General features: G+C 45.3%; 3 protein-coding genes across 8 annotated transcripts; 2 read left to right on the top strand and 1 right to left on the bottom strand.

Moving 5' to 3' along the window:
- Nucleotides 1–16,062: 16,062 nt before the first annotated feature.
- Nucleotides 16,063–21,216, top strand: LOC144721825 (G-protein coupled receptor 26-like). Its single transcript, XM_078599746.1, has 3 exons — nucleotides 16,063–16,727; nucleotides 18,435–18,548; nucleotides 20,978–21,216. The coding sequence occupies exons 1-3, from the start codon at nucleotides 16,063–16,065 to the stop codon at nucleotides 21,213–21,215; spliced, it is 1,017 nt and encodes a 338-aa protein (XP_078455872.1). The 3' UTR covers nucleotide 21,216.
- A 7,303-nt stretch (nucleotides 21,217–28,519) lies between these two features.
- On the top strand, nucleotides 28,520–48,582 carry LOC144721606 (inactive carboxypeptidase-like protein X2). 2 transcript variants are annotated; one of them, XM_078599380.1, is made up of 14 exons: nucleotides 28,520–29,059; nucleotides 29,437–29,487; nucleotides 29,924–30,033; nucleotides 31,757–31,896; nucleotides 35,008–35,092; nucleotides 37,763–37,907; nucleotides 38,903–38,991; nucleotides 39,292–39,415; nucleotides 40,194–40,390; nucleotides 42,157–42,336; nucleotides 44,851–45,148; nucleotides 45,529–45,668; nucleotides 46,689–46,788; nucleotides 47,106–48,582. In XM_078599380.1, exons 1-14 carry the CDS (start codon nucleotides 28,576–28,578, stop codon nucleotides 47,354–47,356), a joined length of 2,394 nt encoding a protein of 797 aa, XP_078455506.1. In that variant the 5' UTR covers nucleotides 28,520–28,575; the 3' UTR covers nucleotides 47,357–48,582. The 2 variants fall into 2 exon arrangements, with proteins under 2 accessions (XP_078455506.1, XP_078455505.1); XM_078599379.1 differs by having other exon boundaries at nucleotides 44,848–45,148.
- Nucleotides 48,583–52,102: 3,520 nt separating this feature from the next.
- Nucleotides 52,103–70,167, bottom strand: LOC144721605 (carbohydrate sulfotransferase 15-like). Of its 5 annotated transcripts, none has more exons than XM_078599374.1 (9): nucleotides 69,854–70,167; nucleotides 64,429–64,643; nucleotides 62,133–62,729; nucleotides 61,613–61,976; nucleotides 59,905–60,048; nucleotides 59,172–59,328; nucleotides 56,371–56,527; nucleotides 55,358–55,505; nucleotides 52,103–53,260 (listed from the first exon to the last, which is right to left on the bottom strand). In XM_078599374.1, the coding sequence occupies exons 3-9, from the start codon at nucleotides 62,529–62,531 to the stop codon at nucleotides 53,073–53,075; spliced, it is 1,557 nt and encodes a 518-aa protein (XP_078455500.1). In that variant the 5' UTR covers nucleotides 62,532–62,729; nucleotides 64,429–64,643; nucleotides 69,854–70,167; the 3' UTR covers nucleotides 52,103–53,072. The 5 variants fall into 5 exon arrangements, with proteins under 5 accessions (XP_078455500.1, XP_078455503.1, XP_078455502.1 ...); XM_078599377.1 differs by having other exon boundaries at nucleotides 64,429–64,595; XM_078599376.1 differs by lacking the exon at nucleotides 69,854–70,167 and adding an exon at nucleotides 65,765–69,830.
- Nucleotides 70,168–72,089: the final 1,922 nt, after the last annotated feature.

Here is a 72,089-nt window from a genome sequence, read left to right as displayed (position 1 = left end):
GAGGCTAATGTGGCTTGAAAAGATTTATTGGAGCGAAGGAGATTGGCATTTGCCTCAAAGGTTTGCTTAGCGCAAGTTGGTTTCTTATTCATACATATGAATCCTGTTTTGTCAATCGATTAAATCATGAGTATAATTGTTCTAATGGTGACGACTTTTCAAATTATAGATGACGAGTTGTGCATGCGATTTTCATGGATATAACTTTGACGTCAGATAATAATGAACAATAACCTGCCAAGTCTCAGTCACTGAGCACAAGCTGATAGCATAGACTTGGACATTGTGTTGGAATCAAAGAACTCTGGATAATACCTTTTCAAGGGAATGATATCAACATCTACACACATACCTCAGGTGTTTGCAACTTGTGGACCCACGACCAGACGCGGCTCACAAAGGCCCACAGAGCGGCCATCAGAGAGTTGTGGCTCACCGAAGCTTCCAGATGTAAATGATCGAGATGACAGCGAGAGAGATACAGATAAACAAGACGAGAGATTGAGAGCTACAGACAATAGATACACATGAGAGAGATTAATCACGAGATATCGCTGGGGAGGATAATAGATGAGCAGTACAAGTTCATGGCGATGCGTTCAGATGTTGTGAAAGCGTGGCGCGTTGTAACGTCACGTGGCCTACCAGAGCGGGCCGTTGTCACTATAGTGGAGAGAGCGCGTGCCAAGAGGACAACGTGGCACACAATGACCGTCGACGTCCGAAGCTGAAGCCGACACCCATGGATGAAAAGCTGGATGAATGAATGGATGTCATGCCAGAAAATATAGCGAAAAGAACCCTCGTTATCAGCCGAGGGCCAAGTGAATTGAGAATAGCAACCATTATGTCATGCGGCTGAAGGAATTACCATGAAATGAAGAAACATCTGAGGTTCCACAACAGAGCAATGGATTACCCATAGCTGATGTAGACACCAGATAAAATCGGTAATGTGCACGTGCCATGTTTGTGTTCTCATGTTCTCACATCTAATGTGTGGATGTGTGAGCATTGTGACCGATCACTCATGCAGAATGTAGAGCAATGAGAGCTAAGCTAGTAAGTATAGCTGTACTGAAAACTTGAAAATCAAATGCAATTTACAACTTCAGTCATGTTACATTGTAACGCCACAGAATATATTGACGAAACCAGATAGATATGTCGATTAACTCCGCTGCTTACAAAATAGGTTTCGGTGAAAGCTGTTACATAATCCATTTCTTGATCTGAAAAGAGATTTAATGCACATTACCAACGAAGGTTTTAACCAACTGCACACGAATGCAAAATTGATTGGCACATACTGTACCATAGATATGTGTTTATGGATAACTTATTTCGCGCCGTACATAGCCAAATGTGCTCATCGCAGGTGTGGGGGCAGCACAAACTGAGCACAAAAAAAAACTGTTCGAAAGAAATTAGATTTCAATTTAGATTTTAATTTGCATAGCTTCATTGGCTTCCTCATAGTGCCATGGTGTAATGGTTAGCACAGTGAACTTAACAACCCAGAGGTTACCGGTTCAATTCGATCTTCCGGCGTGGCAGTTAAAATATTGGGCCAGTTTTCTGTAATCTCCCTGTCTCTGTCCACCCAGCAGCTTTAACGAGGACACCACAGTTAGTCGATCTGCAGGTTGCGTGTTGTGGGGTAAAATGTGGGCACTACCACCATTTTTCAAGCCGTCTGGCCAGCGTAGAAGAAGAGTAGGCCAAATACTGTTCTCGAGGAGCTCATTATAGTTCCCTCGAACGGAGGCCCTTTTCACCAGCAGTGGCATGAGCGAGACATTTCAGGGTCTGCACCTTTTTCTTTACCACACTAGGCGATGAATAAAGGCCCTTTCAAATCCCCAGACAGAGCGTCCAAGCAATACGTTATCAGTCATCATTGAACAAATTATCTGCTTAAGCTGAAGTAAAAAAAAACCTTAATCGTTAAAATATATATATATATAACAGAGCATTTTTTTTTTACATTTTCACCTCCGTAAACAATGCGGGGACTAGCAGGTTTCCAGGACAACCAACAACCCAGCCGCTCGCATCACAATGAGTCAGATGTGCAGCTCCATCCGAAACGTTCGTGCGATGGACCCTGCATAGGAGGATCTGCCCAATCATGCTCGCGGAGAACAAACGCTCAGCTGGGCACACTGCTGAGAAGGGCGTCGAGAGCCTCTGGGGAGTTGAAGAGACAGTTGGGGGTATATCTTCTTGGTTCTTTCGGTAAAGTCACGTAGAAGGGAAATAATAAAATAATAAAAACAAAACATAAACAGGACCCTGCGGGGTGGGCTGGTAGGAATAATACGTAGTACCGGTACAGGGATATCGACTGGGTATAGAGGAGTTAAAGAAAAAATTACTGTATTCTAGTGTTTAAAGTTTCGCCGTGAGGCGCCGGAAGCGACGGCCATCTTGTTTATTTCACAGATCGCAGGGGGAGTGGGCGGCCATCTTGTCGGACAGGGTCATGCCAAGTGTTTGCAGTAGGGGGCGATCTTGATACACGGACGGACGGACGATATAATCTATTGGTGGTCTGGTCCACTTCGTTCCTACCAGTATAAAATAATTCTCACCACGTTTCGGCCACAACGCAAGCAGCCGTCCTCAGGTGAAGAACAGGTATGTCTGAGACAGCAAAAAGTGGCTGTTTTAGACGAACCATAAAGTTAAAGGTACAGCCCTGTAACTGCTCGCTCAAAACACTGCTGGGGGAAGAGCGTGCACGAGAGGAAGTTCGAACGAGGCCCTATAGAGGGTATTTGGCCTACTCTTCTACGCTGGAAGGAGGTGGGAGTAAATTTCGATTTAAAGCTTTCGTGACTGCAGGGATTCATCTTCTTGGTTCTTTCGGTAAAGTCACGTAGAAGGGAAATAATAAAATAATGAAAATAAAACATAACAAACGTCGTGAGAATTATTTTATTATGTTTTATTTTTATTATTTCCCTTCTACGTGACTTTACCGAAAGAACCAAGAAGAGGTGGGAGTACACACACTTTAGGTTATAACATGCGACCTCTCGATCGACTACCAACATATACTCCTGAGTGGACAGAGGCGAGGTGCGGTGGGGGGGTTTAAGAAACGTGCTCGTTGTCTGAACTACCACACAGGGTAATCGAAGTGGCAACCCCGGGATTGCAATGCTAAGTTTGTGTGAACCGTTGCACCACAGTAATAATCATAATTCCGATTTACAACATGCGCATAATTCACGCGGTGAGTCACTAACAGATGCACGCACTCCTGTATGCACTAGGAAAATTGTCGCCTCAAAACAAATGTTGGTTAATTTAGCACAGATTTAATGCAAGTCATGTTTGCGATGCTTTAATACGCAATGTTTTTTTTTACCATTTGGGTTAGTTTTTTTTGTTCTAAATGATTATTAATTCAGCAGGGAAGGCTGTTTTTATTATAAACAGGTTTTTTGCAATTGTACTATTTCAAAATTAATGCATTGCCTGCATGTTTTAGGCAATGGATCTGAAAAAAATCATTAAAATGACCCTCAAAGGAGCTGCAACATACATAATGGTGCTATTATGTATTACTTTTTTCAAATGTGCATGCATTTTAATTGTAAACTCTATGCAGTTCTCCTGTATGCAATATGGAAATAGTACATTTTGCATGCCTTTTTATAGCATCCGTGGTTAATTACCACATATATTTTCGCCGAATAATTGTGCTATAGTCTGCAGTAATATAGGACATTGTGAAAAATAATATGCATACTATTGGGCGAAAATGTGTTAAATTCTCAAGCGTGGACGATTTAGATAAAAAAAATGTATGCATGGCACGCAGCAGAAGCGAGTGTCTAAATTAAAGAGTATCATCTGTGCTCTGAGACTGATGAAGAAAGCAACTTCGAGCAGTAAGTAAATATGCAAAAGTTGCCAGAGGCGGTCAGTCAGATCTCAATAGGTTGGCGTGATGGGAAGGCCATTACAATTAAATATAACCACTTGTAACATGAATTGCATTTAACTAATCTGACGGTTGATTGTGTGCAAAATAATTGTACATCAGATGTCAAGCGTAAAATAGCCCAGCGTGTTCCCCAGCGAGTCCAAATTATAATAAGACGTCTAAATATATAAATTTCTGCGTACTGAAAGATAATGTATGCATAAATCCTTTTTGGAAATATCACAATTGGTTCACCGCACCAGCACTTAATGGATTTTATGCAAAGTCTCTTACAATACAATAGACAATTAATATTTGATGGTGGCTTATGTGCCCTGTACAGATATATTATTACGCGACACATTCTCTCTATATATATTTAGATAATGCATGGGAAACAACAAATGAAATGGAAGTGCTTCTTCAATATTTCATCCTGATAAAATGAAATCCCAAAAAAGTTTCCCAAAATAAAATAATGTCTTTTCACAGGATGTGAGTGAGGCTGTTGTATGGAGGGTGTGTAGCTGTGAGCAGAGCCGCTGTGATTGACAGTAACAGGACTGGGGCTCCCCAAAGAGCAATATCTTGCAGCAATTGGACCCGATGCTATTTCCATCGCAAAAAAACCACATGAGATGCTAATCCCGGCTGGAAATCATCCAAATACAAATCCCTCCTTAATCAACCAGGTGTTCTACTTTCTATGTGATCAGTACACTGTTTCTCAAAGCCCCAAAAAACATTCTACATTATTAAATATACTGGACGGGAGTCACGCAACTGATTTATTTTCCCGTTTCGTTTTGTCGTATTTATTTTACACAACAATACTCACGATCCTTTCCGAGTCTGGAAGTACAAAGCAACCTTCAGGACAAAAAAAGCTCAGATCAGTAATTGTAAATATTCAATAAACGACACCGACCATCTATAAAGGCAATGTAGATAATGAATCGTCTAAATAATGATTCGGACAAGGGATCGTGGAAATCCTGTTACATCCAGTAATGGCCAAAAAGTAAGCAGAGGGCACAACACAAACATTTTTTGAAGATGTCATAGCTAGCAAAAAGAAGGTTGATGAGTATAAATTCACAAATGGCCGCACTTGGGGAAAAAGATGTAAGAATAACTCTTGATAGAGATAGCATCTCAAATGAGTGGAATATGTCTGTGCAGATATATACAGCAGCACATGCATGTAGCTCAGGAATCGGCGCATCTAACAGATGAAGAAGAGCTGGTGGCTCCAGTTGTTGAAGTGGAAGAAGTAAACTCTGTCCTTCAGTGTGAAATAGGAATCATCCTGGACCAGTGGGTAAAAGTTTGAACATCCAACATTATTAGTGGAGACTTGTTCACTAAACGTTTACACAGGCATCCACCCTACGTCCTTCCGACGTCCTTCCTATGTCCTTCCTTGCGTAGATGATATTTCGTCATCTGGCCACATGGCCTACCAGCTCTGGACCAATTCTTCAACCGCATCAATTCCATACTCCCAGCCATCAAATTCACTATGGAGGTGGAAAAGGATGGCAAGTTACCATTATTGGATGTTTTATTCGAAAATAGACCAGATGGCTCAATGGGACACTGTCTACAGGAAAGCCACCCATATGGATTCACCATGGAAGTGGAGAAGGATGGTAAGCTACCATCCCTGGATGTTTTGTTTGAGAGACCCAATGGCTCTTTGGGACATTCTGCCTACAGGAAGGCCACCCACACAGATTCCTACCTGAAACCTGATTCCCACCACCATCCGGCACAGAAGAATTCCCTCATCAAAACGCTATACCATAGGGCCCACTGCATCTCTGACCAACACCACCTGGCCAGTGAATTGAAACATGTACATCGTGCCCTCAAGATGAACGGATACTCGGACCGTGCTATCCACAAGGCTATTTCTCCTACCGTGGAGAAACAACCCCCACAGACTCCCACCAAGATTATTACGTTGCCATACATAGCAGGCGTGACCAAAAATATTTCCAAAATTCTAAACAAATACAAGATCCAGGTCTGATTCAGTACAGTACACAAGATCCGTGATCTGATCCCATCCGTAAAGGATGTCATTCCTGACTTAGAGTACCCTGGTGTCTACAAACTGAGTTACACTTGTGGGGATTGTTATATCGGGGAAACGAAACGACATGTTTCTGATCGCATTCGTGAGCACAAGTCGGATTTGAAACATGGCAGAACGAATTCTTCGGGCCGTAGCTGACCACTGTTGTAATACTACTGGTTCTCATGACATTGTGTTCTCCGATACCCAAGGTACTCTGTAAAACCTCCAGGTTACAACCAAAGCTTTGTTCATGAAGCCATCCAGATATACAAACATAGCCATAACCTCAACCGAGATGATGGATTCAGTTTGGAAGGACAGCCAGTTTAGATTTAATTGTCATAAACATATCTATATCCCCAGCCTGTTACCCCCAGCTTCACACACTACCACCGCCATTACCACACGCTGTTGTTTTGGTCTTCTTTAGCTTAGCTTGTGCATCCATGAAGCCACTTAGATACACAAACATAGACGTAACTTCAACCGAGATGATGGATTTAAATTGAGCAATTAGTGGAATGATGTAATTAACCAAGTTAAAACTTTAGCTGCCGTGCAGTTTACTGCTAGACAGCTAGTTTAGATTTAATTTGATAAACATATCCATATTATTCTTAGGTTTTTTTCGGTAAAGTCACGTAGGTAAAAAATAGAAATTTAAATCAATAAAAGTAAAATAAAATAAAATAAAAATCACGACGTTTCGGAGGCAACACAAGCTTCCGTCTTCAGGTGGAACCGTCACAGCACGCTTGCTGTATCAAGTAAATGAGAGATTCCAAGAGATACTACCCCGTATATATACTGGTTGAGGGGGGAGATGAGCCAGGACAGGCCCCCTTTTTATTATTATGGTAAGGTTGGTGCGGTTTGAGACTACGGCTAGTCTACATAACAAAGGACTGAGCCTTTGTTATGTAGACTGGCTGAGAGGGGGGGGGGGGGGTGCCAGAGTTGTTAAAGTGCAACTGCTGCTAATGAGACCGAGCCTCTGCCATGTAGATGGTTAAAGCACATGCTACCAGTCTGTTACCCCGCATTACCACACGTTTTCTAGGCTGCACATTTCAGTTTGAACTCTATGCTTTACTAATTTACCCGGCAGCATAACAAAAGGCGGCTTACCTACTTCCACCGTTACAAAACCTCAGTTTGAACTCCAATCGTTGCTCGGGGTACGCAATGCTACCTCCCAGCCCACACCCCGCCCCCCCCACACCCACCATGCCCCCTCCTTCTCCCCCCACCCCCCCCGCGACTATATAATGACTCGTCACAGCCACCTCTGAGACACACTTAAGCGGTGTGCTTTCGCCAAGTTGTCCCCACCTGAAGAAGGACGCTTGTGTTGCGCCCGAAACGTCGTGATTTTATTTATTAAAATGTTTTACCTACGTGACTTTACCGAAAAAACCAAAGAGTATGCCATCCTTGTCCTTCCATGCGGCGATGCTCTTGTCGAGCTCTCTCCGAGCTTACATTTACAAGCACATTTCTTACATTGACATGCTAATCTCTGTTACATTGACATGCTAATCTCTCACAATACAATGGCCACCCCCACAGCTTCTTTTGTCAAGTTTTACCCGATCTTACATTTACATGCAAATTTCATCTCTAGCCCCTCCCACTGACCCTTGGGCTACACCCATCCCAAACCTTTATAACTCCTTACCTTCGCAGCGCTCCCACCATATCTTCTCAGCAGCTCTCCCGCGATATTTCTCACCTGATGACGATTGCTTGTGTTGCGATCGAAACGTCGTGATATTGTTATTATTATTTTTTTATCTATCTGCGTGGCTTTACCGAAAGACCCAAAGAATATGCATTCCTGCAGTCACGAAAGCTTTAAGTCGAGTTTACACGGAAATTAAACAGAGCAATCATGGAATTAATCCTCAAAACATTCTATATACGATAGTGATTACACCGACTTTAACTACGGACCATTGCATTATTAGTCTGGTATCGCGAGTGTATACATAGTTCACGAAAGCAATTGTACCCTGAATAATGCAAAATGTAGAGGGCCAACCAAATCGCGGGAGCAAGCAGGGTTTAGAAATATTTCTCTACTATCAACCACATACATCATTGGAACCTCATTTGCCAGTAAAAATATGATAATTGGTTTTTTACCCTTCTATCTGGCAACAAAAACTGACATCTTTTTTTACAAGGAGTCATGTTTACATAGACCACAATACCTGCAGTCATAATGCAAAAAAAAACATAACTCTGATAATGTGCACTGTCCTTGGAGTTGATTGGTCCACACCCGAGACAGCTTTCCTTAGAGCCTAGTCTCACATGGATTGGACCAGATGACGCCAAAAGGCGCACAACTCAAAGACAATGCACCATCAGAGTATGAGAGCTCGGGGTAAGCATTTACACCATTGGAACCTCATTTACCAGTAAAAAATGATAGTTGGTTTTTAACCCTTCTATCTGGCCAGATAAAAGGGTAAAAAACCAATAACCACATACATATTTATTGATCAGATTCTGGAGAAAAAGAAGACTCGTGAATTTAAAACACCATTGAGCCTGGTCTTTGTAGCTGATGAAAACAAGCATTTGGCTCATCAGAAATGAATGCAGTCATTGCAAGCTCTCACAAACCAAGGTTTAAATAAATACACATTTAGAAATTATTTTTAAAAAAAGTTTACCTAACTGAGACTGAACAAAAAAACTGCGAAAATGCATATTTAAAAAAGGGAAGTCAAACAAGGGGACAAGCTTTCAAAGTTATTCACAATGACACTGGAAAGTGCTTTAAAACATCGGATTGGGTAAATAGATTTGCTGATGACATGGTCATGATATTGTCCACTGGGAATGAAGTATAGGAAATGTCAATAATTTATTTGGTATGTAACACGATTTTTGTTCCTGAGCAGTAAGTGTTCTTTTCTAATTGCTTATGCTGCAAAAGTATAGAAATGGCTATTATTCCCCACAAACTTTGCTTTTGTGACAAGAACTTTACGTGAAGGAATGACACAAATGTACACGTTTTTTCATTGAAAATAGGTACGTAAAAATATCACTGTCCTGGTCACAAAAGCAAAGTTTGTGGGGAATAATAGCCATTTTCTGTACTTTTGAGGCATAACAATTAGAAAATAACACTTACTACCCAGGAACAAAAAATAGTTTTTTTGTTACACAGTGATCAGTGTTTGCACAAACAAAAACAACTCAAATTCGTCAATAGCATAGACTTAAAAGGGCTCATTTCATACGCGACATTCCAGGCAACGGCCTTGTTCCTATTAGACAAGCGTAACACGGAAACTATATACAGAAATATTAGATAAACAAAAATGGCGTACAACACGTCTGATAAACAGATATGTTTGACAGAGGAACACAACTGAAAGACCGCAGAACAGATATGCCTCGGACAGTTACTGAAGGCAAGTTAAGGTTGCATCTCCCCCTTTTCATTTAACGCTTTCGATCTCGAGATCTCGAGATCAAAACCGAAAAGCAACATCCCTTCTGACGTGTATTGGCGGCTCACTGCACGAATTCTGCGCACACTATAAATAGGCCTTATCGTTAATATATTACCAATGTATCTAAAGAGACAATTGTTTCATCAGTATGCACAACCTTATGACTTATGGATCAGCAAAACGTGGATACTGATTAAGGGGGTGGAACAAGAACCTCAGAAGTGTTTCCAAGATGCATGGAGAGATGCACGCTTGGGATTATGCCGAGTGCCCGAAAGAGGAACACATGGATTGGATAACGTAATTTTGATTGTTGACAGCAAGTGGATTTGGGCAGGAAGGATTGTCACCAAAAGACCCGTTAGCCATTGAGATTGGCTCGTTTTTGTGCAGGTGCTTGATGGATTTTTGCATTCTGGGACCGTGAAGGATAGCGGCACACTTGAAGAGGCCTTCATCCAGCAGTGGATTTATCGTGGCTGATAATGTTAACGAATGATGCGAATAATTATATTGGACCAGTAAATGGCATTCAATCCAATCCTGCTACATAGAGAAGCACAATGAGGATTATAGCAGCTTCTTAAGTTTTTTCGGTAAAGTCACGTAGGTAAAACATCAAAATTAATAAAAGTAAAATAAAATAAAAAATCACAGCTGTATCAAGTAACTCATTTACTTGATACAGCTGTCGTGGCTGTGACGGTTCCATCTGAAGACGGAAGCTTGTGTTGCCTCCGAAACGTCGTGATTTTTATTTTATTTTACTTTTATTAATTTTAATGTTTTACCTACGTGACTTTACCGAAAAAACCTAAGAATATGAATCCTTGCAGTCACGAAAGCTTCAAATCTAGAATTATAGCAGCTTTGAGACGAGCTCGCGCCTCTGTCTGGTAGTCATGGCAAAAGATTGGCTAGTATGCCTGGCAGGCGTTAGGTCGGCCTGCCAAATAATGCGCGGTGCTCGCAGTGACAACACGTGAGTCAACGAGGCTGAGAGAAGTTGTTCAAGCTACCGCAATTCCACAACAGCATGTGGCAGAGATATTTCGGAATTTCTGCATGAGCCAAGAAAGATATCGTTGTAACAATACACTGTTGGCATCGTGTATAAAACAAATTCACCAATCTTGTAATAATTATAATCATCTGACAATGAGTTTTTTTTATCCTTTATATTAAGTTCACTTGCTTGCTTGCTTGCGCGCTTACGAGCATGCAAATCTTTCGGTCGTTTTTTAACCCACTTCCCGTGATCCAATCGAGCTGACATTTTGCACACAAACTCGTTGTGCGTGACAATTTATTTTCGTGAAAAAAAATTCCAAAATTTTACACTTTTTAGGATTTTTTTTTTTTATATTTTATTACCAATTGCTTAATGGTGACAGGCAATCATCTGACCCATAGGTGGCAGCCATCTCAAGCCAGAGGACGAGAGGACTCTAGCCGCCACGCATATAAAGGATTTATAGTGAAAAACTTTGTTTTTACGGGTTAATTTTTTTCTCAACAGGGTCGTGTGTGGAGTGTGTTTGGTCCGTGTAATGGTTAGCACACAGGACTTGCAATTTAGAGGGCGTTCGCTCGATTTTGCAATGTTGCCGTTGAAACAAAGAAACAAGTTTATTCAGTCCACCCACCTCAGTCCACCCAGGGAGTATAAATGGACACATGACAGGTAGTCGATCGGTAATTGGCTTGATGGGGTAAAGTGTGGGTACTCCGATCTCTTCTGAGACATCTGGCCAGTGAAGAAAAAAAGTAGGCCAAATACAGTGGCACTTTCAGGGATGCACTTTTTACAATATTACAATTGTGCTATCAGCATTGGCAAAAGAAAATGTTATTTGGAACTATTGGAGTCATGAGAACATCAATTTGAGCCACAGAATGGCCTTTGAAGAACGTATTTATCCGTACTAGGGGTTAACCTCTTCTGTGTAAAGAAACAATATTCTCATCATACCAAATATTTTGAGCTGGCATAGGTTGAATGCAGTTAAAACCCAAGTATGATTTTGTTATGTTTTTGCATTTATTCCTGTGGCTGGGCTGAGACCATAAACCCACCAAACTTTAGAACTCGGTTCAATCACAGATGACTGCCAGATTTGAACCCACAATGTCACCGGTGCCAGCTCAGTGCTCTGACACAGTTTTAGTCCTCTTAGCTACACCCCATCCATCTCACCCCAAGTATTGTTTGATATGGGGAGAGGCTGAGTGTATACTTGACTGAGTGATTTGCTTTTTTCTGAGTGCAGTTGAAAAAAACATCGAAAACAGCAATGAATAAAGCATAACTTGACGATTAAATTACATTTCGATTTAACTCTCTGTCTTCTCGACAGACCTGTTCTTCACCTGAGGACGGCTGCTTGCGTTGTGGCCGAAACGTCGTGAGAATTATTTTATTGTTTATTTTTATTATTTTATTATTTCCATTCTACGTGACTTTACCGAAAGAACCAAGAAGATTAAATCATAGCGAAGCGAAAAGTTCTCCCAAAAACCCATGCTCAAAATATGTACAATTAAATCTTGACTTAAAGCTTTCGTGACTGCAGGAATTCATATTCTTTGGGTCTTTCGGTAGAATCACGTAGTCAAAGAACCTATCTATGTGACTTTATCGAAAGACCCAAAGAACATGTACAAGACCCAAAGAACACGTACAGTTAATTACGACTAATGAAAACCCATTCGCATTGCCTCATTGTAAGTTATTTTCCAGTCGACACGAAGTGGTTTGTAAATGAGAGTATGTGCGCTTGTGTGAGACTAAGGCTTTTTGCCCACAGACACATTTTTCATCGTTACTGCTACGGGGCTGCATCAGCGTTTAATATTGTTAAGTAAATATTTGCTATTATTAAATTTGTGCCAGGAAAGAAAAAAATCAATGTTCCAGCTGTTCAACAGCTTGTACTATTCCCTATTTTAATGTTTTTTTTTACACACAAATCACTGTAATGCATGCAAACTAACACGGCATACCCACACATTATATCGACAGTTCATGTGTGAAGTGACATTCTGTTTACAATTTTTGAAGCAACCGATGTTGGTTTAATTAAATTATTAATATGCTCTTGCTCATATGCTCTACGCTTTGGACGAGTGATTATGCAGCAAATTTTTTTGTTTGTTTACATTTTCTGCCACGCATAGTTGTATTTTTTTGTTCACCAATTATTAATTTCACGTGTCACATAGTGATGTAATTGACTTGTCACGTCGTTGTGTAAAAATAATTATATTTTCCCTATGCTAAAGGAGTAAGTACACAATTCTAAAATGCAAACACTATGTTCATAAGTAATGTCTGGTATAGGAGGGAGCTGTGGTGGTGAGGTGTTAAATACATTGCCTGGTAAACAGGTCGCGAGTTCGATCCCGACTGACGCCTGTACATTGGGAGTTTGCAAATCGCTCTGCCCGTGATGGCGTGAATTTTTGTCCCGGTCCTCCAGGTTTTCCCCTCCACATTAGAAACATGCTTTAACAGTATTTGGCTGCTATAAATTTCCACATAAGCCACTTCGTCGAGATATTATTTGTGGCCGAGGATGCTTCTGAAAAAGAGCAAAACAGCTAAATGGGCCTCACCTGGTACGATACAACATAGTTTATACTGGTAGGAACGAAGTGGACCAGACCACCAATAGATTAATGTGTCCGTCCGTCCGTCCGCGTTTGTCCGTCCGTCCGTCCGTCCGCGTTTGTCCGTCCGTCCGTCCGTCCGTCCGCGTTTGTCCGTCCGTCCGTCCGTCCGCGTTTGTCCGTCCGTCCGTCCGTCCGCGTTTGTCCGTCCGTCCGTCCGTGTATCAACATCGCCCCCTACTGCAAACACTTGGCATGACCCTGTCCGACAAGATGGCCGCCCGCTCCCCCTGCGATATGTGAATTAAACAAGATGGCCGTCGCTTCCGGCGCATCACGGCAAAACTTTAATAGTTAAAGTTAATAGTTAAATAGTTGTAGTTTGGTGCAGTGATTAGTGGGCGATATCTCAACCAGTCCTGGTTGCCCCCTCTCAAAAGGCACACGAACTGAATGATAAGAATACGTATGCGGTAATAAAACACATTAACCTGATCATAACCTTGCCGACCAAATCATTTTAAAAAGCATGACATTTTCTCTACACACAAGTGTTAGAATAGCCAATTATATTATGAACAAAAGGAACATGTTTTTACATTTATCTCGTTCGGTGGAGCAGTGGCGCAGCACAAAAGCGCACTCCACTGTGAACCTGGAGACCTGAATTCAATGTGGACGGAAGTCTGAACCACTTCTGGCTCCAACCCTTTCATCAACCCGCACTGACCAATGTGGCGAAGTATGGTCAAACAATCCCCATAACCAATGCGAAGTGGGGAGGCCTTAATCCAGCAGATTTGAAAAGGGCTGTGTAACAAAGAACACCTCGTATGTATATTTAAAAACACACTGACAATAAGCAGAGTCCCGTTCATATCGTGATAGCTGCGGGCAAGCAACAACGTGCAATGTTTACCTCCAGATTTCCATACACGACAACTTGTGCAATGCCCCTGGATAACCGTTCACTATATTGATTGTGGACAATAAAACCCAGGGTGGTTTAATTGCATCGCATTTTATTGGTTGTGCCTAGCTTGCCACAGGCATAAACTCAGTTTGTGCAAAGCTGAGATACGGAGGGGCTAGAAATCAGAGCTCATCGTTACCGCAAGCTGTCACGAGGCGCAGATAGCTCCACACGTAGCCGACACAATATCAAAACGGCACCGCCGTCATCTAACATCTGATACGATGCCCTTGCCTGAGAAATATGAAGCTCACGCTGTCCTCTTTATGTCAAAAAAGACATCGCTGTAGTTTATAGGCAAATTAGATCATGTGGGAGTCTTTTTTTAGGCTGACGTATCGACACTATTAAGTCAAGAAGGTCACATTGCTCACTACCATTTAATGGGTGTTTAAAGCATTGAACACGCTTTATATCTTTATTATCGTTTACAGTGCATAGCATGCCAATTACTGCCATTGCATTGCTTTAGTGGAAATACACTGCCTTATTAGCAACGCGTGTGTGATGTGCAATTCTTCCAAGCGTTTATCCCCAACCTACCTAGTAAACTGCTCATTAGTGCGGGTGCAGGAATTAAAACCGCAACTACGCAGGCAGCGTTTCAGCACCCTGGACAGCTCATTAGCACCGCATCAAGGCACCGCCGTCTTTGCCTAAGCGACTCCCAGGCAAACGTTTCGTATTTCAACGAATGGACTTTCAATGTTCCTCTAAAATGTACAACCAACGCGCGTCTTCCCCCCACCCCCCGCTCCCCCCCACACTCTGAATTTCTTAGGGCTTTGGATGCATTTCCACACGCCGTGTGAGAGAAATGCATCCATGTCCAACGCATCTCGATGTGCCATTACATAAGCATTGTGGAAATAAAGTGAAGCGATAAGACACCGCACGTACTCGATACGATTTCTTGTATACTCCGGTTTTATTAGAACAAAATACAATCTTATTAATGATGATGATGATGTTGATTTTGTTGTTGTTGACGTGAACACTTTTAAAGGGTGCATCTGCATATTATGAAACACTTGTTTTCCTCTCTATATGTTCTGCAGTACTTGTGCAAGATTACACGAGGATTTAACACGTGACAGTGCAGCCTATACAAACTATATTAACTGTGAAAATCTCATGAACGCTAGTTTACAGATTTTTGTTTCTTTTAACATATTAACCCATAGGGGTACAAAACAATATTGACCAGATGCGAATGTGCAGAGACTCGCCAGCAAAATCTGACACCCGCTGGCATCTTAAATTATTCATTAACGTACAGAGCTGGTGGGAAAACAATAATGAGATCGTGGTAAACAACCCCAGTTGCTTTTGAAAAGAAAGGCTCTCCCCAACGCGCGCCTGTCTGCCCGCGGTTATAAAGCGAGCAGATAACACGTACGTCACTGTGCAGTGCAGCAGAGGGAGGAAGAAGAAAAAAAACCGGAGCAGCGACTCGGCGACTAGAAAGAGACAACAGCATTTAAGGGGTTGGCCGTGTGCGGGTGTGCAGTCTCCACTGAACCCTTGCGCTGTGACAGCAACCGCGTCCTCCCACACGGCCACCTCCTCGCCTTCTGCAATAAACCATCACCTCCACCAGCCACTACCGTCATCCACAACCACGCCGGTCAACTGCGACGCTCTGCCAACAAGCCCTGGCTTTTAAGCAAAAGCACGCCGTCTCGCTGCAGAGGGGGTTCTCAGCGGACCGATTCGTCGAGCAGAGATGACAACTACAGGCGGTTTGGCTGGAGACCACCACGCGGAATGTCTGCCTCTCAGGGAGAGCGCTGTGCATCTGAATTGTGTTACGATTTCGAGACGAGACGCGCTCAGCGACGCCGTTAACCATCTCGTCGGCTCATCTATTTTCGCGAATCATACCGAGGCTCTCACGATGATCACAACGGTGCCGTGGTGGCCAATGAAGCAAATATAAAAACGGAGAGTTTACGCCTCGAAATTGTGACCAAAGAAATAAGGAGACATGGACGTTGGGGACACCCTGCTGTCGCTGTTCATCGTCGTGGTACTGATCGTGTCTTTCCTGTCGAACCTGGTTGTGTTGGTGTGCTACGTGTACAGCTCGGATATTCGCAGGCAAGTGCCCAGCATATTCACCATTAACCTGACCGCGTGCAACTTAATAATGACGCTCTTCAACATGCCGCTTACACTGGCCGGGGTCATCACTCAGGAACAACCGTTCGACGACTGCCTGTGCCAGGTGCTGGGATTCACAGAGACCTTTCTGACCACGAACACCATGCTGAGCATGGCGGCGCTCAGCCTAGACCGCTGGGTCGCGGTGGTCTTCCCCCTGAGCTACACCACCAAGATGAGCTACAAGGACGCGGCCGTCATCATGAGCTACACGTGGATCCACTCGCTGTGCTTTCCCTTGGTGGCCACCTATTTCAAGTGGTTCGACTACCATCGGAACTATGCCTCGTGCACCATGTGGGCCAAAGACAGCGAGTGGCTGCCGTTCTCGACCATGACGGTGGTGTACCACGGCACCACCTTCCTGCTCTCGCTGCTCGTGCTTTGCGTCACCTACATGAAGGTGCTCAAAGTGGCGCGCTTTCACTGCAAGAGGATCGACGTCATCACGATGCAGACCCTCGTGCTGCTGGTGGACATCCATCCCAGGTAACGTCTCGTCCATTCGCACCCCCCTCCTTCGCACCCACCGTGCGTAATCATAGAGCGAGGACGTCACCTCAAGTCACCACCTCGCGCGCGACCCCAAGCGAACGCCAAGTGTGCGCGCGTCCAGGCGATGTTTGGTATTGAGGTCAATGTTTTCTGTGTTATACAACGTGTTGACATTGTCTGCGGGCCGCATTGTTGAATATTGAGTGCAACCCGACGCGACACCGGTCACGACGATTCAATTCTCACATTTCGTGGTTCAATTCCAGTCACAAGTAAAATAACCGCATGCTGCAAATAGGCCTTCAGTGCAACTATTTAAATGCTCTCAATTATTGCATAATGTGGGATTTTAAAAATGCAGTACAAATGTCATCGAAAGCCGGCTTAACCAACTTTTATTGGCTTGAGCTTTACGCTTCATGGGATACAAATTACCCTCTTCACCGATTACGGGGAACGTATACTTGAGGGTTAGCACATGGCTTCAAGCAATGCAGACCTTGAAATGGACCCCAGCTCCTATGAACGAAACCCATCAAACTCCGAGTCATAATTTTCGGGGGGGAAAGTTCGACGCATTTTTGGTTTCTTTTCGGATGTTTCTAGTTAGCATACGTATGATGTACCACAACTAACCACTTTATAGATATTCCATAAGTAACATTGACATCAAGTTACACATTTACGTCGGTCATTTAACTTAGTATTACATATTCAGTCTTGGACGGTATGTATAAGACAAAACACATGCCCTTTGATTGGCGGTCAAACAAATTCCCTTGTCGATCTCATTGTGTCGGATTCAACGTTTTACTCAACGCATGGTTTCGTTTCAAAGTGTACGTACCGACGTAACCAGCAAGTCAACTTACATCGGCTAGATTTAGTTTGATAGGAAAGCAGATACACAGGCAGAACAAACAAACAACACAATCACGCGTTATCTCACAACAAGCGTCACGGTGCACATCAATTAGTTAACAGGTAAAAAAAAGGTGGAGCCCTGCATTTGCCTGCTCTAGGAACCAGCTCTCGATAATCCCTCTTCAGGGCTCCCCTGTGGAGGATATGTTGCTTTGGCCTTCTCTTTCACGCTTTCCAAAGACGTCTTGGAAGGAGGTGGGAGAACCCACGATTTACCCCATCTCCATTACGCGACCTACCGATTGACCAACTCGTCCATACCGCTGGGTGGACAGACGTGGTAGATAACAAACAAAAACACACACATTATCATAACCGCCGCGACTGGAGTACGAATCAAACCGGCGAACTCCGAATTGCACGTTCATTACGCTCACAGCCATCAACAACCACGGCAGCGTCCAACAGTTAATCACTACTCGTCTTCTTCTTGGTTCTTTCGGTAAAGTCACGTAGAGGGGAAGTAATAAAATAATAAAAATAAAACACAATAAAATAATATAATAATATAATATAACTTCCCTTCTACGTGACTTTACCGAAAGAACCAAGAAGATGAATCCCTGCAGTCATGAAAGCTTTAAATCGAAACACTACTCGTCTATCAAACCCCACATTTCTCAATACAGCGAACAGGTGGGCGATTAAGAGTGCGTTCAAGAAACGAGTGGGGGGGGAGGGTGGGATTGGGAAGGAGACTGCGCGTGCGCGCGCGTGCGAGTCGTGGCCGCGTGCGCGCGCGCGTGCGCGCGTGCTAAAGGCTGAATGCGTGCGCAGTGTGAAGCAGCGCTGCCTGGTGGAGCAGAAGAAGCGACGACAGCGCGCGGCGAGGAAAGTCAGCACCTTCATCGGCACGTTCGTCCTTTGCTTTGCGCCCTACGTGATCACAAGGTTAGCGCGAGTTTACACTGCGTTTCGCCCCCCACCCCCCCACCCCCCTGCCCCCCCCCCCGATGAGCACGGATGGCTTCGTACGGCGCGTAAGAAGTTCAGAATACGTCCATGTACACGTTTCTCCACGCTTATCGACCGCCGACGGGTGATTGGTTTCCACCCGTTCTGGTTTTCCCAGGATCGTACCCCCTCCACCCTCAGTCCTCTTTTTTATTTCATGTGAAGCGTTTCGCGGGTAATATTTTATTTGGCAGGGGTGCATGAGCACAAATGACAAAAAACACATTCGTCAATAGCACGGCCCTAACAAGGGGGAAATATGTCTAATAGACCTTTTCGGCAATAGCCCTTCATTGGACATATATCATGTGTGTGGGGAAAAAAAACCGGTTTACGTTGAGGATGAGTTCCTAAAAGGTGGGACGAATATTGAAACGACGTAAATCAAAGTCATGTTTCCACGAGATAACAAAGGGTAATCGTCATCCAAACCGTATCTACGTTACAATAAATGACTAAAAATACCGTACTCAACGCTAGTGTACAGCAGTAAACTTTAACACACATTATGCGGGGTACAATAAAATACAGAACATTATTTTTAAAAATCACCAAAATACTGTACGTAAATTATATATTGTACTCAACAGTACATTACATTTCTCTAAGAGTCTGCATGTTCTCTCCGTAGTTGTGGATTTTTCTCCGGGCCCTCAAGTGCTTCCCTCCACATTTAGAATCAACATGCGTAACGAGTATTTGGCTGCAAAAATGCCCACGTGATAAGCCACTTCGTTGGAGCTATCATTTATGACCAGGTACCTTACGAAAAAAAAGCTATATAGCTCAGTGGACCTTACCTGGTGAAATAAAAAAAAAATAGTTTTAGCTATTGCGTGATACGAGAAAGGAGGGGTGATGCCGTCAGTGACGTAAGTGTGGAGATGAGGCGACATTTAGGAGCAGTGCTATCGACTAATGCGTTGCGTTTTTTTGTTACTGGTCATTTTGCGGGAGCTTTTCTGGGACATCCCAAGTCTTCCAGAGACGTTGAGTCGTTTGTCGTTCGCGTAAATCGTACAACACTCTGGACGATGCCTGTTTTAGATGCGGTTCTTCCCACTCCCTGTCGTGAGACATCTTCGTTTCCCACGACGCGTCCCGCTTTTCCTTCCATCACTGGTGGCAATCCTACGGCGAGTTCACCCGCGTGATGTACACGTGTGCTGGGGGGAAACGTTTCCTTCCCCAATCGCACGGCTTTGGTCGTTGCGTCATGAATAATTCAACCGCGATAACATTCATTGCTGCGATCGATTTAATCGCTGCAAACTTTACGATTTTTTTTTTGTTTACCGATAAACGTGTCAATGTTATCACTCGGGCTCGCATGAATGTCATCGGCTGCGTTCTATACACAAATAAAATAAAAATCACCCCGATAGCGTGTTCTTTCGTATTGCAATAACAATGCGAACGGTATAGAAATGAGGGCATTTGGCCACGTGTGTAGATTAGATCACTGAAACGCGTCTCCCTGGTGGACTGACCCAGCGGTGGATGGATGCGGCCTCATGTCTACGCGAGGCAACTGAACGAACACTCTTGGGCCCAACGGAACCCATCCTGGGCACCCCCCCCCTCCACCTGCTCGCCCATCTCCCCCCCCCGGACACTCCACATATCTTTCAGGCGATCACTAGAAGCTCACTTTAAACACGCAGTCTGTCGCAACCAATATTATACAGAGTGTTTTTTGGGGGGGGGGGGGGGGCTTAGATCGCGTAAATATAAATGTGTCGTTAAACCCGCCACCACCCGACACAGCCAATTAGTAAGGCTCATCATGTAAACAAAACATGCCAATGTATGTGCATCGCGCATGCGCGTTGTGCATGCATGTTATGCATGTTATGGATGTTGATTACCCTATTCATATTTATGTTGATTACCCTATTAATAACCCAACCGGTAATATACTTCCATTTTAATTTATATGCATCGATTACACCCCCCCTGGTCTTCGCACCTTATTAGTTGGCTAATGACGACACCACATTTATCCCTCTAAGACCGAGACCGGAGGATTGCTCCGCAACTTTGGCTATCACCTGAGGATGCTGGTTGTAATTACCGGCGAAACGCCGTACTCGAATTGTCAATGTTGTGGGTTTACTCTCCAACACACAGGCGGTGTGCTGCACTAGAAACGAATTGCCACGTTGTGTTTACGTGACAACCCTCACTAATTGGCTGCGTCGGCTGGTGGCAGGTTTCACGGCACATTTATATTTACGCGATCTAAGCTAAACCCCTCTAGATGGAGGGCCCGTTCCGCCAGCAGTGACGCGAGCCATTGACATTGCGGGGCTGTACCTTCGCGTTGTGACTTGTGCACCGTCGCTGTTTTTGTGGTCACGCCGCAGGCTGGTGGAGATCGCGCCCTCTGTCACAGTGGGGCACCACTGGGCGCTCTTCAGCAGATGCCTGGCGTACAGCAAGGCGGCGCTAGACCCCTACGTCTACTCTCTGCTGCGCCGCCAGTACAGGAAGGTGTGGGAGAAGCCACTCGACAAAGTTCTGAGGCGAGAGCGGCATAAATGCCACGCGCATCCCAGCTCCCAGGACACGGAGAACGACAGCGCCTGTCAAAGAGCAACTTGAGATAACGCATTATTATTTTTTTTTATATAGAGAAAGTATATTTAAGAGAATAATGTATAGGCTGGGGTGGGGGAGCGGGGGGGGTCAGGATCAAAGATAATTGCAGTGCCATGATGACACATTGTAGAGAAGGAAGGGTTTCTCAATATGCGGGTCCCCGCGACCCATCACCGCGTGGGTGCGTGCGCTGTGCCACGTGGGACCCGTCTCGGCACGCACGTGGTTTACGAGCTGCCCCCACGTTGATGACTGATAGGCACGTGGCGAGAAGCGTGCCGCGTCAAATAAATGACGATGTGTTTTATCGGTAATTTCTATACCACGTGGGACACACGTGCAGACGCATAACGGTCGATATTGGTTTCGAATCCGCTTGTTTACCCAAATCAGACGCGTGCAGCGTGTATAGACGTCGTCTCTGTAGTTGGACGGAAGAGGCAGGGCAAGGTGAAGAGGTACCGTGGAGGGTCGTGACGACCGAAGTTTTGAGACGTCACGATGTAGAATAGCACCTACGAACTACAGGCGATGGATGGATCACAAACGGACATCAGTGCACGCCACGCACCTCCGTGCATTATGCTGAATGGGCAGTGGCCTCTCTATCGAGCGCAATTGCACCGGAGCCCAAGACTCTGAAGGGTCGTGCGAACGTCGGGTTACGAAGAGGTCAAATTGGGACAGGATGCACCCTCGTTCATTCCTTTACACACCAAAACCCATACCAACCACGCTACCCCACTGTAAACGAGTGTCCATAAATGGGTCTGTGGCACTGGTGGGCAAAGATGGCTTTGCATTATCATTTACACACACACACCACCCGAATGAATGAATGATTTATAGGGGCGTTTGTCCCTCGCCTTGTAGTGCAAGGGGCTAAGGCGTGACGCGTATACCTCTTGGTGTGTTGAATGTGCCTTGGTTTGGATCCCAGCATTAGGTCTACCGAGGACGTTACACACAAGGGCTTAATTTCCCATGGGATACTTTCCATGGCTCAGCCCTAGGCGGATCTGGATGAACTTAAGCCCTGTTATTCAGGTGACTTCATGTTGTAAAAACCACACGCGCAAGAAGAGGAAATGTATCCTGTAGTGGCCAAGAGAGGGGGCAAGCGATTCGTGTGACCGCGTGGCTCAGATTGCAGGCGACGTGCGATTGAGATTATGGGAGGTGTTTTGTGCACACAAAAAAAGCCTTGCAATCAAGCCTGGGACTGAGTGACTTTCTGGGGAAGGGGGGTGCTGGACCATGCAATCACCACAACTTGACACGACGCTTTGCTGCTCCTTTCAGTTTATAAAGACGTTGCCTGCTAGATGATATACATTTTATTACTTAGACGGCTGGATCGCCTTTTGTTCTCATGCTCCCGAAAGCCGGATTTCACGGAGCCAAAATGGTTCCAAATCCTGCCCTAGAAATAGACGTTAACGACCGCCACCTCCTCCCTCCCCTTCATAACATTCCAAAAATACGACTTGGGCCAATTTGCAATTTGTACTAAGGATATTTATTTTTCCAGATAGCCAATGTCACCCAATACCGAAAACCAAATTACCCAGAATTCGTCCGATCTTTGTCACATCTCGGAAGCCAACGCAGAGCTGAGCCTGGATAGTGCATGGATACGGATGGAGGAGGAGGTCGGAAAACACAATAACAAGACGAGTAAATTTTTCGAATTTTGTAACAACGAAAAAAATAAAAGCTCAGTATTTTCAAGAACCGCAATGCACGCGAAGACGAAACGGTGGTCCGAAATAAAAAATAAAAAACATCACGAAGCGGTCCGCAAAGAGTCGCGTGACCACCGCGCATTAAACATGCGTCACGTGCTGCTCCATTGTGGGCAGTAGAGTGCAGTGCAACAAAAAACACGTTAGTTTGCTGTACTTCTATGCTCCCATGTCTTTCTCTGCCCCACCCCCCTCTTCACCATCCGGCACTGACCCATCGTAGGGAAGTTTGGTCAAATAACCACTCCCTCCCCCGCCACAACCCCTCACCCCCACCAAGCACTGTCCCTCATCAAGCAGCGGATTGACAAACGCCCCGGACACACAAGTAGACATTATACATACAAGCAATAGGCATCACGTGGAAGACGACCCAACCGATTGGTCGGTGGGGAGCGAGATAACTGACTAGGGACCGCGGGTAGGGGACCCGGGGGGGGGGGGGGGCTAGAGGTCGTGGGGGTTACGGACACGCGCAGCCAGTCCTTGGGGTGTACTAACTCGATATGGTTCGTGTCCTCACACGCGTCGGAGTGTCGCTTTGTACAGCACAAATGTGGTTGGCTGTGCATTGCCAGTCAATGTTGTCGATCTTATTTTTGAAAAAAAAACGCAAGCCCGTAATTCCACACTAAGTGAATGACGTCACCACTGCGCTTGTGTCAGGCTAGGTGCACACAGAGCACTAAAATGTCGTGGTACTCCCACACTGGTCGTTTAATCGTCGTCGTTACCGGTGTTGAACTTTCAGAACTACTCGTTTTACATGGACCATGTGCAATCTTCGTCGTGCGCAGATATATATACGAAATGGGTGTCGTTTCTACGTGGAGTTTTATAAAAACTACTATTTTCTTTAACCGCTACCGTTGAAAGTAATAATGACTTACTATTATTAAATGTTTTACGAAAAGTATAACTGGACGAAGCTCGGATTCTCATTCACTACTGTACAGTATTTATATATATGGAGATGTTTGTGTGTGGCTAAATGGACACGGAATAAAACTCGCTGCGTAAAAAGTTTCGAGTCGTCTCTTCCACGTGCCAATACAAATTAACATTTCAAGGCCACCAGCGCGTTGGCTTTCTGAACGAACGCCTTGCAGCATACATCTGTTCGAGACTGAACCGTTTTGTTTTTAGTTCGTCGTCTAAATAACCAATCCCTGCTGAAATGTGTCCACGATGCCCATCATCACGCGGCCATGCTCTGTCCACCGTTTGGATGAAGGCCAATCCCCACCCCGTCCTCAACCCGCACGGCGGTTCCTCCGATGCCACGATCCATCTCAGCCTCGCACGCGAACCGCGGTGGTCGTCCTCTCGGGGGCAACTCCTCCCCTGGCTCTTTTTTTTACGATCAGTGGAAACAAGATGCTCGGTGTATTCGGCACTTTGCTTCGTTCATCATTTCGTAAACTTTTTTTTTTAACTGGGCTTTATGTAACCCCCTCTCTCGCTCGCTCTCTCTCTCTCTCGCTCACTCGCTCGCTCTCCTCCGTCGTCTTAAAGGAGGCCCTTCCGACGACGATGCGTCTCGCCAAAGTCACGTCCTTCGACGGTCAGTGTACGAAATCCGACGCGCTAATGGAATACTTTTGTTTGTTCATTGACGCAGACAAGACTCTTGTCTAGACATTGATATGCCATTGCTCGACGTATTTCCACCCGTCGCAGACGGACGGACGGCCGACGGAGGAGGAATCCTTCGCGACGGCATGGACACGACATCTCTTGAATCATCCTTGGACTTGACACGCAATGCACAGCAGGGGGCTTAGAAGAGCGGTCGCCAAAAGGAAGAATGGGGGGGGGGGAAACAAATCCTACACGGTTCACAGGGAGGACATTTTAAAGCCAGCTCTCAGCGAAGTCACACAGTGTTAAACTCGACATGTAAAATTCACTGCATGCCAGAACATGTCAGATCAAAAGTGCCTCTCTGGCTAAGAAACACTCGTAGGCAGCATATAAATAAAGCGGCCGTCTAGAGCTCACCTCTAGTATAGGCAGACATTGGGGAGGTGCCAGTACCCACACTTTACCCTACCAGCTCCCACTCGCGACCAGATTGACTTACTGGCGGGGAGGTGGGCTGGGGAGGATGGTGGGGGGGGGGAAGGATGAGAGGGGGAGAAAGGAGGGGGGGGGGTAACGTGCCCATTATTTAAACGAGCTCGCCAGGATATTTCACTGGCAATTGCGAGCCCAGTGCGCCAGCCGTGACACCACAGCAGCATCTCGCAGTAGCCAAATGAAGGCAGTCAAAAGGGGTTTCGCTTCTTGGTCGTGGTGCTGTTATATGTTTGGAATGGCCGCAGCGCCGGAAGGCCTGTGTGTTTCACCCGCACAGCCATTCACAACCAGAGGGCCCCACTTGACGCGTGCCTAATCGTTCCCGTATGCTGCAAGTGCACACGATCGTCTGCAGACAAGCTCGCAGCGCTGCTCTTAAATCCTTGAGCCATTGGCCCAATAACAGGATTATGGGTAGAACCCAGAGTGACGAATGCTTACAGTGATTCTCTTTTTTTTAATTGTACCTCTAGATCACAACCATGTACGATAGCAAGGTCATCATGACAGCTTCTTTGTGATAAAAAAAACAATGGCATTGAAAGAATATGGTTTTTGAAAGAAAAAAAATACCTTATATAAAAAACATGTGGAGTATAAAGTTGAAAAGTGTGCATATACAAACTGAAAGTATTGCGTATATATTGGAATATACGTAAAGATTTCTGCCCACGGTGGACACTGTCAATGGTGCACATTACCCCAGGGTGATACCTTCCAACTAATCCCGTTGGCTCTTGGGTCGTGAACGGACTCACGTGTTGAGTGGTGCTGGGGGGGGGTGAACCCGGTCGTTGTGTCGTGACCCCCCCCCCCAACCCCCCTTTCTCTGCCCGGTTTCACAACGATGGCATCAGAGTTGAGACTCGTAACGCAGCTGTTGGGGAGACCAGCGTCGCTTCTGCAGTTGGTCCCAGGAGCCAAAGCGAAAAGGTCGAAGGGTGATATTACACCAACGTAAAAAAGGACAAATCCCAGTTTTACGCATAGGCTTTCGCGAACAATATCATCCATAATACAGGTTTCTTTTGGGGTTAGATCCCGTAAATATATAAATGTGTCGTTAAACCCACCACCACCCGACAAAAGTAAATTATTAAGGGTTGTCACGTAAACAGAACATGCCAATTCATTACTAGTCCAGTATACACCAAGCTACATCACACACGGGTGTGTTCTGTAGCTCGGTGTGTGCTGAAGCGAGTTGTAATCATTGGCAAAACGTAGTACTCATACAGCACGAGGCGGAGTAGACCTCTGGATGGCCCAGGACCGGCTCAGATAATCGTCACTGGTGTTGGCCGTGAGCGGGAATTGAACTCGGTTCGACGGGTTCGTAGGGCTAGCCGCTGCACTACCGCTCTATCGCTCCCCACACGCACCTGCAAGGAAACATCATGCAGCAGAACACACCGGGAAGAGACCCCCCCCCCCCCCATCGTCAGGCTTATCTACAGGAGCAGCAACGAATGGTGTCCGTCGTACGGATAACGGCGAAATGTGTCGCCCACCAAACCCGCGGCGCCCCATCGCAACGGCACGAAACCGCTCGATTTCTCGAAGCGGAGCAGGCGGCTCAATACTCCCCCCAACCCCACATGGAAGTTTTGAGCTGAAATGGTTTTCGATGAATTTAAATAGACGCATAAATACGCTGCGGCTCCCACAGGTGGCACGTGCGCTTCATTATCAGGTTACTTGAACACCCAATAATGTGTAGAGACGATCCAATTGAACGGCTGCATTGCAGCAGGGGACGTTCACACAGCTTGTTGTGGTCGGATGAGAAGCGGCCCTACAGAAAACGGTTTATCTTGTTCGGATCTGAACGGGGATTCGTAATGGAAAAGGGCTGGATCTCGTTATAGTATCAAATCTGAAAGATAGAGTATGCAGATTGTACGCGGCCCGGTGGTTTACAAGCTACAAACCAGGCAACCTGAACTCGTTTTTCGGCCACGGCTAATATCAGGAGTGAGTGACATCTGAATCGATATTTTGCTGCCCCCTCCCGCCACTTCACCAAGCGCACTGATCAGAATGGTGAAGTAAGGTCAAGCAACCAGTTGCTTGACCTCCCTAGGTCAAGCAACCTCCCTAGGTCAAGCAACCAGTTGCTTGACCTCCCTAGGTCAAGCAACTGGTTGTTGGTTGAAAACCTCCCTAGGTCAAGTAACTGGTTGCTTGACCTAGGGAGGTTTTCAACCAACAGTCTACTGACAACGAGCTGTGATTTTTGTAATAAAAAACAATATTTTTCACATGAGCAGGACATGGTTGGAAATCGAGTAAAGCTGTCCATTGTGTCGCTTTATGTAAACAACCACAGGTTTTAAAATATTGGGGCACATACAGCTCCCTTTAAAATTGCATAATTCCGTGATATTCCATGTTAAGCTTATCAATCTTAAACAGTACAGCACGGAAACGTATACGTATTCTGCACCACCTATTACCTCGCGGTTTTATTGCTTGCAATTCAGTGTAATTTAACATAATGGCTAAAGCAGTCACCGTGGCTCTACAACACAAACAACGTGTTTTTCAAAACCGAGCCTCCTCCACGATAATAGGGTCTGTGAGTAATCACGACTAAGAGGGCACATTTATTTGTTCTGCATTCTACAGCTACGTTTATGACCAAATGAGCCATAATTCACTCGAGCTCGACAGCTAAGCAGGTTGGAGCCTGTGCGGTGTGTAGATGTGTGAGCGCAATGCATGCCAAGTTGTCATAGGCGGCTCCTGGTTCGCGGGGTTATGCGACGTAGTGATCAACAGGGGACAATTCAATAATACAAAAAATGTTGTACGGTGACTCTATCCTCTCACGTCTATGCCCCCCCACCCCCATCTTGACCAATCTGTGTTAACCGGCGTGGTGAAGTATGGTCAAATAACCAGCACACACAAACGGCGCGGTGTTGGGAGGACTTCATCCAGCAGTGGATTGACATGTGTTACTCTACAGCTTTGACCTTTGAGGGTTCGGTGGAGAGCCACGCTTTACACACTTTAATATTGCAGATGATAGGGTGAATTGCCTTAGGGGGGAAAGTCTTTCATCAGCACGCCTTCTGAACCTGGCCAGCCGTGAAACGTTAAGGCGAATAAAAGTCCAAGTTTGCATTGTGCGTTTGACACTTTGAAACGGTTCCTGTATGGAGAAAAAAAAATTCCGCTTTAAAAAAAAAATCCGCATACCCTCCTGAAAACGACGCGTGTAATTTCCAACGCACGGCTTTCATTAAACCCAATCCGCGGGTAGAATGCAATGGGCAGGCGCACGTGCAACATCAAAGCAAAATGGGCCATTAACATATGAAGCACGTTAGGTCTTGCGCCGAGCCAAGTGTCTTAATGGAACGTAAAAAAAATAATGTTTGGCTCTTGGCAATGTGTGACACTGCTTACGTGCCGCACAATAGCCTATTAGTGCCATATGACCGCGGTGGTTTGCATGAATACGGTGGTGGCTTCTGTTCCAAGCTGTTCCAAACGGGCATTAGCTTACAGACACCGAGAGAGGCGCGCACAAGATGCCCAAACGGGCCATCACCACGAGCCTGCTGCCCCTTAACGCGAACGCGGCCTGCAGCGCGACCCGAGCTCTGCTCCTTCTGCCACTGCAGCTGCTCCTGCTGCTGCCGCACCTCGCCGTTTCTTCCCCCGCGGACGAGCACTTTGACTACTACCTGCAGGAGATCCGCAACAGGGAGCATTACTACGCGCCCGTGCGGGAGACAAGTGACAACTCCCTGCGAGGACGCGCGGCCTCCCGGGGCGCAATCAGCTCCGGCCAGGAGGATCTCATTACCGCGGCTGCCACATCCACGGGGATCCGAGACGGCGCCTCGCGTTGGCCCGCGGAGGCGCGGCAAGGCGCCGTGATCGGTGGTGCCAACGTGGCCGGAGAGCGGCACGATCTGTACACAATTAAAGCGGCACGTCCTGCTGCAGAAAGTCCGGCCAGGCGGCGCGCGGGCGCCCAGGGAGTGGAGGTTGTGAAAGCCATCAAGAAGGGTAGGTGGAGGAGCGTGGCGTGCGGTGCGGATAGGGCAATTCAGTTGTTGTGCTCGTTTTGTTTAGATATTCGCATCATCGTAAAGAGCATTAGCTGCCGTGTTCAATGGCTGGCTGCTACGTAGAACGATTTGGCTACGTACGGTGCGAAAGAAGTTTAACATACATGCATCAATTTCCTGCTGAGTGAATCTCTTCCCCAAGCCATTGCCACCACTTGCACGTCCCGCGATGCAGCAATTCACCGCGCGCCTTTGGCAAAGTGTTACCACATCATAATGTGGCCGTGTGTGCTGAAGGGTTAGACGCTGCAGTTGAGAGCGTTTACACAAAGTTAGCATTGTTTTAAAGTGCGAATGACAATTGTTTGTTCGTAGGAAAAGATGCGGCTAAGAGGCAAACGACTTCGAAACCTGCACCACCCACCTGTAAGTGATGCAAAACACACACACACACCTGCAGCCCACACTCTCTATTGTATTTATAGTGTGAAGATATGACCCATTATATTCGTGCTCGTACTTACTTATTTATGAACGCAGTGGTATTCCTTTACCAAAATCACTTAACATGACAATGAATCACAAGATTGCAATGGCTTGTACCGTCTTCAAAAATAGCCTGCCCGCCTTGTACGTGTCTCTATGCAAGCGTGACACGATATTTAATCTCTGTTAAACATTATTTTTTTAATATATATATACCCCTGCAAAAAACATTTTAACACCGAGTTATTTTTGTCCTGCTGCTTATCGTCAAATAAAGTACGTAGTGGAAAGAAAACATTATATTATAACTCCTACACTGTATATATATAATGTGTATATCTCCCATTTATCTCTCTCTCTTCTCTCCCGACTGAAGCGTGCCCGCCGCTCGGGATGGAGTCCATGCGGATTGATGATTTCCAGATCCACGCGTCAACTATCAGTCGTTACGGCCTGGGGGCTCACAGAGGCAGGCTCAATATCCAGGTGCGCCCTCTCGCACCACCGGCACTGGGCGCACACGTGCTCACGGCGGGGGGAGGGTGATGTGGCCACTATTTCAATGGGTGGGAATATTACTGGTAGGAACCTCCTGGTTCCACCAGCCCACAGGGGGTTATTGTGTCCGTCCGTCCGTCGTGCATCCAAAAATGGGAGGGGTGGGGCTGGGTGGAGAGGGTGGGGAGGGGTTGGGTGGGGAGGGTGGGGCTGGGTGGGGGGTGGGAGCGGTGGGAGGGGTGGGGCTGGGTGGGGAGGGGCTGGTCACCCCATGGTGCCCTTATAAAACTCAACGTTTAACCTACTCACGCCGGCTTGTTCCCGCCCTCACAGTCGGGCATATTTGCGGAATACACCACGCCGCCGTTGACCCTGGCCATTGACCGAGCAACCCAACGTTCCTACCAGCTCCATCCGCAGGAATGTGTTCATCGCGAGCGAGTCCATGACTCCTCCGTGAGGATTGCCTCAAAGTATCATGACCTGGCACTCTGCACGAGGTCGCGATTAACTAGTTGGATTTATACGTATGGCGTCTGAACATAACCGCGTTTAAATCTGTATTTGGACATTGACAGGGAGTCGACAGCACGGATGGTTGGGGAAGGGAGTCCAGATTATGAGGCAGTGGAAGAGCGTGTATTGATATTGGGAATATATGCATGTGTTAGTGTTTAAATGTTATTCACGTGACGCAATTTATCAGTTGCGTAAAGCAACTTGCAGGGATCGTTTTTAAATATTAACATTGTACTTTTATTCCTATAAATGACACTTCAATGTAACGCACGGTGATGTTTTATGCAATGAGTGGCAAAACTGCACGGTTGAGGAATAAGGACTTGAATTTGATTCTAAGATGTCATCACGCTATGGCGATGTGCTGTGCATGATGATGCACATAATCATCGCGCTTCGTGACGATGACGAAGAGAAATACAGCATCATTGGTAATATTCTTGAGTCACGTCAGAAATGATATTGCTCATCAAAATGATTTAAATATGTGTATGCACCGTTATGAATGACGACGGGGACGGTGGGTGCAGTTAGCGCACTGCACTACGAACCCCGGCCCGCTTTGAGGAGTTCAATTCTTTGTCACGGCTACCATCAGTGGCGACTGACCGGCCCTGACAATTCTCAACAAAGTCCTGGCCCCTCCCCACCAACAACCCACACTGATCGATGTGGAGAACGTATGGGGAAGTATGATCAATAGCGACACCGCTGCGATGTGACAAGGAACTGTAAATTGTTGGTATGATCATTATCGTACTAGTGATAAATAGATCATCGTGCATATATATACATCACATCATCATCATGCACATGACCATCATGATCATCCTCGTCGCTGGCGTCATCATAAACATCACCACCACAACCACCATCATCATGCATATCACATCATTATCATGCACACCATCATTAAAATCCTCGTCGCTGGCATCATCATCCACATCATCACCACCACCACCACGATGCGTATCACATCTTAATCATGCTCATCGTCACCACCACCACCAACATCATCAACATCCTCGTCGCTGAAACCATAATCACGCACATCACCATCATCCTCATCGCTGACATCATCATGCACATCGCCACGAATGATCATCTTGGTCACGGGCATCATCATCATCATGCACATCATCATCATGCACATCATCATCATGATCCTCATCGCTGGCGTGCTGCTGTGCAGGCCGGCATGCTGGAGGATGATCAGTATGACGGGGCTTGGTGCGCGGGTCGCCACGACGCGCAGCAGTGGATGGAGGTGGACGCGCGTCGCATCACCAACTTCACTGGCATCATTACGCAGGGACGCAACTCCCAGCAGACGTGAGGACAGCACTGCCCGAGACACAGTACAGACAGTACACGCGAGACACAGTACAGACAGGACACGCGAGACACAGTACAGACAGTACACGCGAGACACAGTACAGACAGGACACGCGAGACACAGTACAGACAGTACACGCGAGACACAGTACAGACAGTACACGCGAGACACAGTACAGACAGTACACGCGAGACACAGTACAGACAGTACACGCGAGACACAGTACAGGCAGTACACGCGAGACACAGTACAGACAGGACACGCGAGACACAGTACAGACAGTACACGCGAGACACAGTACAGGCAGTACACGCGAGACACAGTACAGACAGTACACGCGAGACACAGTACAGACAGTACACGCGAGACACAGTACAGACAGTACACGCGAGACACAGTACAGGCAGTACACGCGAGACACAGTACAGACAGTACACGCGAGACACAGTACAGGCAGTACACGCGAGACACAGTACAGACAGTACACGCGAGACACAGTACAGACAGTACACGCGAGACACAGTACAGACAGTACACGCGAGACACAGTACAGGCAGCACACGCGAGACACAGTACAGACAGTACACGCGAGACACAGTACAGACAGTACACGCGATACACAGTACAGACAGTACACGCGAGACACAGTACAGACAGTACACGCGAGACACGGTCCATGCAGTACACGCCAACCAAACGAATCAATGTGTGAATTGAATCGTTACCCCTAAGCGTGCCAGATCATCGAATATAATTCCTGGACATACGCCCATCATGCTCATTTTACACGCATTTTATACAGATTTCAACGTTTTATTGGTTCTTTCGGTAAAATCACGTAGAATGGAAATAATAAAATAATAAAAATAAAACATTATAAAATAATTCTCACGACGTTTCGGCCACAACGCAAGCAGCCGTCCTCAGGTGTAGAACAGGTCTGTCGAGAAGACATTCTACGTGACTTTACCGAAAGAACCAATAAGATGAATCCCTGCAGTCACGAAAGCTTTAAATCGAAATTTAGACTTCAACGTTGTCTATACCTTAATGGTAACCTTGTAAATTCCATACATGAAGTGCATACTGCTCACGGCGCATTAAACACCCACGATCCGGCCAGCATCAGTGGCGAGTGACACCTGAACCTGTCCTGTCTCGTGTCTGCCACCCCCTTTTCACCAGCCCAGACGGACGTGCGTGAAAAAGTATGGCAAAAAAAACCAGCCATAATATACATGGCTTGACAGACACGTGGGTGGGTGGTTGGGTGGAGAAGCCTTCACCCAGGAGCAGTTTCAAAGAGAGATGGTGTGTGCTCCCTGCATTACCATTCGTTATTTAATTGGCTTGTATGTGTGCTATGCACGTGGCAGTGAAACGTATTTGGAATTCCACGGAATTCACTAAAACCTTTAGGATTAACCACGGTTATGTTTTGTCTTGTTTAATGAGCATATTATACCGGGGGAGAAAAAAAAGCTGATCTTCTTTAGCTCATTTAAATGTATGCCATTAACAAATTACACGTCTATACTTTATAACATGCAATTATTTGTCAATACAATTCGGCAAGAGAGCCTCCCTCTGCCGTGACCGCACTCAGTCGTGAGGATGTTGCCATCTGTCACCACGTGGGACCGTGGCGATTGATACCAAGAAGGCGGAGTTGAGGGCATGACCGGTACAGAGATATCGCTCTGATCCACCGATCTTATCCGTGGCCGTGAATTTGACCCGGGTTCACATCTTCTGCTTTTAAATTGCTTCAACTTGGTTTCAATTTGTTTTTTTATATATATATCAATCAGATGACCTATTACTTAAAAGTCACTTTATTGCTTTCACTCGCTGATTCACGAAACTATGCACGTGGCAAATGGTGCGTGTTGGCGATGGGACGTACGTGCATTCGTGAAATATATTCTCATGAATTTCAACTAATGTGTATACATTTTCTGTTGTGTGACTTAAATTGTATTGATGTAATGCGATGTGCTTACTCGTGAAGACAATTTTGTTGTGACGAGCTCGACATTCAATGAAGGTTTGATTGATTTTGGCCAGCAATGGTGAAGTATGGTCAGAACAACGTTCTACGCCCGACACCGGCGTTGGGAAGACGCTGTAAAGCAAATTAGATTGGTTTAACGCGTAGGCTTTCGCGACCAATATCCTCCACACTATAGCTTTGCTCTCCAACACACCGGTTAGTGCTGTACTCGTAACAAATTGTCATGTTCTATTTACGTGACAAACCTCACTAATTGGCTGTGTCGGGTGGTGGCGGGTTTAACGACACATTTATATATTTACGCGATCTAACCCCCCCCAAAAAAAACGATATTATGGGCAAATTTAATTGCTTGCAGCTGTATGCAGTGACGCGATGTGACCACCACGTGGCGCTGCTGCCCTTGTGGATAACTTGGTCACTGGAGTTCATGAATCCTACCACGCCGATAAAACGGGAGCGCGTCCTAACGACGTTTGTTTTAGTAGCGCGTTAGGTTAATTTCCACGTCGTAAAAAATGTAGGAGTCTATGTAAATCAATACCTCCTCAGAGTGCCATCCCACTGCTATCAATGCTTCGCTTGCATTTTTTTTTTTAATCGCCGTTACTGTTAACATAAATCGTATTTTCACTTTGTGTATAGTGGCACTTTGAACAGTGGTTATTGTATTAATCCCGTGGATATTTAAGGCCAGTTGACGTTGCATATTTACAATGTGCTGTTTACATTCACGTATGCACATTTCTTAAGGATTGTTACGTGATGTGCATCGCATGCTTAACTGTATATACAATATATAATGTATGCACTATGAAGAGGTCATATGACTGAAACGTCGCCTAATATAATTATTCCTTTTAAGGCCGTGTTGTTGACGAATGCATTTTGATACATGTATTCTACAGTGGCTTTTACAGCGTATGGAGGCTACAGCTGACAACCCGCACTGACCATCGTGGTGGTGAAGTATGGTCAAACAACCCTCGTTAGGGGACAGATGAAGGGCTGTTCACTGCTATTTTAGTTATCATCAATCGTTGTTGTGCAGTGTATGTATGTTATGCCAATTCTTCCCCCCAATTATAATCAGGCACGCTTGGATCACGTCCTATAAAGTGATGTTCAGCAATGACAGTCACTCGTGGATCACATACCAGAACGGCACAGACGAAAGGGTAAGGGTATTGAACCTTTTTGACACCCACCACATTAATGCAAAAAAGTGGCAGTCATTTAGACTTCGCTTTTGACACATTTCCAAACGGAACTATCATTGTATTGTCTCCGAATACACGGATTCACGCACGCTTCAACACTTGCTGCTGTTACATCAGAGAAGGTGGCGTGCTTGGAATTGCAGACAGAAGGAGGCACGTGTACATCAGACAGCAGACACAAGTTAGAGACATCAATGTTGAGTGTAAATCAGGGTGAGTGCTCCTGGGCAGGACACGTCGCTCGAAGCGTTGTTGGTCAGTCGTTGAGGCGAACTGCGGAGTGGCAGACAAAGGAGTAAACTTGCCCGAGAGGACATCGCGCAAAGAGATGGAGCGATGGAATCAACGCGTAGCGCATACGCAAGATAGATTGTTGCGTCGTTAGACTGTGAGGAATGACAGTGGCTTAGAGATGCCTTCATCGAGCAATGGATACATGATGGCTGCTGATGATGATTATTATTATATCAGAAATAATATCAGGCACTGCATATGGTTCAACTGCTCTTGAATCCATGTTGGCAGGTATGAGATGCCTGGCATTGATATGCAAATGCGTTCAGTGAATAGAATAATTATACATTCAAATCATGCACGCGTCACGGTTATTCCTGCACAACATCAACTGCCACATCAACTGCAATATCAACAGTAATTTTTAAAAGATCCCTTTTCGTTCAATCGCCAGCAATCAGCATATCCATTTCACAACTTCACTCAAAAGTGCATAACACGAATTTTAAACAACATATCCACTCTCCCATGTGGCTGAATGCAATACTGTCCGTGCATTTGCTTCAGTAGCCGGTATTTATGTTTTTTTTTATCTCTTAAAAAACAAACTTCAGCGCTGGCTCTTTATGTGTGCTCCATCATTATGCCGTATTTGCTGAGACTGGCTGAGACAAAATGACACAGTGTGTGAAAATTTACATTCTCAAGAGGTTATATCTGCAAAATGGCAAATGCAAATCAGGCGCGTGTGCATGTTTTTTGTGGCAAATAGAAAAATATAAAAAATAAATCGCCATGCCTGCCACGACGCCGTGCTGTAAATTCCACTGCATAAATATTTCCATAACTTTTTCGCGCAACTAAAAAAAATACAGTTCAGTCGCTGGACAGTGCCAATCGCAGACCTTGAAGACCGACACATCATATCTGTTCTAAAATAGTGTGCTGCCACAATGAGAGCTCTGATTTATAAGGTCACACGCTGTGTCATAAATAACACCGCTAAAAATGTTTTTTTTCTACTTGTATTATTTCCTATCCATGCAATCTCTCTGCATATGAATGCCGAAACACAGAAATATTCCACAGAATAAATACAGTACACAGATGTTATATAAGCTGAACTAACGTATTTTTTCTCTCCAGATTGTGATAGAAAATGAAAGCATGACTTGATCTTCTTGGTTCTTTCGGTAAAGTCACGTAGAAGGGAAGTAATAAAATAATAAAAATAAAACATAATAAAATAATTCTCACGACGTTTCGGCCACAGCGCAAGCAGCCCTCCTCAGGTGAAGACCAGGTCTGTCGGGGAGACAGGGTCTGAATGCTTCATTAATTCATGAATGCTCCATTCAGACGCTGTCTCCCCGACAGACCTGGTTTTCACCTGAGGACGGCTGCTTGCGTTGTGGTCGAAACGTCGTGAAAATTATTTTATTATGTTTTATTTTTATTATTTTATTACTTCTCTTCTACGTGACGACTTTACCGAAAGAACCAAGAAGATGAATCCCTGCAGTCACGAAAGCTTTAAATCGAAGCATGACTTGAGTCAAGGTCATGCATTATCGAGGGCAGTGGTTGTCAGAGTGTGGGACCTGGGACCACCAGGTGGTCCGTGACTATCCTCCCGGTGGTCCACGGGACTGTGATGCAAATGAAGGTTGATCCGGACAATGCTGACAACCTTTATTATACCTTTCGTTTCGGACATTAATTAATATTTTACCTACGATGATATTTAATTCAACAAAATAAGTCAGATAAACTACCCTGAGCCTAAGATCTAGAGGCCACCCCTGAAAAAAATAACCTTTTCGCTGCGTTTACAACAAAACCATTTTCTATGTTCCGGTAACATTAATAATTTTGTATAGCTGGTATTTAGAGATAGGCGAATGCCTTTTGTCACCAGGGTTGGGGCGGGGGGGTCCGTGGAAATGTTTGCATCGGCTGAGTGGTCCACGGGGCAAACAAGTTTGAGAAACGCTGGCCGAGAGGGAACAATTGTGCCCCTCCTTCGTCTGCTCCGAGAGTGAAATGAAATAGAGATCTATTTTATGAGCAAAAAATTGCTAAGGTCTACATAATAAAGGTTTTTGGGTTTAATTGCGTAAGTATAAATGCGTCGAAACCCTCCACCATCCGACACAGCCAATTAGTAAGGGATTTGTCACGTAAACAAGACGCAAAATAGTTACTACTTTAGCCCACCGGTGTGTTGGAGAGTAAATCCACAACATTAATAATTTGAGTACGACGTTTCGCTGGTAATTACATCCAGCAAAAAACCTTTATTATGAATAATATTGGTCGCGAAAGCCTACGTGTTAAACTTGCTAAGGACTGTACGAGGTCTGAGCATGTTAATGTGTATGTGCTTTTTTTTAGCTCTTTGAAGCCAACCATGACCAGGAGACACCAGTGGTGAATGAGCTGGAGATAGCTGTGGTGGCCAGGTACATCCGCATCAATCCCATTACATGGCACGGAGACATCTGTATGAGGCTGGAGGTATTAGGCTGCCCCATGAAAGGTGATGTTTGCACACATTTCACTTTTTTTTAAATCTCTCCTTTTTCTATGTTCATTATGGGAGTGTAGTACCGATTGAACCACGTATATATTTACATGTTCAGCTCTTTTATCAATTCACTGATGGGTAATCACCTCCCCACACTGTGCGGGACCATGGGAGTTATTTGACCGTTCTTCAATACGCTGGGCAGTGTAGATTGTGGGGAGCATACACATTGGAGCATTGGAGAATAGTAGTACGTTGCCACAAGCGATGTTGATGCAATCCCCAACTGGCTGCCAAAATGTAGTCCCCACAGCCGATAACAACCTTTTTGTGCATAGTGGTTACCCATCCAAGTACTATCCAGGCTAAGACCTGCTTAGCTTCCAAGATCTTACGCATTGCAGGCAATCGGGTCGTACACCACAGTACATTTATATAACAAAAAAACATTGTATTGCATATTTTAAACAATTGAGACATAAATTATTGCAAATTCTTCGTGACTTGTAAAGTCTCAAAGTCGCTAAAAGGAAACATGGAATGATGTGGAAAAGGTGTCTGGGGGATTTGTAGTTTTACAAATTATAATGTGTGCCATTCGTTGCTATGAAAATACCTGCAGCGCGCCCAGACATATTTCAAAATGGAAAAAACTTCAATCCAAGAAAAAAACTGGAAATAACGATTCCCTTGAAATGCCTTAAAATTCTCTATGAAAGTGAATGCTTTATATTATATTGCCTGATGGAAATACTTTTTTTTTTACAAATGTTGTGAGTTTATGACTTTGGCATACTGACTTGAATGGGGGAGTTATGCTAAATGAGTTGAATACCCCCTTTCAGACCAATTTTCAGTGAGGATTATAACATGTTTATTGGATAGACTTCAACAAGAACATTAGCTCGAAGAAATAATGTTTTTGGCTGAACCATATTAAATTAATTTGTGCATTAGGCAAAGTATACACTCTATAAATGTAATGTGTTCTGACATGTGTGCAACAGATCCCAACAATTATTACCACAGAAGAAATGAAGTCACCACCACAGATAACCTTGACTTCAGACACCACAACTATAAAGATATGAGGCTTGTGAGTTGCTTGCCAAAGAGTAATTAAAATTACGAATTGTTTCAGTAATTCAATTACATAGCAAATTGTAAAACAAATGCTGATTATGCGTGCGTGATCCATTAAACATCGTTTGTCACGAACGATCTTTAATTTGCCACATTAATTACTCGATTGAATAATAGATTAATAAATAAAAGACGTTTCTCATTAAATCACCGTATTTAATAATAATAATAAAAACCACAGGCACGATAACTTTGAAAAATAAAACACCGCTAATGCACCCGTCTAATAAATTGCGCCCTTGTCTTGCATTAGTTGATGAAGATCGTCAACGAGAAATGCCCCAACGTCACCAGAATTTACAACATCGGAAAGAGCTACAAGGGACTCAAGCTGTACGCCATGGAGATATCGGACAACCCGGGGACACACGAGCTCGGTACGAGTTCACGCCACGTAAAACGTGCAACGCCAGCCGGTAGTGCATCACAAAAGGGGCGGTGGTGGCCGCATTCCTTGAGAGGCCATTTCACCGCGTGAATATTATAATCAGTGCGGTGTAGCTGTTGGTGAGGTGCGCGTACCGACGAAGCTTCTGGCGTAAGTGGCTGAGCGCTGAGCTCAATGCGCCCCGCCCGGCTTGCACTGTAACCATTAGGCCGAATAATTTATGCTTCTCGAGCTGAAGAAAAGTGACAGCCAAGCCCCACCAAGCATGAAGTCGATATTCATTTGTTGTGCTCAAGGAGATAGGACGGGTTGCGTGCAGTGACATTTTTTTTCGTGAAGCCCTTGGATGATGGCTTTTGAGGGGCACTTGCAAAGCTTAAGAAAATATTTTAGGACACTGCCCGTTTTAAAATTGCAGCGCCAATGCCGTGACTATGCTCGCAATTTTCCCATTTTCAATGGTCGGTGAGATACACAGGTTAATTGCTTAATTGGACAGTGATGGTGATATATCATGCACTGTAGCTGGGCTCCCACAAAGAGAGCCTGTTCGTTTGGACGGCTGCCCAACCGCTAAATGAGGCACGTACGAAACAGCCAGTGCTGGCGGAGCCACCGCCATCGTATTCCAATCAATCAGTTCCTTTATTGAATTCAATTAAGCACGCCACCTGCCCACCCTGCGCTAAACTAGGAGGAAGCGCATCTGCGAACGGGCGACGCGAGCCCTCCGCCACTCGGTTATCGCCCTCCGTGGAAATCCGCAGGCGAGCCGGAGTTCCGCTACGTGGCGGGCCTGCACGGCAACGAGGCCCTCGGGAGGGAGCTCACCCTCTTCCTTATGGAGTTCCTCTGCCACGAGTACAACAGGGGCAATCCACGCATCAGGAGGCTCGTGGAAGAGACCCGGATTCACCTCCTGCCGTCGGTTAACCCCGATGGCTATGAGAAGGCATACGAAGCGGTGCGTACGAAATGGCAGTCGCGATGAGAGGTGTACTCGATGTGGCATACCAGGTCGCCAAACCCGGGCAGACCTGGCTGAAATTAAGCACCCTGTGTACTTCTCCAAACGCGTGTATTTAAAACGTCGACAGAAGTCGTCATCAGTGGCTTGGCTGTCGAGTGTACAGACGGTGATAGGACGCAGAAGCCCAGGTGCTGGGCAACGAAGAGGAGAGAACATTTGGCGAGGGGGGATTTTATTTCCTGCGCCAGAGGGCTCATGCCGAGCCCGCTATGTGACTGGTCAGCATTGTATTTTATTGCATGTTATGCTTCCCCCCCCACGCCCAACTATACTCCAATTGTGCTGTCATTTCATTATTTGTTATTTTAACTCTTGCAGAGGGTAGTGCATCACCATGTGTTAGAGTAAAGAATTGCCCCCAAAAGATGTGACAGAAATAGGTCTGAAATATTTTAAATCGGCCGCTTTATCTGCACTAGTGTCCATACATTGTAATGTCATGCGCAAAGACTTGCTGACATAGGCCAAATGAATTGGAGAAAAAAAATTAAACCATTTTAGTATGATTTTATTCGTGTCATTGGTGAACCGGGATGAGACGATCAACTAGCTTCACCTGCGAACCTTATCTAACCATGAGAGGCTGCCTCCATTCGAACACAGGATCGCCCTGCTTGTCTGATCCCCTGATCCTCCCAGTCACCTCCAAGAAGTGTATGTAAAAAAGAACGCCCCCTTGAAATCAAAGATTGAACATCCGGCAGGGCAAACGTTTTTAGTGAGGATTTCAAATGTGTCTTAAGCCATTGTTTTAGTCTCTGAACTGCTTGAATACAACAGCTACAATCATTGAACTGGTCCAATGTAGTTAAAACTAGATAAAAGAAAATGTTTTTTTTTCCATTATAACGTGTGTCCCTGTGTAAACCTGCCAGCCTATTTATATATACACATACATTTCACAACAATGTGCTGCATTATAGATTATACTTAATAATTTACAATCCATTATCGGTTCATAGCCGGGTGAAGGGGTTCCTACTATGCCGTGCCGGTCGTTGGGGGCGGTTTACCGAAAACGATCAATCTGGTCAGTGCGAGTTGGTAGCGTACCGGCTTGGGACCGATTCTAATATCCCTCGCCATTGATGCGAGCCGTGCCCAGGAATCGAACTCGGTAGTGTCGCAGTGTGCGAACAGCTGCACTATTGCTCTACCCCGATGCTGGATATTTTTTTCTATTTCTGATGATATGCTGTAAGTACTAATGGTAAAGCAATAGAAATACAAAGAGCACTGACCAGCAGAGTGAAGTATGGTCAAACAACCTCCAACAATGCTAAAAACCCCCAGCAATTTGGATTGATTCCCAGCCACGGCTATCATTAGCGATGAGTGACATCCGCACTGGTCCTGGACCCCTTGTCAGTGCAGTGAAGTGTTGGTCCAGCATCCCCCATGACTTACATAGCTTTGGAGGTAGCCTTCATCTCACCGTGATTTGACAAAGGGCTGTAAATTGTATTAAATTTGAAATCAATAAATCCATAAGTAAAAAAAAAGTCAAATATTTAATTCTGTAAGAAATTCACCTTTCCCACCTTTAATCAATTGCCTAGGCGGGCTGGTGCGCACTTACGATCAGTGTGTGACACGTGGTGCGTGATATACGGCGCGTGGCATCGCGCTCCGTTGAGCAACGATGGGATGTGCAGCGGTGCGTGACGACAGCGTGCGATGTGCGCCGTCGCCCCAACCAGGGCTCCGAGCTCTCCGGCTGGACCTTCGGCCGTTGGACTCGCAATGGGATCGATCTCAACCACAACTTTCCGGATCTGAACTCGGTGCTCTGGGACGCAGAGAAGCGACGGCACGTGGCGCACAGGGTGCCGAATCATCACCTTCCTCTTCCGGACTGGTTCCATCGCCGCAACGCCACGGTGGGATAGCAACGTGCAGATAAAAAACGCAAAACAACCAAGGCACTGCATTTTGCAGCCGTGCACGAGCACTACAAAATAAATATTGGGTGACGTTTTGGGAAATGGCCCTTCTTTTTTTTTAGGAAAGATATGTTATATTTAAATACATTAGGAATAGTTGTGAATTTGCGTGGATTATGTAATTAATCCCGAAATGCATTTATTTTTGGATATGTTTCATTCGCTGTATGAAAGCTGATAGATAGTGGATCGAGAAACGAATCATTTGCATATCTGAAAATAGTGGGGGGTTTTTAGCTCTGGTTTGTGTCTCCAAGTTCTCTCGCAAACCTTTTATCAATTTGACCGTTTTTAAATAGGGCAAGTCCCTAATAGCAGCACAACTTTATACTCTGGCTTGTTTCATATTGGGTTAGATTTAAGAAGGTTATCGTGCCCTCCCGCCCCAGTAGGTACCTGTATATCCAGACAGACAGAACTAATGCATGTCTGCTTTGAACCTTTGTTGGAAAATGTTAAAAACTCATTCTATCCATCCTGCAATTATCATCATCAGCCATGGAAAATCCACTGCTGGACGAAATCCTCTCCAACCCGCCGCCACCTCTTACGATCCAGCGATGTAACAATCCACCTAGCACCTGCACGCGAACCGATTTCATCGCCTGATTTCCTCAGAGAGAACGTCCACCGAGGAGATGGAGCGATGAAATGATGAGTATTAGAGAGTCCTGTATTATCTTGATAAATGCATGAGACAGATTTCGGCTTTCCAGGGGGGTCCACTGCGCAACGATGTCTGCTACTCGCCGTGATGAGCCCCGGGCTGGAAGAAGATAATGAGCCCCCATTCGACACGATCCAATTAACTAGCGGCAATATCACAGAGACATATTTAGGCGTTTTGGCTCATTGTGTTTTTAATTGTCGATCTCTGTTCACCACACATTTTTCAACTCCTCAAATACTTGTATTTGGAAGCATAATCATCATCATCAATCACCATGAATACATAATCATGAATCATTGTCCAGTCATCAATCACCAACATCAATCATGGTCACCATCAATAATCATCAACTGACAATCGCCATTAGTAAACAATCATCAATCATTGTCCATCATCACCATAAATCGTTTCATTCGTATATTTCTCTTTTAATTCGCAACGATAAATGTCGAAGTGCTGCTAATTAGCCAGTCCTGTCAATTAAATTATCATGTATTTTACAGATGTAACCATTTACTCAAATTGAGACTTAATTTACAATGTTATTGCACAAGTGAACGACAGTATTTTAATTTAAGCCACTAACGTGTAAAACATGCATACATATTATCCAGACACTCAGCAGGATGAACGATGCATCAAAGTAAAGGTATGCATTTTAAACATACATTACTTCAGCGCCATGTCGTCCTTGCACCTTGGACAGCTAATGAGAAAGCAATTACATCCCATAATATGGATGCAAAATTAAGTGGCCATTAGGATAAACAGATATTAAAGACATTCATATAATCAATTACCGGTGATCCTTGGAGTTGCCTTCCGAAATAGGTGCATGGGGATCCTTGGAGATGCTCTTACAATGTGCGAATTTATTAGCAAAATATAACCGGTGAGTATACATGTTGTGATGTCACCGTGTCTATCTGTTTGCATAAATTTTGCACTCGTGATATATATATGAGAATATATGCATTTTGTGTAATTAAGCGAACTTAGCAGCACAATCTCGACACATTGCTCAATCTGTATTTATGATGCAAAATTAAAACATTGTATTTTTTCGGTTTAACTTAGTGTGGCAGCTACTGTATGTGCAACTGCAATAAAACAACCACCTCTATAAAAGTACTGGTAGTATAATTGGAAATACTAAAATATAAAGGGTTTTTTTCTGATTTCAGTGAATCAGGTGTTTTCTAAAATTACCATGATATTGGGAGAATGAGTTGCTCACCAATCATCGTTATCATCAGCCATGACCTCTCCACTGCTGGATGAAAGCCTCACTAAGCAGCGGCCATTTATCTGGTGTCACGTTTACTTTAAATGATGCAGCTCCTTGAGAAACTCGCCAACGCCTTCTTTGGCTGCCACTCCATCATCAGTCTCGAACCGTCGGCCATGATTTCCAAAAGTACTCCAACATAGTTCTCGTCCGCCTCTTGATTTCCGCATTGAATAGACTCACAGATCTTCTTGGTTCTTTCGGTAAAGTCACGTAGAAAGGAAATAATAAAATAATAAAAATAAAACATCATGAAATAATTCTCACGACGTTTCGGCCACAACGCAAGCAGCCGTCCTCAGGTGGAGAGCAGGTCTGTCGAGTAGACAGAGTCTGTCTACTCCATTCTACGTGACTTTACCGAAAGAACCAAGAAGATGTATCCCTGCAGTCATGAAAGCTTTAAATCGAGACTCACAGATGTCGAGTAAAAGCGAGCGCGTGGCGGAACTCGCTCAAGGAGAGGTGCGACGTCTCGGTCCTGCCGCAGCAGGTGGCTGTGGAAACGCGAGCGGTTGTTTCCTGGATGGAGAAGATCCCGTTTGTCCTCGGCGGGAACCTGCACGGCGGCGAGCTGGTCGTCACGTACCCCTTCGACGCAGCGCGTTCACCGTGGCGCGCGCGCGAGCCCAGCGCCACTCCCGACGAGCAGATCTTCCGCTGGCTCGCCTTCCTCTACGCCTCCACGCACCGCACTATGACCGACGCCAACCGCCGAGTCTGCCACAGCCAGGACTTCACCAAGGACGAGGGCGTTATCAACGGGGCCAATTGGCACGCCGTCACCGGCAGTGAGTCGCTCGCGACGTTAATGTCACCCACCAAAGGGCGGCAACTCGGTCGGGCTGCCGTGTCTCATCGTTTTTAACCCAAGGACCGATTTTTCACAACGTGCTGCTGATACTGCCGTGGGCTTAATTTTTTTCACTGTATATTTTATGGGCCCGTTGATAGAATCGAGTGTGTGGCCCGTGACTAGTAGCCGCAGCCGTAGCGAGAGGCATACTGAATGGGGTGTGCCGGGGATGGAATTAATTTTACGGCTTGCCAACCCGGACGCACCCAGCTGAAATGATGCCCTTGTAGACAAAGTGGTCGTAGAAAATGGTGTGAATGTGATGGGTTTTTTTTATTGTCACGAGTCTGAAATGTTTTATCGTGTTTTTAACAGGTATGGGCGACTTTAGCTACTTGCACACCAACTGTTTTGAGGTCACGATGGAGCTGAGTTGTGACAAGTTCCCCCACGAGACGGAACTGCCCCAGGAATGGGAGAACAACCGCGAGGCCCTTCTTGTATTCTTAGAGCAGGTACGAGCTTTGTTCGTGCCTCCCACACAGAGCTTTGAATTCTTGACATTTGCATTCCGCCCGTGAACACGTATAACCGTCGACGCACGCCATCCAGACCGTGACATAAAATCAGTGGTGCAAAATGTGCGCTGAGTGACAGAAGCTCATCCTCCTCCCCCCCTGTGCATTGTCCATTATGCCCTGAACGTGCCAACAAGGCCGCAGAGTAGCTCACACTCTGTCTGCCAAACTAAAGGCATGAAGAAAACTGCCAATTGCGTCAATGAACAAAGCCACCCCCTAATTTCACAATTTATAGACGTTTGCCAATCCACTGCCGAATGTAAGGCCTCTCTACGCCGTGCTGACAGCCAGCGGGGAGCTGTTTGACCATACCACACTGGACTATACCACGCTGGTCAGTGCATGTTGGCTAAGAGGGAGGTGGGTGAGACCCAGGACCGATTCATATATACCTCGCCACTGTATGTTAGCCTTGGCCGGGAATCGAACTCAGGGTGCCAAGTTCATTGTGCGGTGCACGAACCACTGCGCCGCTTAACAATACAACACGACGTCGCATATCGAACTCGTTGGGGACTGAGGTGTAGGCAAGGTGGGAACGTATATTTAAATTGTCAGTTACTCCATTCACAAACACTGCAGCGGTCCATTGGTCAAGGCAAATGTGCGATGGTCGGATATGCTACATATTCTTAGGTTTTTTTTTTTTCGGTAAAGTCACGTAGGTATTTTATTTTTATTTTACTTTTATTAATAAAAAAAAATTTACCTACGTGACTTTACCGAAAAAAACCTAAGAATATGAATCCTTACAGTCACGAAAGCTTCAAATCTAGAACGGATATGCTATGTTGTATTATATATTGTAACAAAAAGCAGCACATGCAATGCGTTTTGCCCCCTCTCTGGTGCTGTCTTGCTTAGACAATGCCCAATGCCCCGTCGATGCACAGCGAACCCGAGCTCCCATTTCGGTCTTGCTCGTGAAGCTGTTTGTTTTTCTCTGCACGCAAGGTCCACCGGGGAATCAAGGGGATCGTCACAGATGCCGATGGTGAAGGAATCCCCAATGCCATCATCTCGGTGGACGAAATCAACCATGATGTGACAACAGGTAGTGAGGGCACGACATTAATATCTTATTCACTCCATTGAGATATCACACATTCGCTTTGAGCAAGTCATTAAATATTGCATCTGTATTCTCATGGGATGCATGTCAATAGTGTGCGAGCAGCTTTTCATATATATATAGCTTCCTGTGCACCGCAAGGGTTAAAGCTCCAGAGATAACATTTATGGGCATAACAATGAAAGAGCCCAGATTTTTTTTTTATTAATTCAACGTAATATTTTTTAATAGTCGTAATTCTTTTTTCTCTCCCTCTCTCCAAAACCGCCAAAACCGACTCTTTCAACTGAAACTCGAAGCGAGCGGAGGGGATTACTGGCGGCTACTGAACCCAGGGGAGTACCGCGTGACGGCGCGTAAAGAGGGCTTCGTGCCAACCGCACAGAACTGCCAAGTGGGGTACGACATGGGCGCCACTCGCTGCAACTTCACGCTGCACAAGACCAACCGGCAGCGCATCCGCGACCTCGCCGAGCTCTTCGACAAATCGCCGCCACGCGGCCCCAACAGAAGGTTCAGCTCGCAAGTGAAACGGACGTCGCGAACGTAAACACGGTTGGCATTACTTCAAAGAAAAACGACAATACAGTTGCTCGCTTCCCCGCTGGGGTGGGGGCCCCTCCTTTGAACGAGTTTTGGCTGCTCCGGGTATACAAGGTGAAGCAGCCAAGTTGTAGCTTGGAGATAGGAAGGATCGGGACAGCGTCTGTACGGAGAGATTTGCTTGCTTCTTACTGTGTCTGTTAGTTGCCGGCGTTCTATGAATGAAAATCCTTCAAATTAAAATTAAAATCCTCCTCTTTTATCCTTGTTTTAAAATCCTGGTATTTCAATGTGTGCACATGTAATGCACATTATACCAAATGGCGTACTATATGTATACCCTGGGTGATATATTTATAGATGCCCTGCTTTACTAACAGGGAGACATCATACAAAAACATTTAAAATTTAAAACATCTTCTTGTCTCCCACCAATCCCAATCCACGTATTAAGTAATTTAACTCTTGCCTGACATACATTGTCCAACACAGCCGATGTGATATGCTCACAGCATCCAATGATGTGTAAGCTAAGGTCAATGTATATCTCAGTGGGGTATCTATAATTGGATAATTGGATCACCCTCTGTGTGTGTGTATATACAAACAAGCAAGACAAATATGCTCCGTATAGCCTTAACAGACTTTTGGGGCAAGTGCTGTTAGCGAGCAGCAATGAAGGCCGATACGGCACACGACGGGATGAGAGGCCAGCACCATGCACACACGCACACACATTGGGTAGAACAGAACAGGAGTTTGTCAGAATAAAACACACAACAACAACAACAACCAAGATATCGGTATAATGCCGCCTATTATAAATAATTCAAATAAATGCATAGGAGATGATTGATGGTGTTTTTTACATCAATATTTTATCTCGGACATAAATCTCCATTACACCAGCAACGGGATTTCTATCGTTTCACTTGCACATAGATCTGGAACAAGGAAACACCTGAGCTCAGCACACACAGCAGCAGCAGCAAGCAAACACGAAGATGCAGAGCACGGTTATTTTTCACTTTATTAACCAGTCCCGGTTGGCATTTGATACTGTATTTTATGAACTAGCCGAGTTAATTGTCCACATTCTACTAAGCGCACAGCAACAGAGGGCTTTTACAAAACACATTCCATGTTGATGAGCCAATTGTACCCTGGTGCCTTGTTTTGAAGAAAAGCAACAATAAAAGGATATATGTTCCGCTGGTGGAACACTTACTCCGACATGTCTCTATCAGGCAGACTGTTATTTCTCGCATTGTGTGTTTTTAGGGTGTACGAAACTCATTCTGACTGCTAACAGGTTTTTTTTTCACATAGTGCAAAAGCGAAGTATAAAACTGTTGTGTTTGTGAATACGCCGCGATATATTCCACTTGTTTAACGTGTATCTCCTCTTCCGCGATTAACGCGCCTCTTAAAAACGAAATGGGCACTAAGGAGCCAATGAAAAGAAAGCAAAAGTGCACAGCGCGAGATTTTCTCTTTCACATTCGTTAATGCACCACAGCGTTTAACAGAATTACTCTCACTTAGTACCGAGTGACATCCTCAAGTATCCATATTAGAGGTTTTTGGATTGGATCGCGAACAATGTGTCGTTAAAACCCACCACCAGCCAACACAGCCAATTAGTAAGGTTTGTCACGTTAACAAAACGTGTCAAATCGTTACTAGTACAGCACACAGGTGTATTGGAGAGTAAACCCACAACATTTACAAATCGAGTACGACATTTCGCCAGGAATTACAACGAGCATCATCAGGCGACAGCCAGAGTTGTAGAGAAAACCTCCTGTTTCAGTCTTAAATAGAGGGATACATGTGATGTCGACACTTGAAAGCCAATCCGGTGCAAAGGCCATTGACTATGTCGGGAAGTGGTGGGTCTAGCGACACAATATAACCCAAAACCTATCTTATTGATAATATTGGTCGCGAAAGCCTACATGTTAAACCGATCCTCCAGTATAATCATCATTGTCATCATCATATCTCTTCTTGGTTCTTTCGGTAAAGTCACGTAGAAGGGAAGTAATAAAATAATACAAATAAAACATAATAAAACAATTCTCACGACGTTTCGGCCAGCGTCGCCTCGACAGACCTGGTTTTCACCTGAGGACGGCTGCTTGCGTTGTGGCCGAAACGTCGTGAGAATTGTTTTATTATGTTTTATTTTTATTATTTTATTACTTCCCTTCTACGTGACTTTACCGAAAGAACCAAGAAGATGAATCCCTGCAGTCACGAAAGCTTTAAATCGAAATCATCATATCTGTCATAGGCTGTGGGACTGTCCTACGTGGTGTTGAGCGGAGGACAAATCTCAACGTTGGACTGACCAGCGAGCTGTGTTCGTATGACACCCACGACCCACGCGGCGTGAGGCAGATTCTCCTCCAGAAGTGGTTTGACAAAAGGGGCTGTATATTGTCCACATCATTGACGAGAACAAAGCCGAGAGCCATTCTCTTTTGAGTGCAGCGTGTTCCAAGGCAAATTTTCACGTTCATAAATGGGTTCACCTCGACCTTGGCTTTCCATTCCGTGCATTGGGAGGAGGCGCTGCTGCTACAATGAGTCTCATCGTCCTCTAGCCTGCTTGGCACTCTGACAGCAGAACACAGGGCTCAGATCAGGCATGGAGCCAAACGCCTACTCGGGTATTATTGGCAAGTTATCTTCTACTATATTGCCAAGGAATAAAACAAATGCTAATTACAATTGGCTTCCTACAGCTTTCACCGGAGGTGATTGATATGCTGATGGTACAATGGCTGGCTGAGATATTGTGTTCATTAAGCCTTTCAAAAACAACATAAGTAATACAATGTGTGTTTCTTTTCAATTCGGCAAGAATAAGGAGAGCATACAGGCTTTAGAAATGTTATTAAAAGTCGGTCAGATGCACCGTAAGGTTTTACTTAGAAGCCTCATTCTCATGCATTAAACATAAAATATGTGCATGGAAGTTGCGGGGGATTCTATATTGAAAATAAATAACTACAAATCTGCTCAAACTTTTAATATCCTGTTCTCAAAGCAGGATATTGTCTCCTATGTACACCTTCCAATGCATTATGTTTTGTATCAGGAAGTAAACAAAGTTTAATTTTTAATGAAATGAAGGAAAACGAATATTTTACTTTTCAGATTTTATCACGCTGCTTGCATACCACAGCGTGCCGGTACTTTATGGAGCGTGTCACGCAAGGTAATGAAACCACAGTAATTAAATTCATTTATCCTCCCTGATTAAAACAAATCACAGTAACCATTTCATCAGCACATTTCCCATGTGTCCTCCGTGCATGTTGGTACACTTCGCAGGCACACAAGCGGGGACATCCTGACCTTTCAGATGATCAACAAAAACAAAACAAGACCACGCACAGCCCAGTGGTGCAATGTGGTTGGCACGAGCCATTGTGCAAATAACATATTGACACGGTAGCGAGATGTTAACTAGCTCACCTGGTGTACAGGAGGTTGTGGGTTCGATCCTGACCCTAACGCCTGTTCGCATGTTCTCCCTGTGGTCGCGTGGATTTTTCTCCGGGTCCTCCGGTTGTTCCCTCATTTAGAAACATGCGTTTAGAGTATTTGGCTGCAATACATTTTCACATAAGCCACTTCGTTGAAGTAGAATTTTTGACCAGGTCGCTTTTGAAAAAGAGCCACATAGCTCAGTGAGCCTTAAGCTGGTTAAAACACATTCCTGCGGAGGGAGCTGGTAGGAACGTTGGGTTGCTCGGTCAATGGCCAGGGTCAACGGCGGCGTGGTGTATTCCGCAAATATGCCCGACTGAGAGGGCGGGCACAAGCCGGCGTGAGTCGGTTAAACGTTGAGTTTTATAAGGGCACCACGGGGTGACCAGCCCCTCCCCATCCAGCCCCACCCCCCACCCAGCGCCACCCTACCCACCCAGCCCCTACCCACCCAGCCCCTCCCCACCCTCCCATCCCCACCCAGCCCCTCCCTGCACGACGGACACAATAATCCCCTGTGGGCTGGTGTAACCAGGAGGTTCCTACCAGTATAAATACAAATGTTTAGTTTAAAGGTTTAGTTTAATGAATGAAATGGAGGCCTCCGATCAAATTTCACCCCCCCCTCCTCTTCATAGCTCATTGCCTGAGGTGGGGCCCTCTGGTCCATGGGCCCCGGTGCAGTTTCACCCCCTACACCCTCTGTAGCTACGCCACAGTGTGCAGGGTTCGACACGCAAAGCGGTCGAAGAGGAGGCGGCGTTATGGACAGCTGAAGCTGAAGGAACACTGCAGTCTTTTTTTTCTGGTTGGTGATTCGAAAGTTCGGTCACGTGGGACAGGTTTGAAGTGCAGGGGAAGGAAAATATCATTAACAGTTGCGAACGGGATGAAACATTAAAATATTCACTGATCATTTTGTTTTATAACACAGTAATGATGATGATTGGTGGAGCGGTGGTGGTGCGATGGGTAGTTCGCTGAGCTATGCATCCAGCGACCAGTGTTTAATTCCCATCCACAGCTCACATCAGTAGCGAGTTTTATCTGAACCTGAGCCAGCCATGAGCCCCCACCCCCGACCCCCACTCCCCCCACCCCTTGTTGTTCAGCGCGGTGAGAGTTGTCACGTAACCTCCACGACCGATTCGACGTCGGGAGGCCTTCATCCATCAGTGAATTGTAAAAGGGTTGTATATTACCAATGATGTTGGTGATGATGAATCGTTGAATGTGAGCACATGCAATGAAATAGGCAAGGGACGATTTATTTGAAGAGCTGAATGTTACACAGTTGGTGGCACAGGGATTTGGACAAGCCACGCCGCATTACAAGCCTGCTTCTCGTGGTCACAAGTACACAACAATCCCCCAAAAGGCACTGCAGGCTCACGATCCCACAATAAATACATCTCAATACAAAACAATCAACCTCAACTGTCAAACAATGAAGAGAATACTTCTCCTTTTTGCACTCGCCAATTATCAACATTGCATTAACTTCTTCTAACAACTTGAACAAAAAAGCATTTCAAAGGAATCGTGTTCCAATAGTGCAAGCACAAGTGTAATAAAGAATAAGAACATATCCCAACAGGTAACAAAAAGTTAATGACCGATGAACCATGCTGTATTTACACAGTAGCAGACGTGTAGCGCAGTTGGAATGATGTTCACTACCTCGCATGGTAAGCAGGAGGTCGTGGGTTCGTGGGTTCGATCCTGACCCCTGATGCCTGCTGTATATTTGGAGTTTGCATCTTCTCACCGTGGTCGCAGTAGATTTTCTCCACGTCCTCCGGGTTTTCCCTCCACATTTAAAATCGACATGCGTTTATTAGTTTGTGGCTGCGGTATATTTCCACGTAGTGATAGGCCAATTCATTGAGCTTTAATTTGTGGTCGGGTCGCTTCTGAAAAAGAGCTATATAGCTCAGTGGGCCTTATGTGGTAATATAAAAAAATATGTTTCGTATAGTTTTAGAAATTGGGAGCCCGATGCAACTGCCCTCCACCCTCTCTTGGCAGCCCGACATGTGGGCCCCTCAGGCCAATGGTCCCCGATGCTGTTGCACTGCCTGCACACTCATCAGCTACGCCACCGCACAGTAGACTTGCGAGAGTAGTGCTTTTTTTTCGTAATCATATTTAAAAGAAAGAAAAAATTCAATAACCATTAAACCATCGTTTAGCTCAAAAAAGCTAAAGTTTTTTTTTTCACATCAGTTTTCCCATAGGAAAGAGTTATCGTTTTGGAGCTCTGCCAGTTTCTTGTTGAAGGGGGCATACACGGCATTAAGGATCAGCCTCGTGGCCGGCAGCATGGGACCCAGGATTTTGTCAGACAGACGCCTCGAGTTGTACGGCGGGCTCGCGAACATTGCTGCCTCGATGTGCTTGGGTACTGCCCCTGGAGGAGGGAGGGAGGAGGAGGAGGAGGAAGAAACATCAAACATTGCGACAACACGTCAAAGGCAAAGGCGCAGCTGTGCAATTAATGCCCCCCACCACTGCTGTCAGTAAGAAGTGCCTCCACTAAGGGAATGCCAGAGATCCTCTCCAGGAGGTATTTGGCCTCGTCTTCCACGCTTGCCAGAAATCTTGGAAGATTGTGAGAGATTGACGAAGGTTTGGGAATGCCTTCATGCACGAGTGTAAAGATCACGGCTAGCCATTGAACAAAGATGGTTACTGCGTCGCGTGGCACTTTCAGAATGTCTGCGACCGTCTGGAATGCTCCTTCCGGTATTAGGAAGTTGCTGGAGCTACGCAAATTTGAAATCAGGATTGACAACTAATTTCTTTAGAACTGTCTTCTTGGTTCTTTTGGTAAAGTCACGTGACTTTACCGAAAGAACCAAGAAGATGAATCCCTGCAGTCACGAAAGCTTTAAATCGAAATTCTTTAGAACTGCTTTTTGTATTTAGTTTATTGTCCTTCCCCCGCAGCTCTGATTAACATGGTTGGCTACGTACGGTGCAAAATAAGGTCAACATACGTGCACACAAGTGGGAGTACCCACACTTCACCCCACCACAAGCAGACTGTCGATTGACTCAGTGTGATGTACCCATTTATACTCGAGGGTGGATGGAAGGGTGGTGGAGGAGATTTGATGAACTTGTTTTTTCAACTGCCACACCTGGGTATGAAATCGAACCGGTGCACTCTAAGATTCCAAATGCAGTGTGGTAACCATTACAACCACGGCAGCATCCACTGACGATGCATAAACAATGGGCCAAGCAAGATAATTTGTAACACTCCAGAAATAGGCTGTGATGGCAAAAGAACAGCACATTCTCTGAAATCATGTTTAATCACCTGAAGATCCAGAGAGAACAAGAAGAAAAGTATTCTCGCATTATGTATAATCTTTATTTTCAGTTTCACATTTTATGTGTTTGCGGTTCAGCTGCACGCCTCCGTTTGTTAGGACATGCGTACAATGTTTAAATGTTCTGCGATGAATTGCTTAGCATCGTTAGTGCCAAAAAAATAATGACCGCGCATTTGATCAGTCTTATGCCTAAAAGGCGAAAATAAAGATCTCCCGTATAGCCTTCTGCCGATTGTTACAGCAAGTGCTGTTACAGGATAGCCATTAAGGCCAGCACAACACACGAGGGGGTCATGGGGGCAGCATATACAAAACCTGACCGCCTTTGTCTCCCCAGTGCTGATGTTAGATGGGCCACACCAAGTACTCATTTAAGGCTGAGTAGGCTCAAGACCAGTTCTGATATTGCTCACCACTACTGTTAACCGTGACCGAGAATTGAACTCGGGCCACAGTGCAATATCCACTCGACCCAAACCTCTCATGCACGCATTTACACAATCACATCACGGAGATAAAACATTTTAATGAAAACTTTGCTTGCATTCCATTTGCTTAAGTATCACATCTCATAAAAGGCAAATTACTTGGTTCACCGAAGATGGGGATCATATATTATTAAGTGTTTAGCGTGTGCAGTCAAGTAAAGTAGGACATTAACCTGACGCTGCCCAATGAATGAAACAACTAACCTCTGGACCATCATTTTTGGGCAACCAAATTGAAAATTTTGGCTTTCGGACATTTTTAGTTATAAGAAGACTGAATTATACATTTGGGCCAAATTTCACCTTAAATATCCTTGCAGAGCATCATTATAATTTGCATCAATCACTCACTCAGCCAAGATGTAGCGGTGGTGTGGCGGTGAGCACAATAATCACGCTTTAAACCTGGATACCTACGTGTGATTCCTGGTTACGAGTAACAGTAGCGAGCGACATCCGAACCGCTCATGGTTCCTCCTTTACCGACCGGCGCTGACCGGCGCCGTGAAACGTAGTCAAAACAACCTCTATGTCGAGCACTGCATGTGCGGAGGGGGTCCTCATCCAGCAGTGGATTGACCAATACCTGTAAGTGTACGTAACTCAGTTGGTCACGATCGTCGTCGTTGTACAAGCAAATAATTCTCAGCGCCCACATGAACATGGGGGTGGACTCACCGAGCCCCAGGAAAGAAAAGACCTTCTCCATCGTGACGCTCGGATGCCGAGCGTGGTCCTCCAGCTTGAGGATGAGGACCTGGTCCTGCCTGAAAACGCTCAGCCACTCCAGCAGGTATACCACGTAGAAGCCTATCCTCAGCCGCACCTGTAAAGGCACACACAATCGCGTCCCGTTCACAATGCTCCCTGCAGAACCCTGCATTCCAGGCTGCAGCATACTCTATTATGCTGTGTGCAGTATAATAGAGTATGTGTTTTTATTGTGCTGTTTTGTATGTTTTTTTAATGCATTCATAAGGGGGAGTGGTGGTGCAGCAGTTTGTGCTCTGCGCTATGAACTCTGCGTCTTCAGTTCAAATACCGACCATGGCTAACATCATTGGCCAATGATATCTGAAATCATCCTAAGCCATTTTCCTCCCACTTCACCAATCTGCACTGACCAGTGCGGTTAAGTATAACGAAACAAAACCCCGTGAGCAACATGGCATGGGGAGGTGACCATTCAGCAGTGGACTGACAAATCACTTCAAATAATTATTTTAATAAATTAATGTGTCCACGACAGCATTCGACAGCCTGGTCTTGTGAAGAGTGCCACATGGGAGTTGGCTTTCTGCGGACCGATGGGACAGTGCACCTTATTATCACGCTCACTGGAATGACATTAATGGTGATTCTGACTGCAGCACTGCACGTGCACGCACGAGGATGAGCAAAATATTTTAGGGGAAAAAAATTCGGGGACATTTAGAACCGAAGCTTTTTGAGAGGCCATGAAAAAAAACAGTGCAATGAACACCAATGTAAATGTAATAAAATTAGCATACTAATAATTACACATCATTGCAGCAATGTGAGAGAAAACAAAATCCTTTGGCTATTTTAAAGTTTATTTTGAAAACAATATTTTTTAAAAATATATATACTCATTTAAGTTTGGCAAGGCCCAACATACCGTGCTAAAAATTAAAACACATTCGTGGAACCTGTAGAGAAATTGCAGGTACCGGCATGGCGAGGCTGAGGTCATAGTTGTATAAGCACGCCCTGAACGAGATGGATTGTGCACATGCCAAAAATAGCTCCACAGACTCCACGACTTTCTCATGGAATGCCTCCGCTGACTTGTTCGTCTCCATGAAGTATAAGTAATCTGAATACAGCCTGAAAAGGACAAACAAAACCATTACATGTGATTATAATGAACGCCATTAGTATAGCGTCCGCGTCAATGTGTAACAACGTGCAGCGCTCAGTCAACAACTACTGCACAGGAGGCCTCCCCACTCTGCGAGGGTCGTGGGGTCTATTTTGGCCATACTTACCCACGCTAGTCACAACGGGTCGGTGACGGTGGTGAGTATAGACACAGGAACATAGAAGTATAGCAGAACAATGGAAGTTTGTGCATTGCCCTCCGATGCTCACCGCATAGCCCCATAGCCTGTAAGAATGTGAATGCATGTTGATCGCCCATCCATGAACTATCCAGGCTGAATCCTACATAGCTTCTGAGATCCGAAGAGATAGGGGCATTCTGGAGGGTGGTCTGGTCATAAACATTGCACTCATATACTGTACATACATGTATATGATGGAGTATACATGAAGCGTAACATGGGCTTCGAACTTAAACAATAATGTGAGATTACTTCATTTGGGCATTTATGACATTCCATATCATCCCATGCACAGTCACTGGCGGAGCCAGTGGGGGTGGGGTGGCACGTGCCCCCCCCCCCCCCCCCATGATTCGATCTAAATCCCGAATTTCCATCGGATCATTGCGGTTTATTATTAATAAATCGGAATTTTGCGACCCCCACTGCCACTGTGTAGCAGGGACTCTATGAGATGATAGGACAATACTCTGAGTCCATAATTGGCAATAAGTAACGGCCAAGCAGTTATTAGTGACTCACATAATTGTGCGCAGTTGTGTATACAGTACACGACTTCCCTGAAGGCAAACACCTTCAGCGAGCGCGATGTCGATCACACACGGTTCGAATTCGACCCTCGATCGATGGCTGCGCCATCGCCGCTCACGCGTCGAATAAAAAGCAAGGGACGAGTCCTTACTTACTAACAACTATCATTTTTCATTGCTGGAGGAATTCCCCTACCTGAAAATCCTGGCTCCGCCATTGCATGCACTGTTTTGTAATTGCAATATAAGTGTACGAGATACAGCCTGAGCAACAATCACAGAGAACACAGTCTGGAAAAATCACACATTAAAACCAATCACTGGTAAGGAAATGGAACGGTGATATAGTGGTCAGTGCCTACACTGTCAACACAACTTCCTGAAGTTGATTCCCAGCCACGGTTAACATCAGTGGTGAGTGATATCTGAACTGGTCCTGGGAGCCTCCCCACACTAATTCATCAGCCCACACTGACCAGTGTCATGAAATAAACTATCACTAACAATGTTTCATTCAACCAGGGAAGGCCCACTGAGCTATGCAGCTTTTTTTTCAGAAGTGACCTGGCTACAAATGATACAAATTGAGCAATCTTTGGAAGGATGTTATTAACCAGGTAAAGCCTTAACTGGTTGTGGTTGTTTCCATCATAGTAGAGTTTTCCGAGTTACTTTCCCCCCGTGTCCCACGCTCAGCTTCCCACTTCTTATCCCCGCCTACTCTCCCAGCCTCACTTCTTCTCCCCCAAACGCTCACGCAGCCCCATTCCCCTACCCCCCTCTCTCTCTCTCCCCCCTTGCTCCTCCCCCCTTTCTTACCTATATAACCTCTTGCCACGGTAGCTCTCTCGCCTACTTCAGCATTTGTCTTGCTGTGGTTGTTCCAACTGATGAGGATTGCTCGTGTTGCGATCGAAACGTCGTGATTTGTTTTATTGTATTTTCTTTCTACCTACATGACTTTACCGAAAGAACCAAAGAGTACAAATGAAAGCTCGACGAAGTGGCTTATCACGTGAAAACGCATAGCAGCCAAGTACTCTAAACGCACGTTTCTAAATGTGGAGGTAAAAACGGGAGGACCCGGAGAAAATCCACGCGACCACGGGGAGAACATGCAAACTCCAAATATACAGTTTTCAGGGTCGAGATAGATCCCACGACCTCCTGTATACCTGGCGAGGTGGTTAACATTTCGCCACCACGGTGCCCTTGGTCAAACAACCCCCATGACCAACGGTGTGGGGAGGTCTTTAGTAGTGGATGGTCATTTACAAGGGGCTGTGATTAACGTTCCCATATTACACGTGATGGTAAGAAACAGCTCTGCATGAATAGCCGGATGCTTGGAGCTACACCGAAACGGAGGAAGATGAACACATGGTTTAAAGCACATACACATTAAATAAATAATTTTTGCCTGTTAAGAATAGTAAGTTTGCTTGAGCAGGGCACTTCTATTGAATAAACGTGCGTGCAAAATCTAGATAGATAATTGCAAGCTGAGATTGTGAGAGATGACAAACGATTGGGAATGCCTTAATCCAGCCGTGAATAGATCATGGCTAGCAATCGAACAAAGACACTTACTGCATTGCGTTCTTTCAGATGCACTTCTGCGGCCGTCTGGAACGCTCTTTCTTCCGATATTAGGAAGCCACTATAGCTATGCACTTTTAAATCTAGAATGAAGACTACATTTCTTTAGAACTGCTTTTTGTGTTCAGTTTGTTCTCCTTCCCCAGCACCTCCGACGAGCACGGTTGGCTATGTACGCTTCGAAAGAAGTTCAACACGTACACACACACACATACATAGGACATGATGGTAACTAGCGGCACACATTGGAGTAATGATCTCTCAGCTGCAAGGAATTACCTTTCCGTGGGATTCCTCAGCATTACTATGAGTTTGGCTTCGGGCTGCACCGCATGGATGAAATCCTGGACCAGAAACGGCGGTTCTCCATCTGATGTGTTTCCAAATGCAGTTTCCCATGCATTGTTATCCCACATTGTAGAAGCACTGGCTTCCCCTGGAATAGCCAAACGTTAGCGTTTATTTCTGCATTCTTGGTAGCAGAAAATACATCTGGAGATTATCATGAAAAAAAACGATGCATTTGTGTAGATGAACAAACAAAATCTCCGGTTGCTTTCGACAAAATATGGAGAGCATCAAAATGCGCAGATCTCGAAGGAAGTTCTGTGATATTCTATTCTGTCGGCTGTTCTCAAACACGAAAGGTTGTGTTTGTTCGTGACATGAGGCTGATAGCACAATCGAGATAGAATTGAGATTTTTTTTTTTACATATATATACGCACACGAATAAAGTAAAAAAAAAAATGGTATCCCAATCTTGGAATGTAACTTAGTGCATTGGGAGCTACGGATTTAATGCACCTTACAAATGTAAATGATCACTATTATAATGTAGGTGTCTCGAGAATGTGATCCACATATGTCGCATAGATGTAAAGAATCACTTAGGTTAGAATAAAATTCATATTGACTTTTCGGTCATAAAAAATTCTGTGCGCGTGGTATGTTAAAACGACCCTGCAAGGCGTCTCAATTGCAATGCATTGCTACTATGAGCGTGGCTTTACCATTAATGATTCTGTGGTACGTATATCCGTTTTCTTCGGTAAAAGTGTCTTTGATTCGGCGCGTTGCATTGTCAAACAGATCCAAGTAATCTTCAAATGTGCACTTGTACTGCATGTTTGGAAGATCGTGCTTATTTACGTACCCTGTAAGCAGCACATACGCACGCACACACACACATACATAAAAATATTCGAAAAAAACAGCACCGATAAAAGTGACACATTTATGCGATCGAACAAAACCCTTACAAGCAAGTTTCGCACATGACGATGCAAACGTACACTTAATAAAGTATAGGCGTGACACTTCTTGTGAATTCAAAAAGAATGGTTGCTGCCACCGCTCCTGCCGTGTTTTATATTACAGCTCTGCCAGCCTGGGGCTGCAGCCACAGTGGGAGTCGTGGGGGTGACACCCCCAACATTTCTTAATAAGGCCTAGAGGGTCCCACAAAATGTGGGACAAAATATTCACCGTGCAGTTATTTTGTTAGTCCACATTTTTCTCCCGTCGGCAAGGTGATGTAATAGCTGATTATGCTGATGACGAATCCTTTAAATGCACCGTAATCGCACGAACCAACAGCAGGGTCATTACTGAGTCAGTTGCAAGCGGATTTTTGTATATCGTTATCGCGAGGGGTGGTGTCGGATTGGGGAGGTGTTCATTCAGCTGTCTCTTATCCACAACAAAGTAGCCATCAAACACAGACGGTCACTGCATCGCACGCTTTCAGATGGCCTTCTGTGGTCATCTAGAATGCTCTTCCTTCCTATATGAGGAAGCCACTGGAGGTATGCACTTTTTAATCTAGATTGAAAACTAATTTCTCTCGAGCTGCTTTCTGTGTTTAGTTTGTTGCCATTCCCTCGCACCTCCGATTAGCACGGTTGGCTATGTAGGGTGCGAAAGAAGTTTAACACACAAACGAAGTGGGGGGAAGAGCTCGGCGGATCCTATCTGTAATCGAACCACTAACCACCGGGAACCATTCACTCATCGCACAACGCCAACTTACAAAGTGTGGCAGCCCCCCTGCTGCCACTCCCCTCACTGTAACAACAACGAGGATATGCGACGCTCCCGCAACGTCGTGACGTCTCGAGGCACAGCAATGCACTCGGAGACAGGAGGGAACGCGAGGAAGACATTAAAATGACTACATGTCAGAGCGTTTGACATAAAAAGTGATTCTCTGGCTCAGGGATACTTGCAGTAGCCTCGACGTAAACGGTAAAGATGCAGCCCTGCAACTTATCGGTCAAATCACCTCTGGCAAAAGGGCCACCACAGAGATAGTGCTCAACAGAGCCTCTGTAGGAGGTAATTGGCCTATTATTCCACCCTGGCCAGATGTCTTTGGCGAGGAAGGAGTATCCATTTTGTTGATTACAAAATGGATTTTAAAACTCGTTTCTTCAGAACTGCTTTTTGTGCTTAATTTGTTTTACTTCCCCTGCACCTCCGATTAGCACGGTTGACTACATACGGTGCAAAAGAAGTTCAAAACACACACACGCATGCCCACATATCACCCCGGAGGCGGACAGGATTTAAGAAACTCACCCGTTGTTTCAACTGCGCAACCGGAACATCAAATCAAATCGAACCAGCGACCCCACGATTACAAGTCCGGCACAACTGGTCAATCGCACCCTCGACAACTACAACAGGAGAAAAAAGGAGGCAACGAAAGCACGTGCTCACCATATTGGTTTCTCGACCACCAGTGTGGCTCCTTCCGTATCGCAAAGGTCACCTCTGGGTGCATCTTGAGGCGCTCGTAGAGGTCCGTCGTCCCGCATTTGGGCTGCCCGATGATGTAGAAGTAAGGCAGGCAGCGCATCCTGTACAGGCGCTTGCCCTGCTGCAGCAGGTGCCTGTCGAATGTCTGAAAGAGCTGGCGGAAGAACGGTCGCAGGTGAACGGCGAGGACGTAGTAGACGTTGGTGATGTACGGGTTCTTGCTGCCACCGCCGCCACTGCCACTGCCCGTGCTCCGATCGTACGGCTGCCACCAGCACGGGTTTTTGAAGTTCAGCAGGAAGTCGCTGGGGGCGGAAGAAAATGTCTGCAGAGGGAAGGTTCAAAATGTTATATATATTTAAAAACACACAAAAAATGTTAAATGAAGCCAAATACAACGGCTCAAATTTAAGCCACCAAGGCTGTAAATCTACAGGTTTGGGTATGATGATGATGCTGCTGTTGTTGTTTGGAAAATTACCTTCCTCGCGTATCTCAAGAGTTCTTCCTTATTCGGCAGCTTTCGTGCAGTATAAACAATATCCTGAGTATAATTATCAAAAGTCACGACAAAATGAATGTCTTTGAAGTTAATCCGCCGGCTGTTGCCAGCAGCAGGGGCACCCTGTTGTTGATCAGCTGCTAAAGAGCACGGTGGGACGGTGGTGTCGCTGTGGTGCTCGTTGATTACAAAATGTCGATTTTGATTTAGGAGAGAGAAAATGGACAATCCGTTCTTCCCACTGAGAGGGTATGATGCCAACAAAATCCAGATGCACACGAGCGCTGACAACATGAAGCATACTCGTTTTATGCAGAGGTTTCCACGCATCGCGATGCTGTTTCCATTTTGTGACGGACACTGCACATATGATTCCATCAATTCTGCTAGAAGGGTAATTGGTTAATGCTCGCATGGGCCTGCGCAGCCACTGTGACACACCAGCAATTAGCATTAAATGTGTACGACATGTGTAAATGCCACTAATACTTTGCGATTGGGAATTGGATTGTTCTCATCAACATTCGTCATCTCGATCCATCCTCGTTACGTTGGTGAAATTCATTGTTGCATGATCTGCAAGACAAAAAACGAGAAGGGACAGGAATAAACAACGTTTTAAAAAAAGGAGGCATTCCAGACATCATTATGTCTGAAGTATCTGACACCACAGCAAACCAAGTTTACTAATAAGTGCTTGCTTTGAGAAACCCATTAGAGGAAAGTGTAATTTTAATCTCTGTTCACTATAGTGCTATTAAGTCAATTCTAGAGTTCCATCAGCGTGTCCGCAACATCGCGACTTTTTGTAACGTTCACAATTTATTATACGAAGCACACATATGACCCCTAACGAAATTATTGCAGGAATACTAATTCATAATATTCATTCAAATAATAATGATTTGTTTTTGATACAGAGCCGTATATACAGCGGGGCGTCTCAAAGCGCTTTACATCACAGGGCACCCCTGGTGGCAGCTCTCCCTGTGTTCGGCACAAGGTGACTCAGAACCCGGCCTGCAAGTAGCGAGGGGCGATGATTGTCATGCATAATCCCCATTAAGTAATTTGCAGGTAATCATTATTACATTTTGCAAATGTTAACCCTGATGCGAGTACATAATCGCCTGATTTTGCCAAAGTATACACTGCGTGTATGATACACATGGCAAAGCAGAGGGGTTGTTGGACCATGCTGGTCAGTGTGGCTAGTGAAGGTAAGTGGGAAGGGGGAGTGGGGGCAATGGAGAACTCAGAATATCACTCGTCACTGATGTTCACCGTGGCAGGGAATCAAGGCAAGATCACCATGTTCAAAGCGCAGTGTGCTAACCACTGCACTCCAGCCATGGTATGAATATTGTCATATGAGGGTGTAATATGTTATTAGGAGATGGTGATTTGCATGCACTGACTATTACAGTGGTTTGTTTGATGTCCTTTAACGCGTTATTACAAACCGAGGACACTCATGGCAGGGAATAGCCAAGTCCCACCGTGCACAATTTAATTAAAAGTGAACAACGGTCATTCCAAGTTACTCGTGGTGCAAGGATACGTTAAAATGATCGTGACGTGTAGAATTATATTTGTAGTTCGATTAGCACTTTTCAAATTAGGCCAAGACTGTATTTTTCTGACCTATTGACCAACGCAAGTATAAGTCACAATTTTTAAACACCACCCAATGTACAGGCAGACATAAGCAATTTGCAAATGGCAGATTATTAACAATTCAAGGCAGCTAGGCTCTGCAATATTTAACACTCTTGGACCATTACGAATTAGCATTTTATATGGAAAAATTGGAAAAAATATATATTTAAAATATTCTAGGGTGAAGCTAAATTATATGTGGTTTAATTTAAATTCTCACATTAAATAAACATGTGCTAAAATAAAAAAGAATATACATATCGCAACATTAACTGATTTTAGTTGACCATACACAAAAATAATAGCATTGTGTCACTTTATAATAACATCATTCTCAAACAGAGATTTGACACCCTCTCTCTCATGCGCATGTGTGCGCATGCATCTGTGTGCACAGCGGCAATGCGCGGCGTGCGTATTACAACGCTCTAGGCAAACAATACCCTGAAAAAACATAGACGCAATATTTCCGTACATTATGTTTCTAATAAACGCACGCCGTGGACACACAGCAGCTCGCCGAGTGCATACCTCCCTTGACAAATCAACCATAAAGTGACCTCATAACGTTGCCAAGCACCTGCCCTAAATCATCCCGCCTGGAGTAGGGCCTCACCGAAGTCAGCCTTTTTGTCGGCAGCCAGCGGAGGTGGTTCCCAGACCCGGGGTTCCTTTGACCACATCCGCAATGCCCTCGCTGGTTTTTAATCGCACACAGCCCCTTGGCTCAGAGAGGCGGCCGGCTGCTCCCAGTGAGAGGTGGGGAGGTTCGAGACGTAAGAGCTAGGAAAGGGGAAGTGTCAGGCGTTTAATGGCATGCTGCCCTCATGCCTGGACAGCCAAAGGGTGGTGGGTGGTGGGGAATGCAGAAGGTCAAGGGGGGTCAGATATGCATCAAAACAGTGACGAGAATTTTAATAAACAGAGCCAATCTGCTGCAGGACAAAAAAAATTGTTACGAATGTTTCTAAAGCAATGATTATAAAAAAAAATAATGGCATTTGCAGTTTGAAAATAGGAATACTAACGTTGAAAATAATGAATGCATTAAAGCAGGATTTTCCATAATGCAGCATTGATTTTTGGTGGCACGTATTAACAAAAAATCTAATGAATTTTGCTCATTTGGAAATGTATGGTTGATATTAAATTTGCTTAAAATCAAATGAAATGCATAAACTACACCGTGACCTGGCAGGAAGGAACAGCTGCACCCTTTATTAAACAGCTCCACAGTAAATTACATACATCAATAGACATTGTAAGCCGAGCGAGCTGTACCACGTTATGATCCCATTCTTTGAATATGTATTAACATGAATACAATTACTCACATTACCACCCGTTTTCATTTCAAGGAAAATTATACGTTCCAGAAAAATAGATATATATGCGAATCCATCGCTGCCCACAAATACTTCCATGCTTTCCAGTGCTATAAAAAAGCAATTTCTGTACTAATGGTTACTCTTAACCCCAAAAAATGCATATTTGATTAAATTGCATAAGTAGATGTAATCTATGGTGTTGCATTGTTATAGTGCCAATTACCTATGTTCTATCTATGTATAGCCCTTCACCAATCCATTGCTGGATGAAGGCCACCCCATGCCATTATAGTCAGGGAGGTTAATTGAAGGTCGACCTTGATTTTTTTAAATACATCACCACGCCGGTCAGTGCAAGTTGGTGAAAGGAGAGCCCAGGACCGGTTGAGATATCACCCACCGCTGATGTTAGCCGTGTCCAGGATTCAAACTCGGATCACCAATCTAACAGCGCAATGTGACAATCACGACGCCACTATTTCTGATATGCAGCTCCAAAATAAGAGGCCAAAAGGATGATTTATATACCAGTGCTTCTTCTTGCACTAATTTTCAAACAAGCAGTGCATACGGAGTAGTCAGTATAATCTCTAATTGTGTGAACTGTAACATTTCATATTCTACCTTTCAGAAGTTGTCTGTGTGCAGTTCTCATCGATTCATACATTCTGCCCATCGCTCGGTATCAATGCACACGTGCCAAGAGTCAGCAGGTCGTAATCACGGTTAATCCTCTCGCTCTTCTGGCAAATTTGGTAATGCTGACCCCATTCCACTGCCACGAATATCAAGGGGCAGTCATCCAAAACCAACATCCTCCTCTGCAGCCTGAGAGAACAAATGTGGGGCCATACTCCGCAGCATGTGCATTCAAAGGGAGGGTGTCTCCATCACGGCCACCCACACAACACAGCGCAACATTTGAAATCCACACAAAGACCCAGGATGGCATGCCCACAAAGGTGCATACTGTAACGAGCACAAATTGGATTGTCTTCTACAACACGTTTTCACTGCACATCCACCCACACAATGGATCTAAAATTAGAAGTAAATAAACGAAAAAAAAACGTGATAAAACAACATTGCATTTCCTGCACCGTCTGTTACAGTGAATTTTAAGGGTGATTGCGCATTACCGTGTACACAACTCTGTCATAAGTTCGTAGAAAAGATGTAGGCGTAGCTTGAGAGAGAGTCCGTGTGTGTTTACATACAAAGTAATTTGCGTGTATCAGAAGTTGTCATGTAAAATAATGTAAGGGTGTGTTGCTGTAAGCGTGTGCTTATGCAAAGTGTCCTTACATGCAGCGTCGACAATATAATTTGCTGCATTTTAAAATGTATGGGAAGCAAATGGGACAACTCCACCAGTGTATATTTAACGACCAAGTTTATGTTCATATTTTGAATACAGAATTACAAGATGTTACTTTGTGGTTGCTTGGTGCGATACGAAGAAGAGTGAACAGGTGTTTGGAGGCTATAGCTCGAGAAATTTCGGTTGTTATAAATGACGATGAAAAGGATAGTGTCATATGTGAGACATCACATCCTCCGAGGGTCAGTTGGGAGACGTGACAAAAATGATTCTGCAGCCCAAAAAAATGCAAGCGGGGAATGAGAAGGGAAGGGATCATCCTGTGGGACAATGCAGGCAATGATATGGGATTTATCACGAGACACAGAAGATCACAGAGGCAGAGGTCATCTGTCACTGGGCATCAAGCCGCAGGTATAAGGCTGCCACGAAACGTATTTTTTTTGCACAAAAAAACAGAATGACACATCATCATTCATGTTTGGCGTTTAATGCAATTCTCGTTGAATAATTGTGCTATATTAGAAGCACCCGGAGTTAGTAGTCAGAACACAAATTTAATTAAGCCATTCAGAAAAAAAGAACTACTACCAGCCCCATTAAATGCGTCGCTATTTTCCACGACAATGTCATTGCTTGATGTTTTTTTTCACTCTCTCTCTTCTCTCTGGCTGTTTGTTTGGCTCTTGGGAACACTTACCATTGCAATCAACCTGTCAACGGTCTGAAATGCAATTCACGGCGCTTCTCTCGAAACAACAAAAAAATCCCAGTCGAACAAAATCAAGGGGGAATGTATGTACCTGTGGATTTTTTTTCTCTGCCCCCCCCAATCTCCGAACGACTTGTGCCAAACAACTCGCGCGGCGTTGCGCGTGAGCGAATTACACTGCGGACTAAAGAGCCCTTAATCAATTTGGGATCGCAGAGAGCTTGAGCGATTACAAGAGCGTAGTGTGGGACAAACCCAATATACCTACCCACCGACTCCATCATCTGCATGGAACGGCGTATATAAAAAGCGCACGAAGCTTTGCAAGAAGCTGTAAATCGTTTTGCGGGCGAAAGGCACGCGAGGCTTGCAACAACAATGCAATCTTAATCCGTCACGGCGGCGACCGCAAGACTCACGAAATTGCAAACAGAGTGATGATTAAAAGACGACGGGGAGATTGAGACTCGTGTTGGGAGAGGTCACTCTTCTGTCTGCCTTTGTAACGTCAATGCGTTTTCTTGTTGGGTTTTTTTTTCTGTTCGTCTCTTGCTTTTAGTGTTTTTTTCTTCTCCCAACCCAACACAGCAAGAGTTGCACAATTTTAGAATTTTAAAAAGCATGCGCGTGTGTGAGTGTGTCTTTGCGTGTGCGTGCTCACTGTGATGCGGTTAAAAGAGAGCTGCGTGTGTGCGCGTGTGTGCTCTGGGTCTGGGTACAAGGCGGCAATCTCCCTCTAGCCTTTGATCATACATTATTTAAAGCAACCGGCCTCGTTGTGCTGACAATATGCATTCGTTTTATTTTACTCTCGCCGTATAATTTCTCATGGCCATGGGAAATTCAAGGAAGAATAAGGGAGCTTCTTGCCCCCAAAGTCAATTGCGCACGTCATTTGTTATTGGGGTGGCTGGGAGGGGGGGGCAGGAGCCCCCACTGAGCTGACGATATTCAAGAAGGCGACAGGTCAACCCTTCTTACGCGGACGCCGCTAATTGATTCAAGCGATTGATAATCAGCGCCGAATGCCCGAGAGACATGACTCAAACGCTGGCACACAAACACACACAAAAAGGCAAAGATCCCGCCGTATACCCTTGATAGATCTTTGAGACAAGCGCTGTTGTTATCGAGCACATATGAAAGCTGACACAGCGCACGAGGGGGTGAGTGACCAACACCATGCCTGGCCGCCTTTGTCTCCCCAGTGGTGATGTTTACAGACAGCACCAGGTACTCATTTGAGGCTAAGTCGACTTAGAGGAGGCCCAGGACCGGTTCAGACAATCGTCGCCGGCGATGGCCGTGCACGGGAATCGAACCTGAGCCCCGCCGTGTTCGTCGCGCGGCGCGCTAATCGCTGCGCCACCGCTCCCATGCGCGGCGCACGTACACTCGGGCAAAAGAAAAGCAAGGAGGAAATTGTGTCTCATGCTGTGAGGAAGTGAAAGGTCACGGTCTTGACTGACTGCGTGGCCCTCCCCCCCACCACCACGAGCAAGAACAAGTTGTCTCGATGTTGTTCTCGAGACCGGTCGCGTGATTCAAATCTCCTATTACTATCAGCAACGTGGTGACACAACCTGCGTGGCAAGGTAAGTGATTTCACTCCGTCCGTGTGTGATCTCCTGACGCAGTAAACGGCGTGCGGCGTCCGCACGCCCACGATGGAATACAATGAAAGGTGAACAAACGAGTGTGCTGCATTTACTTCACAATGTCTCCGCGACACTGCGTTGCCAGTCGACAGAGGCACAGCTGGCACAAACTCAACACATTCCTCGGTAACACTGTGGCCCTAAAATAAAAACAAACATACGCGTAATAGGCAACATTTTAGGCAATTGCCCTTCTCGATCTGTTTGCCATGAGGAAGGGCCGTTGCTCGAAACGTCGCCTGATATCTATGTACAGTCTTTTTTTCGCGGGGGGAGGAGGGGGCGCAGTTTCGGGCAATGGCTCTTCACCTCTCTGCTGTGAAGTAGGGTCATTACCCGAAACGTCGAATACTACATATCGTTTTTAATTTTAGGGCAGCGTATCTGACGAATGTGATGAGTTTATGAGGCGGTGAGTGACCAACACCATTGCCGTACGTATTGGGCCGTCACCCGAGATTGCAACAAGCCTACGAGTTTAAGAATCGGTCTGTCGTTCTTGAAAGCTGCTTAACGCTTCACGAAGATCCGGTGGTGCCAATGCCACGGGCGTGCGCGCTCAATGTTTGTACTTATTGATGAAACACAATTGTACAAATAACGCTTCGCGATGTTATTTTTGTTGTTGTCCTGTGCTCACCAAAGCGCCTGTCTGCACGTAACACAGCGGCATGCGATTACCGACGAAGAAGAATGAACATTGGCCAACAAAACTAAATCGCATCACACGCGCTCGCGTTTTTTTCCCCCAGCCCCTGTCGTGATCTGTTACAGATATCGTTAAAGACTAGGGTGGTCAACCCCCAGTCACACGTGCTGCAAAATACACACACAGCAATAAAGTTCGAGTTCTCATGCATAACCCACGATGGTTAATTCAACACGTGTAATGATGGGTGCGCGCTCTCAAACTAAGTACCTTGCGTACGATACACCAAAACTACTGCGAATATCAGTCCGCAAATGTACAAGCGATTATGACAGCGATGATGAGATGATGATGGTGGTGATGGTGGACTCACTCAAGCGGGTATAGTCCGTGGCTGTGCCAGGGGACCGATGCCAGGCAGGAGTAGGACGGTATAGCAGCAGTAGCAGCAGCGGCAGCAGCGAGACTGTGGAGTCAATGAAGCACTCACGGCCACGCGCGCTATGCGGGAGCGTGCGCACAATGCGTGGTGGCTCCCTCCGAGCGCACAGAGGGGAGGGACGGGGGAGGGAGAGATGGAGGAAGGGAGGGAGAGAGAGAGAGAGAGGGGGGAGACACGGGCGCAGAAGAGGGAGGGGAAGCGCAGGAGGAGCAAAAATACAGGATCACACGAGAGAGAAAGAGAGAGCGAGTGTGTGTGTGTGAGAGCGCCGGGGTGGCTTGGGCTGCGGCCAGCCAGGAGGAGTGGCACTCGAGCTGCACGACACGTCGTGACTGCAAATATATCGCGCGGCACAGACCAAGCGGGGCAATGTGTGTGTGTGTGCCCTGCTCGACAGCGCACAAGCGACGCCTTGTGCCGCCAGCGACGTTCGGAATCAGAATCTTTATTTAGACCGGAGGAATCCGATGAGCTATGAAGCTTTTTTTTTTTGTTCACAGATGACCATTAGGGGGGCCGGGGGAGAAAGGTGCGCGCTGATCTAAAGTCGGGGGGTTTCGCTTCCCTTCTCCCTGCTGTTGCTGCTCCGGCTTGTCGTCGAACGCGAGCTTCGGATTCCCGCTGAACACACGTACATATACATACGTACAGTACTTGCACGCGTTATCTATAATAGCCACGCACGTGCATTGCACACGCGCCTGCGAGCACGTGTGCGATAGGAATCACCGTGCATATTCACGCACGCACACGCGACTCAAACATGTACACACAGCGTTACAGATCTCTATAATAGTAGCCTCGTGTGAGCATTCAACATGTGCTTTTTAATCATTCAGGTTGATTACATATCTCTAAAGTAAACTATTTTAAATTGACCACCAAAATATTGACTAAGTTTTCAGAGGCGACCTGGCCAAACATGATGAGAGCTCATCAAAGTGGCTTATCATGCGGGGAATTATAGTAGCAGCCAAACAATCTACTTAATGTGGACGGTAACACTGGAGGCCCCAGAGAAAAATCTACAGGAAGAGAGTTCATGCGAACTCCAAATAGACAGGCATCAGGGTCGGGATCAAACCCATAACCTCCCTGCATTACTAGGCGAGGGAGGTAACATATCGTTATCGTGGAACGTTTGTGCGCGTGTGTATGCAGTTGTCGCTTAAAATATGCGCTGGCTAAAATATAACTTTCTTTCGACTAAAATTTGGAATCACATCGTTCCTCTCCTCTGTGCAAAATCAGTTCCAGATTCGCACCCCAGCACGCAATGTTCACGCGATTACGACTGTCAGGGTTTACCACTTGGGAAATGCAATAGAAGCACAAACATAAATAAAAAACATTCATGAGCCGACTTGAGCCAAACGCGTGGATATTACTTCGAATAAAACATCTTAACATTCGTAAAGGTTTCACGTGAAAGGTCATTGACAGAAACGTTCAATATATATGGTGGCCCGAAAATCAGGACGCATAGGGCTATTTAATTTATTTTAACACTGCCATTAAAACATGTTTTATTTTTATGTAAGTTAATGTTGTATCTATTACCATTAATGTATGTTGCACTTCCTTCCCACCGTACGTGGCCAACCGTGATTTTTTTTGTAAAGATGGAGTTAAATTCGTTTTTACGTATGCTAAAGGACAAATATTATCTGTTTAAAAACAAATCATAAATTCATTTCAAAAGATAATGAATACATTAAGGAATGTTAATGGCAGTCGTGGCGAGATGTTATTTCAAATACTGCAAATTCAATCTCGCCTGATATACAGTAGGTCGTGGGTTCAATCCCGCACCTGAGGCCTCTGTATCTGGAGTTTGCAAGTTCTCCCCGTGGTTTGTTAAAATAAATATCATCACCCTATGTGTCCTGACTTTTGGGACACCCTGTATCTCCTTTTAGAGCAGTATTACTGACGAATGTGTTTACATTTTGATTTAAAGCTTTCGTGACTGCAGGGATTCATATTCTTGGTTCTTTCGGTAAAGTCACGTAGAAGGGAAATAATAAAATAAGAAAAATATATAACAATAAAAAACGTCGTGAGAATTTTTATTGTTTCATATTTTTCTTATTTTATTATTTCCCTTCTACGTGACTTTACCGAAAGAACCAAGAATATGAATGTGCTTGTGTAAAACTGCTCATGT

This window comes from Lampetra planeri, chromosome 12 (assembly GCF_965212315.1).
Source record: "Lampetra planeri chromosome 12, kcLamPlan1.2.h2, whole genome shotgun sequence".
Lineage (NCBI taxonomy): Eukaryota > Metazoa > Chordata > Hyperoartia > Petromyzontiformes > Petromyzontidae > Lampetra > Lampetra planeri.
This window is presented reverse-complemented; position numbering and strand designations above follow the sequence as displayed.

Coding starts and splice junctions, on each gene's coding strand:
- LOC144721825 (XM_078599746.1), top strand. CDS start 16,063: ATGGACGTTGGGGACACCCTGCTGTCGCTGTTCATCGTCGTGGTACTG. Junction 16,728..18,434: donor CTGGTGGACATCCATCCCAG/GTAACGTCTCGT, acceptor ATGCGTGCGCAG/TGTGAAGCAGCGCTGCCTGG. Junction 18,549..20,977: donor GCGCCCTACGTGATCACAAG/GTTAGCGCGAGT, acceptor GTCACGCCGCAG/GCTGGTGGAGATCGCGCCCT.
- LOC144721606 (XM_078599379.1), top strand. CDS start 28,576: ATGCCCAAACGGGCCATCACCACGAGCCTGCTGCCCCTTAACGCGAAC. Junction 45,669..46,688: donor TTCTTGTATTCTTAGAGCAG/GTACGAGCTTTG, acceptor TCTGCACGCAAG/GTCCACCGGGGAATCAAGGG. Junction 46,789..47,105: donor CAACCATGATGTGACAACAG/GTAGTGAGGGCA, acceptor TGAAACTCGAAG/CGAGCGGAGGGGATTACTGG.
- LOC144721605 (XM_078599374.1), bottom strand. CDS start 62,531: ATGGAATCATATGTGCAGTGTCCGTCACAAAATGGAAACAGCATCGCG. Junction 61,977..62,132: donor TCTTGAGATACGCGAGGAAG/GTAATTTTCCAA, acceptor TTCCCTCTGCAG/ACATTTTCTTCCGCCCCCAG. Junction 60,049..61,612: donor GTGGTCGAGAAACCAATATG/GTGAGCACGTGC, acceptor TGCTGCTTACAG/GGTACGTAAATAAGCACGAT.